The 72,089-nt window shown below is 37.9% G+C and overlaps 2 protein-coding genes and 3 long non-coding RNA genes across 6 annotated transcripts; 3 read left to right on the forward strand and 2 right to left on the reverse strand.

Annotated features, from left to right (window-relative positions):
* The first annotated feature begins 22,257 nt into the window (after nucleotides 1-22,257).
* Nucleotides 22,258-32,311, forward strand: LOC307127026. Its single transcript, XR_013816585.1, has 3 exons — nucleotides 22,258-22,462; nucleotides 30,148-30,246; nucleotides 30,413-32,311. It is a non-coding gene; the product is annotated as an uncharacterized lncRNA (long non-coding RNA).
* Nucleotides 32,312-32,820: 509 nt separating this feature from the next.
* Nucleotides 32,821-39,268, forward strand: LOC307126978. The gene is made up of 3 exons (XR_013816580.1): nucleotides 32,821-33,043; nucleotides 37,338-37,436; nucleotides 37,606-39,268. It is a non-coding gene; the product is annotated as an uncharacterized lncRNA (long non-coding RNA).
* A 499-nt stretch (nucleotides 39,269-39,767) lies between these two features.
* LOC307126977 lies at nucleotides 39,768-43,181 on the forward strand. Its single transcript, XR_013816579.1, has 3 exons — nucleotides 39,768-39,979; nucleotides 40,994-41,092; nucleotides 41,262-43,181. It is a non-coding gene; the product is annotated as an uncharacterized lncRNA (long non-coding RNA).
* Nucleotides 43,121-48,408, reverse strand: pus7l (pseudouridine synthase 7 like). Of its 2 annotated transcripts, none has more exons than XM_079817891.1 (10): nucleotides 48,371-48,408; nucleotides 47,387-48,140; nucleotides 47,157-47,316; nucleotides 45,880-46,075; nucleotides 45,697-45,795; nucleotides 45,522-45,603; nucleotides 45,013-45,305; nucleotides 43,876-43,929; nucleotides 43,488-43,789; nucleotides 43,121-43,395 (listed from the first exon to the last, which is right to left on the reverse strand). In XM_079817891.1, exons 2-9 carry the CDS (start codon nucleotides 48,129-48,131, stop codon nucleotides 43,502-43,504), a joined length of 1,917 nt encoding a protein of 638 aa, XP_079674017.1. In that variant the 5' UTR covers nucleotides 48,132-48,140; nucleotides 48,371-48,408; the 3' UTR covers nucleotides 43,121-43,395; nucleotides 43,488-43,501. The 2 variants fall into 2 exon arrangements, with proteins under 2 accessions (XP_079674017.1, XP_079674018.1); XM_079817892.1 differs by having other exon boundaries at nucleotides 43,125-43,395; nucleotides 43,503-43,789; nucleotides 48,371-48,403.
* Nucleotides 48,409-50,104: 1,696 nt separating this feature from the next.
* Nucleotides 50,105-59,409, reverse strand: twf1b (twinfilin actin-binding protein 1b). The gene is made up of 9 exons (XM_079818312.1): nucleotides 59,329-59,409; nucleotides 58,528-58,605; nucleotides 57,744-57,922; nucleotides 56,032-56,127; nucleotides 55,829-55,933; nucleotides 53,201-53,326; nucleotides 52,805-52,955; nucleotides 51,779-51,900; nucleotides 50,105-51,696 (listed from the first exon to the last, which is right to left on the reverse strand). The coding sequence occupies exons 1-9, from the start codon at nucleotides 59,351-59,353 to the stop codon at nucleotides 51,529-51,531; spliced, it is 1,050 nt and encodes a 349-aa protein (XP_079674438.1). The 5' UTR covers nucleotides 59,354-59,409; the 3' UTR covers nucleotides 50,105-51,528.
* Nucleotides 59,410-72,089: the final 12,680 nt, after the last annotated feature.

A 72,089-nucleotide genomic window follows, 5' to 3' on the forward strand; every position in this document is an offset into this window, starting at 1 on the left:
CATGCTGGGTAACTACAATACAATAAATTCCCGAATATTCACTTATTTAGCTCTTACTTCTTCCAACTCGAAAAAACTCTCTTTCTCCCATCATTACTCATCCTCATGCTAAAACCTAGAACTGTAATTGTTAGTTTAACGCCGCCATACATGCCTATACAATTTAATGACGGCGCTTTATAATCAACAGTGAGTCAAGCCACAAAATGAAAACTATAAATATAACCACACAATATGATCATATAGTTTATATTTGGTCATTGTTTTTAAATAAACTATAAAAAACAATTGTGAATAAATGAGTTTTTTATGTCAGATTATTTTATCATACAGTGTAAATGAGATCTAACACTCAATTAATACAAGCAAACTTGTTAACCTGGCACTAGACTTTTGGCACTACAAATGTACATGAGGGTAACCACACAAAAGCAACATGCAATAGGACAGCAAATTCTAACAGTTGCTCATGAACACCCTCCCAAACTTGTTTTACACGATTTAAGACAAAAAGGCGAGTAATCAGTCCAAAAGTCTTTTCTAAGCCTGCTATGAGACATGATGAAAAACGGTCTGCTCTACAATATATTTTATTATTATTCATTTCTTCAGGAGCAATTTTATTTTAGAGTTTTTATTTGAACACAATTTTCCCCATCATTATTCACATTGACACCTCAAATTAACTTGTGTTATAACTTTTGTCTATTTTCTATAAATGTTTAAATAAATACAATAACGTATCATAAAGATGTGATTTTATTACTCACTCCACACAAAACCAATCATGAAAACTCATAATTGTAATTGTATTATGACGTCAGATTTTAGCTCCCCACAACTGAAATCTTTTGTTGACACCATCGGTATGGAATGTAGGCAAACAAAATGCATTATGGGCACAACTGGCAACACTACCAGCACTACACTTTTGGCACTACACTTAAATGAGGGTAACCACACAAATGAAATCTGCAATAAAACAGCAAATTCAAAGACTATTGTTGGCTGTGAACAACTCCCCAAACCCACTTTACAAAATTTAAGACAATTAGGCAAGTATTCAGTCCTAACTTAGTATTTTTTGAGCCTGCTGCAAGGCATGCTGGGTAACAAAATATTCACAAAGTATTCACTTCTTCAGTTCTTCTAGCTCAAAACTCTCTTTCTCCCATCAGTACTCACACTTACGCAAAAACCTAGAGCTGTAAATATTACTTTAACACCAACATTGCAAAATGCTTACACAATTCAACAACTTTGCTTCATAATGAAATTGTATTTGTAAAATTATTTCATAGAAATCATGTGAATTAAATGTAATTGTGCTACAAAGCATTTTATCCCACTATATATATTATACATATATATACAGTTCATGAGTGTTTGACAACCCAGCACTACACTTTTGGCACTGCAGATTTAAATGAGGGTAACCACACAAATGCAATCTGTTTTACACAATTTAAGACAATAAGATGAGTGTTTAATCTTTTCAGAGCTTGCTGCAAGGCATGCTGGGTAGCCGGCTGCACTATACTTCAAAAGCATTAATCCTTGCCTTAGAAGAACTTTTCACGTATTTCACTTTTTTTGTTAGTTCGTTTTACAATCTTAAAACTTTTTTTTAAATGAAAGGTTTTCAGTGTGCTCTCAGACTTTGGACCCCATTGTATTTTTGTGACAATATGAAATAGAAATAATGTCTGCACGAATATGGACAAAAGAATTTCAGATTAAGCTGTTAACATGTAGATCTTACGGGACACGCAGCAAAAAAAAAAGAGTTTTCATCCGCTTAGAATCATTCCTCCTTTCACTTCAGCTCGTAATGAGGTTTGGCTGACAGCCCCCATAAAAGCAGCCATAATGGTGTGCTAATGACTGATCCATGAAGCTGCTTTTGTGCAAGTCCACCACTCCATTTACACACACTACAAGGGAAAGTGTTGAGCATTAAATCACTATCACATGTTAATTTAGGCACATTTCTGCTAGTGGCAAGCACAATCTGGCTCATTGTTTAGCCGTTTTAAGGCACTTGAGCTGAGCTTGAGGGTGAGTAACTCTGACATTAATACACAAGCCCACCATGACAGGCCTGGGGGTTTCACATTGTTTCACTTTTAGTTGAAAAATTTGTTTTTTTTCTCCCCCATTAAAGTTAACCGTACATAACTCATGTAAGTGTTTTTTAATCACCCCCTATGTACTTTCTTAACGGCAGTCATCAAAAATCATTTTCTCACATGTGTTTAACCTACTGCAGTCGACATCTAATCTTTCTGAGCTGAATTAAACATGGGACTGGATTGCTGGATGAACTGTGATCTAATTCAGCAAACCTTCCGAGGCAGAATTTAAAATTATGTTGAAACTCACTCGATTACTGCATAGAAAATTCAGTTTAGCCTTTCGTTGATGCATTTGCTGTTGATCACCTGGTGTCTTGAGGTTTGTAAATGGACTGGAACGCCATGGATTTAATTGTGGGTTTTGCCTCTTTAGTGTAATGCATTCAAACTTCAGTCCAGCCACAGATAATAAACAAGAGGGGCGAAACTCGGCTTGTGGAGAGCTTTTATGAGAATGTTGCATTGAAGCACTTTGTTTTCAAGGCTTTGTCTGTTTGCAGAAATATGTGTGATGTGTGGTTTTATTCTCTCACATTACATTAATTTATTTCGTGTACGTTTTTGTAGTTTGTATTTGCACTTTAACCTAAAGGAATATTTCACCCAAAAATGAAAATTGTCATCATTTACTCACCCTCATGTCGTTCCAAACCTGTATGACTTTCTTTCTTGGAGCTCAAAAGATTTTTTAATGGAAGTATAGCTGCCATCGCAGAGAAGGTCAGTTTGAATCACTATTTATGTTTTTATTTAAAAAAAAAATTGGATTCATAAATAGCATTAGTCTTTGGAGGAGCTGTATCATGTTTAACAACCTGTACTAACATTGTCTTGTCATTATCTGATGTCAAATATTTAAAAATATATATTAATAAGCAGTGAAGCTATAGTTAAAATACTATTATATGTATTATTGTTGTTATTAAATAACATTTGCAGGGAAAAAATGATGTAGGATTTACTTTACAATTTTAATTCCGAAATTGCTAGTAATTTCACAAAAATACATGCCAAGTAACGAATTCAAGTGTGAAGTTTTGAAGTAAAATAGTATTTGCTTGTAAAAGATACTCCAATAATCTTTGTTTCATTTACAACTTCGAAAGATAATTTTTTACAGTGTATTTGACAACTTAATAAAAAAAATTTTTCCAACAACCTTCTTTTAATGAAGCTTTTTTTCTTCATTATGATATCAGGACATTTGTATCACCCTAACATTTTTTTTACTTTATGCCCCCAAAACTGTTAAAATGAATTTTAATTGTGAAATTAAAACATGTTCATTAGAGAAAATATGTATCCAATACTTTACAATGCTTTATTCTATTTTATTTATTATGTTTTATTTGTCTTGTCCTTGACCGAGTTTGACAGCAAGTAGAAATGTCAGCAACACCCATAAATACTTAATAAGAGACTCTCAGTGTATTTATAATAAGACAAACATATCCCTTGTGTGGATAAAACACCGTCATACACTTTTTCAAGTGTATCACTCAGTATCTTGTACAAAGCATTCCCCTTCCTCAGCTGTTCTCCTCAGGGACCCATTGCAACCTTTTCTCACAGAGATCTCATCGTTTTGTGAGCTCCGGCGGCACTGCTTCAAACACGTCTCGTGGTCATGAGATCGCAGGCTGATTGTGTCGGCTGGGCGTGTGAGCAGATGCACGTGCATCAGGACCCCGTGCTGTCCTGCAGGACGCCCGAGTGACTGCGTGGGAATGTGGGCCGTTTGATCCCCTCGCAGTCTCTCTGCTTTTGTGAGTGCATAAAGAGTCAATGCATTGATCCAGGCCATATAGGGCGTAAGGCTTTGTATTGAACTAATGCCTGCTGCACTGGCTTAATGCAGAGGGGAGATAATGGTCACACTGTTGTTTGTGTGTTGGGCCGTGCTGCTTGTCAAAGATGAGCGCATTAGATAACATGACCAAAAGACAAAAGCCCGGGGGGTTAGAGTGTGTATTTAGTCACACAAACATGCTTGTGTATGTCACTTTTAGCCTCTGTAATATTTAGTACATTTCACACTACTAAACATGTACAGTCAGTCAATATTGCAAAAAAACAAAAGCAGGGTTTTGTATGACACTGAAGGTTTTTATTTTGCAATAATGACCAGTAATCCTATTTATATATAATACTATTATCTTAGGCTTAAGAATTTTAATATTGGTGCATCCCTAATTTACATTTTTGAAGTGTAAATGTACAGTCAATTTACATTTACATTTACATTTAGTCATTTAGCAGACGCTTTTATCCAAAGCGACTTACAAATGAGAGCAATAGAAGCAACTACAACAGTCAGAGGCTACAGTATGCAAGTGCTGTAACAAGTCTCAGTTAATCTAACACAGAACACACAGGATTTTTTTTTTTTTTTTTTTTTTTTTTTTTTTAAATAAATTAGACAGACAGAAAAATGAATAGAATGTTAAGTGCTATTCTTGATTGGTCAGGTGCTGCTGGAAGAGATGCGTCTTTAGATGTTTTTTGAAAATGGCTACAGACTCGGCTGCTCGAATTGAGATAGGCAGGTCATTCCACCAGGTGGGGGCAGTCCAGGAAAAGGTCCGTGACAGTGATTTCATGCCTCTCTGGTATGGCACCACAAGGCGTCGTTCACTGGTAGAACGCAAACTCCTGGAGGGTGTGTAAGTCTGAACGAGCGAGTTTAGGTATATTGGTGCAGAGCCAGTGGTTGCTTTGAAGGCGAGTACCAGTGCCTTGAATTTGATGCGATTTACACTTAACATTTTTTAATTAGGGATGAACCAATATTAAAATTCTTGCAGATACCAATAAGCCGATAAAAGTATTTCGTTTAAATACATTAAAAACACATCACATCATTATGTACAGTGAGAAATTGCTATATTTAATTTGAGATTTAGTAAAAATTAAGCAGTGAGAATTATAGCAGTGAGAAGTAAGAATTATTATTAGTATTAAATTAAATAGAATTATGTATAAATAGTCATGCATACATAATTCAGATAATTAATTAATAATGATACATTGTGCATGTTTTAAGGACTTATTAGTTTAGTTTGTGATTTATTAGGTTTTTTTCACCTAAAACAAAAAAAAATTCTGTCATCATTTACTCACCCTCAAGTTGTGTGAGTCTTCTGCTGAACACACACAAAAAAATATATTTTAAAGAATGTTGGTAACCAAACAGTTGATGGACCCCATTGACTTCCATAGTATTTGTTTTCACCATACTATGGAAGTCAATGGGGTCCATCAACTGTTTGGTTACCCATAATCTTCAAAATATATATTTTTTGTGTTCAGCAGAAGACATATTCATACAGGTTTGGAACAACTTGAGGGTGAGTAAATGATTACAGAATTTTCAGTTTTTGGTGAACTATCCCTTTAAGTAATCATTAAATAATTCCAAAAAATAAATGTGGGAAATGAGCATACACAATTAAATATCCAATGTCAACCGATTCCAATATATATATATATAAATATAAAATTGGCCTGTTATGCATGCATGAACATATTGTTATGAGCATATTGCTATGAAGTGAAATCACAATAATTATAATGAATAATACTACCATGGTACATGTTGTCACTTTTTTGTTAGTGTACAGAACATAAACAAGAACATAAAAAGTAGACACTCATCTTCCCTTCTCGTCAGATGTTATTTCATTTGTGCTTTTAAAGTACTGCATTTTTCACGCAATGTTTTTATGTCTATAGTCAATAATGTGGAAGGACCACAGCGCTTTGTCCATGCCTGTCAGCGTCTACATCATTTTGAAGGATTTCCCCCCGTAGAACAGCTCAATAAGCATTCGAGGTCCATCCACATCCCAGTAGATAACAATCTCCGCTAAGAGCCATGCTGTGCGAGGGACTAAGCTGAGATTCAATTACCTCTTTAGTTAAATGTACTTATAAGACGGTAATTCATTTTTTTTTGTCTGTTCGGACGGTCGCCATGGCTGCAAACCAAGAGATACAGAGATGGAGATAATCATTCAAGTGAAATGGAACGCTTCATTTCACTGTTCGACCGCTGCAGACACTAAAATTAGACAGCGTTTTATTATTGGGCCGAGGTGACTTATAAAAAAAGAAAAGATTTGTCATCGTACTTTTCCTTAGATCGCTCTGTCTATTGTTCCATTAGTGAAAAAAACACAGAGAAGACTGTGGCTAGTTCTCACATGGGGAAGTTTTCATAATGGCTATATCTCAGTAAGTTTACATAAATGTTATTTTCCATCTATTTTTTTGTTTGATTAATTGTTTTACTGGTTTAAATTTAGTTTAAAAGCCATGAGGCTGTTATTGGCAGGTTCCATTGTGGCAACTTTCCCAATATAGTGTAACATAAAGCTCTGTTGTCGGGGCATGTTGTCACAAAATGTCAACAAGTGTTTAATATTATTTATAATGGAAATCACTTTCAAAAAATAAACGTACTCTGAGAAAATGTGTGTGCAGAGGTGGACAGTATAGTGAAGTATTTTTACTTTCTACTCAAGAACGTTTTTGAAGTATATGTACTTTATCAGTGTTTTTCTTTGGAAAACTTTTACATCACTACATTCTAAAGCATAATGTCGTACTTTTTACTGCATTTCATAAAGTAAACGGGTTTTTTTTATCTTTAATACTTAATTACATTAAAAAAATGTAGTACTTTCTTACTTTTACTTGAGTACAAGTAACATTTCTACATTTTTAAAGTAATTAAGGATTAAATGATATTCATTATGAAATGTAGGGCAGTAAAAAGTACGACATTATGCTTTGGAATGTTGTGAAGTAAAAGTTTTCCAAAGACGAACACTGATAAAGTACATAAACTTGAAAAATGTACTTGAGTAGAAAGTAAAAATACTTCTGTCCGCCTCTGTACACTCTTAAAAATGAAGGTTCTTAAATGGTTCTTTGGCGGGGTGTATGGTTCCATGAAGAACCTTTAATATCCAAAGAACCTTTCCATTGCACAAAAGATTCCTTGTAGCGCAGAAAGGTTCTTTAGACTATAAAATGGTTAGAAAAAATGGTTCTTTAAAGAACCTTTCACAAAACGGTTCCTCAGGGAACCAAAAATGGTTCTTCTATGGCATCACTGTGAAAACCCCTTTTTGGTTCTTCCTGGCACCTTTATTTTTAAGGGTGTATGTGTGACAACTAGCCCCACTCTCCCCTATCATATTCTTAACTGGATACATTCCCAAGTGGAATTAAATGTTGGGTCACATGTCTCTCTCTCTCTCTCTCTCTCTCTCTCTCTCTCTCTCTCTCTCTCTCTCTCTCAGGAAAAAAAAGCCTTTCTAATGTTTATCATTGTCAGTTCTCAGTAAAGTGCATTAAACTGAGAGTTCTGGCATATGAGTTCTTATCATGGGACACCATTTTGGCATTGACCTCATAAGACCTCACAGATCAGGATTTGATGTCAGTGGTTTAGAGTTGTATTTTTATTCCCGTTCTTCCAAACCTCCTTTAATTTAAGGCAAAAAGCCAAGCTTAACAGTCCCACAGCGCAGCAGACGAGAGAAAGTTATCATCTGGCCATAAAATGTAGCCTATAAATCTGGTCTATATGGCTGCTCTTCAATTACCCCAGACGAGCTAGAAATTACCCTCATGTCAACCTGTTAGCACCTGATCCAATCCAGAGGTGGAGACAGTTGCAGCGCCAGTGATAATGAGTATCATTGTCTCTGTCTCCCCACATCAAACGGAGACTTCACCTTTAGCTCTTTAATCGACATGTGCGGCGTTCATGGCGCTAGTTAACGCAAAGCCCCATCTCTTTTGAAAGAGTTATTTTCATAAGGACGACGTTGACCTGGAGAGACAAAAATATTTAGGATGATCCCCGAAGGATATTGGTTCCAGTAATCTTTAGCTGCTCAGAAAGGCCACAACAAAAGGATGATGGAGGTGCGTTGACCGCAGCCGCACAGAGCAAAAATGTAGCATAAAGCTGATAGCGGCACGACAATAGCGCTATAGATGAGTGTCTCTTTAGCGGTAAGAGGGCCCAGTCACAGAAAGGACAGATCTTATCTGCTGATACAGCTGTAGTGTAACCTTTCGTCATGTGTGGCCCAGATATGCATTTACTCGCTCTCTCTGTCTTCTTTTGTCCTAAAATCGTGAATCTCTGTGGCCGAGAATGTGATGTGGATGCATTTGAGAGATAACCAGTGCAACATTGTGCTCTTATCATGCGGCTGTCAGCAAGTCAACTCAACCAGTGCATTTTAATAACTGGTAAGATATTTGACGAGTAACTGTCTGCTTTGCATTTTGTCCCAAAGATGAATTAGGTTTGAGTCTGTTTGCTTTGTTTTAAATCCTTTTTAAAATGTTATTAGTCTTGCTTGCTAAGACAAACATCACCATCACTGTTGGGCTAAGGTGTGGTCACATTAGTGAATTTTCTGAGAAATTTTGCTGACACAAATGTCCATTCTCAATAGTGTTGTAAAGTATGAAGCACAGCTCATGCAGAACACTGAAATTGCGTGACCAACTTGAGCCCATTGTAAAACCCGTGTGGGGTGATCTTTCTCCCTACAACGTGAAATTGTCAATTGTGTGGATTCCTGTAGAAATGGTGAGAACAAAGGTAAATGTGACTACACCTTTAGCATTTGTTCTATGGACATCAATGACACCTGAAAGTGCCCCTATTATGTTTTTTTTCTCGAATATTACCTTTCATAAAGTGTGTCTGTTGTAAAGTCAAAAGTGCTTTAAAGTTATTGTCCTAAACGAGTCGTCAGGAATTCCAGTCTCACTTCCGTGACCTACATACTTACGTGGTAACACATCCGCTTAATGCCCGCCTATGGTCTTCATTGGTTCCTTGGTGAACAACGTCTACTTTGACCTGTCCTCAAACACTGTAGCTGGTGTACATGTCGAGAAGACGCTATTTTCTGCTCTTTGTAAACACTTCCAAAGGATGAGGATGTGAAGAGTCAGTGGTTAAAATGACCACAGCGATACAACAGCTTCTCAAATCTCTGTGATGTCTACACGGGATTTACAAAACACTTTAAAGATGGGACTAAATCCATTAAAGATGGGACAGTACCCACTTTATTTGGACCAACTTGCTCAGAATCACAACCTATAAGTATGATTAATTATTGATGTATATATTTTCTACCAGGTGTTCAAAATACGCCGTTTTGTGTTTTAAATTGTGTCTCCGGCTAACTGCTAAGCAGCTGTGGGCCACTATTACCTAAAATTGTGTCCATTAATGCAGATTGTCTGTTGTTCTTACTACTTTGAGTAATGGTAAAGGATGGAGCAAGATTTGTTTTACAAAGAGAGGAGCTGCAACAATGGAGATCATGGGGTCATTCACATTAGTGCTCGGCTAAATGCACTGTTATTGATACAGTTATTGATACAGTTCCCACATGTGCACCTCAATAAGTTAGAAATATACGCATGGGTTTATTTATGGACATACTCTTGTTAATGCTGATGGTGAGGAATTACAGTTGCAACATCTCATTATGTACGTCAAACTGAGAAGTGTATCACTGAGAAAAGTCCTGCTCAAGTCGTCCTTGCGATGAAGGTTCAGTTTAATATCTAGTTCTTCCCGTTTCATCATCAGACTCATGCTTGATTAGGTCAATGCCATTATTACTGTCTTTACAGTGTGTACAATCACTGAGCTTTAGGAAGCCTCCAGACTGAGCTGACGTTCAGTTATGTTAGTGGAAGTTTAGCTTTTGAAACATGTGCTGTAAGCAGTAGACCAATCACAACAGCCTGGGCCATCTGGCCAATCAGAACCGAGTAGGCTCATGGAAAGGAGGGATATAGGCCCTGTCCCAAATGGCACACTTCATATGCACTCTCGGTCTTGTGGACTTACAATGGCTGTAAACCTGTTGTAGGAGACCTCCAAAATAAAATGAGGAACCTATAAAATAGCATAATAGGGGCAATTTAAATCACACAGTTATTGGCAAAAGGTGTGCTGTTATTTTTCTAAGCGATCAGACTTCCCTGGTAGAAATAGGATTCAAAAAATACATAGTATTCATAAAACAGTGGGTGAAAAAAAATACCCAAATAACTAATTTGTTCAGCCGAGATTCTGAAGCATGCTGTCACGTACTGAAAAAGAGACTGAAAGATCCAATAGCGATAAACTCATTTAATGTCACTTCAACTGCTCAACATTCATATAGAGTCCGGGGACCATAGAGAAACAACAGAGAGTGATGCAGGGAAAAAGAGAGCGAACAGGAAGTCCAGACATCCAGGGAAACAGGTGAACAGAATCCTCCAGGCAGGATCGTGGCACAGGGAAGCAGCGGGCAAAACGAGCGCAGGAATCCAGGATCCGGAACAGAGATAAATCTCCCGGGAGACAAAGGAGCGGGCACCAGGAACCGCAGGACAGTCTGTAACGATCTGACAGAGAGGTATGTGAGTGACACGTATAAATAGGCAGAGATAATGAGTGCGGCAGGTGATAGTGATCAGAGCAGCAATCAATAACCACGCCTCCAACACAACCACACAAACACAGAGAAGACGAGACGATGGATTGATGAACCGTGACAGTACCCCTCCCCCTAGGAGCGCCTCCTGGAGCTCCCAGGAGGACCTACCTGTCGATTGTAATCATCAATAAGGGAGTGATCCAATATGTCCCTCGCAGGAACCCAACTTCTCTCCTCCGGACCGTAACCTTCCCAGTCCACCAAGTACTGGAATCCGCGTCCCCTCCGTCTTGAGTCCAGAATACGATTAACCGTATAAGTTGGTTCCCCATCTACGAGACGCGGCGGGGGGGGAACCGGGACTGGCGGGTTAATGTGAGAATGAAATACGGGCTTTAATTTAGAAACATGAAACACGGGGTGAATCCTCCCGTACGCAGGAGGTAGTTTGAGGCGGACTGCCACCGGACTAAGAATCTTGGTGACAGGAAATGGGCCAATAAATTTGGGAGCCAACTTATTACTTACGGAGCGGAGAGGAATGTTTCTGGATGAAAGCCACACTTTTTGACCCACGACGTAGACGGGAGGCTTAGACCGGTGGCGATCGGCTTGGGCCTTGGTGCGTCTACCCACCTGGAGCAGAGTCTCACGGGCTCTGCTCCATGTGTGACGACACCTCTGGACGAAAGCGTGAGCGGAGGGAACCGCGACTTCGGATTCCAGACTGGGAAACAGTGGTGGCTGGTAACCTAAGCTACACTCAAACGGCGAGAGGCCCGTAGCCGACACTGGTAACGAATTATGTGCGTACTCAATCCAAGAGATTTGCTGACTCCAGGACGAAGGATTCTTGGAGACCAAACATCGCAACCCTCTCTCAAGATCTTGGTTGGCGCGCTCGGTCTGGCCATTACTTTGGGGATGAAACCCCGACGACAGACTAACCGTCGCCCCCAGCAACTTACAAAATTCACGCCAAAATTTGGAAATAAATTGGGGCCCCCTGTCGGAAACCACGTCCATCGGAAGGCCATGTAAACGAAAGACGTGATCCACGACAGCTACCGCTGTCTCCTTAGCAGAAGGTAATTTGGGTAAGGGAATAAAATGAGCCATTTTCGAGAACCGGTCCACGACTGTCAAAACGACTGTCTTGCCCTGGGAGGGCGGGAGGGCGGTGATGAAATCTAGCGCAATGTGGGACCAGGGTCTCGAAGGAACAGACAGCGGTTGGAGTAACCCATCAGGGGAGCGATTAGACGTCTTACCCATGGCACAAACCGAACAGGCCAAAACAAAATCCCGGATGTCGCGAGCCATCCTCGGCCACCAGAATCGTTGCTTAACCAAAAACTTAGTTCTATTAACCCCTGGATGGCAAGCTACATTGGAGCAATGACCCCATCGTATCACGTCGGACCGAACTCCCTCAGGCACAAATAATCGACTCGGTGGTCCACCGGGCGGAGGCGTTACCCCTTCTAAGGCTGATTTAACCCTCGATTCGACCTCCCATATGAGTGTGGAAACAAAAAGTCTCTCAGGTAAAATACACTCGGGAGTAGCAGGGCGTTCGGAGCGGTCAAAAACGCGCGACAAAGCATCGGGTTTGATGTTTTTAGAACCCGGGCGGTACGATAGAGAAAAGTCAAAACGTCCGAAAAAAAGGGCCCACCGAGCCTGCCTAGAGTTGAGTCTTTTAGCAGATCTGATGTACTCTAGATTCTTATGATCGGTCCAGACAATGAAAGGTACCCCCGATCCCTCTAACCAATGACGCCACTCCTCCAATGCAAGTTTGACTGCCAGCAATTCTCTGTTACCAATGTCGTAATTGCGTTCGGCTGGTGATAGACGATGGGAAAAAAACGCGCAAGGATGCATCTTGTCGTCCGAGGAAGAGCGCTGAGAAAGAACTGCACCTACCCCCGTCTCTGATGCGTCAACCTCTACCACAAACTGGCTAGATGGATCAGGGGTAATGAGAATGGGAGCCGAAACGAAGCGACTCTTAAGTTTGGAAAATGCAGCCTCGGCTGCACCAGACCACCTGAAAGCCGTCTTGGGAGAGGTTAACGCGGTCAGAGGCGCAGCTAGTTGGCTGAAGTTGCGAATGAAACGCCGATAGAAATTAGCGAACCCCAGAAACCTCTGTAGGGCCTTACGGGAATCCGGGCTTGGCCAATCTATGACAGCCTTAACTTTGTCAGGATCCATGCGCATTCCCTCGGACGAGACGATATACCCTAGGAAAGAAACAGACTGTGCATGAAACGCGCATTTCTCCGCCTTGACAAAAAGCCCATTCTCTAGCAACCTCTGAAGCACTAGTCTGACGTGCTGGACATGCTCCTGGAGAGACGAAGAAAAAATCAATATGTCATCCAGGTAGACATACAGAAACTGATCAACCATGTCTCCCAGCACATCATTGACTAGTGCCTGGAAGACCGCAGGGGAGTTAGAAAGCCCGAAGGGCATAACTAAGTATTCAAAATGGCCCCTGGGGGTGTTAAATGCCGTCTTCCACTCATCCCCCTCCCTTATGCGCACCAAATGATAAGCATTGCGTAAATCCAATTTCGTGAATAAGGATGCTCCCTGTAACCTCTCGAAAGCTGAAGACATCAACGGCAAAGGATAAGTATTCTTTACCGTGATGTTATTCAACCCTCGGTAATCAATACAAGGTCGCAGAGAACCATCCTTCTTACCCACGAAAAAGAACCCCGCCCCCGCTGGAGAAGAGGAAGGGCGGATGAACTCGGAAGCTAGAGAATCAGAAATATATTTCTCCATGGCCTCCTTCTCAGGTAAAGAAAGAGAGTATAACTTGCCTTTGGGCGGAGACTTGCCTGGAAGTAAATCTATGGCACAGTCATAGGGACGATGAGGAGGAAGAGAAGCAGCCCGGGACTTACTGAACACCTCCTTCAGGTCGAGATACTCCTCGGGCACGTTAGATAAATCCACCGTCTCCTCCTGAAACACAAAACTAGACACAGACGAACGAGCAGAAACAAGACAAGAGGCATGGCACTGATTACTCCACCCAAAGACAGAGTTGTGTCCCCAGTCAATCCTGGGATTGTGTTTCAGCAACCAGGGATGACCGAGGACAATGGGAATGAGAGGGGAGTCCGTGATGAAAAACTTGATAGTCTCCGTGTGATTGCCCGATATAACCAGTGAAATATTGTCAGTGGTGTGGGTGATGGTAGGAAGAGTCTGCCCATTTAGGGCGTGCACCGCGATGGGGTTACAGAGGGGAGTGAGAGGAATCTGAAGCTGGAAGGCTAGTTTGCGATCCAAAAAACTACCCTCGGCTCCGGAGTCCACTAACGCCTGGCAGTTGTGGGATCCGTTTGCCCACTGCAATCTTCCCGGAAGGAGAGTCGCGGACGAGGATTTCCCCAACGCAGCTCCACCCGACAGTAACCCTCGTTCTACTGTCGGGCTCGATCTTTTAACGGACACTGGTTGAGGAAATGCCCCGCCGCGCCGCAATAAAGACAAAGTCCTCCAGTCCTCCGACGTTCTCTCTCCTCCCGGGAAAGCCGAGCTCTCCCCACCTGCATGGGCTCGTGATCGTAGGGTGGACTGACCGTGTCTCCGTCCAGAAACTCATGACACTCAGGGGTTCTCCTCGTACGAAAACGTTGATCGCGGTACTCCAGACGTGAATCCACCCGCAAAGCCAGTTCTATGAGTCCATTGAGACTAGTAGGTAACTCCAGTGTAAATATCCTCCGTTGGACACGGTCAGCCAGCCCATGCAGGAATCGATCCCACTGCGCCTCCTCGTTCCACTTGCACTCTGCGGCCAAAGTCCGGAACTCGATGATGTAATCAGAGACGGGTCGATTGCCTTGTTGTATTTCAGCGAGTCTCTGAGCCGCCTCGCGGCCCACAACAGCGCGGTCAAAAACCCGTCTCATCTCCTCCGAGAGTGCAAGGAACGAGGAACAGCAAGGATGTTTATTTTCCCAAACCGCCGTTCCCCACAGCGCCGCGCGTCCCGCCAGCAAATTCAACACCAGTGCCACTCTAGAAGTCTCTGTAGAAAACGTCACCGGCTGTAACGAGAAGAACAGTGAGCATCTGGTTAGAAAAGGTCTACACAAGTCGGGCTCGCCCGAATAACGCTCCGGTGTGGGGATACGCGGCTCATGCTGGCCACTGATGTTAACCGGGATGGGAGGAACGGACGGCGGGGTGGGCGCAGTGGGCGATCTCAGTTGTTGAATCTGGTTCGAGAGCTCGGACACCTGTGCCACGAGTGTCTGCACTGCTTGAGTGGCGGCGGTTACCTGTTCATCCTGGCGATCCATTCTCTGATTACTTGTTGTGAGATACTCTTGCAGTTCTGCGACTCTCGCTGGATCCATTTCACGGTCAGATCGTTCTGTCACGTACTGAAAAAGAGACTGAAAGATCCAATAGCGATAAACTCATTTAATGTCACTTCAACTGCTCAACATTCATATAGAGTCCGGGGACCATAGAGAAACAACAGAGAGTGATGCAGGGAAAAAGAGAGCGAACAGGAAGTCCAGACATCCAGGGAAACAGGTGAACAGAATCCTCCAGGCAGGATCGTGGCACAGGGAAGCAGCGGGCAAAACGAGCGCAGGAATCCAGGATCCGGAACAGAGATAAATCTCCCGGGAGACAAAGGAGCGGGCACCAGGAACCGCAGGACAGTCTGTAACGATCTGACAGAGAGGTATGTGAGTGACACGTATAAATAGGCAGAGATAATGAGTGCGGCAGGTGATAGTGATCAGAGCAGCAATCAATAACCACGCCTCCAACACAACCACACAAACACAGAGAAGACGAGACGATGGATTGATGAACCGTGACACATGCATTCATTGAACACTTTACCCATGAGGCCACAGTAGAGGAGTCATCATGTGTAAATAGCGGGGAACATTTATATGCGGCTGACGTCGTAGGTCACATGACGAGGCATTGCCTCGGAGGCAAACAAACATGCCAGACGTAGTATGTAAAGACTGTATTCATACTGCACACATACAAAATATTGAAAGAATTTTCACTGAGAAAGTAGTAGAAAATATCAAAATAAAGAGTGAAATAAACATGTAATGTGAGTAGAAAGACTGAAATAGTATTTTCTTGTTAAACACTCCAATAATCCAGTATCTATGTACAACTTCGATTTTTTTTTTTTTTCAAATGCAGTATTCTCAGTATACATTTACGGACATTTTAGTTTGAATGCTAAATTGGGCGGGTTCTTTTGATTTTAATCAGTAATTACACTGTAAAATCGAATTAGTTAGACTTACTTGAAAAAAGCATGCAAACCGATTGCCTTAAAAAAACCAAGTAAAGTGAAATAGGAATAGTATGTTGTGCTAACAAATGCTTAATTAGTATAGTTCACTTACGCAAGAGTTCTAGTGGCTAAAAAAGAACTGTAGAGAGTACTTGATCTTTTAATTTAGGTTTACTCTTGACTTAGTTTAGCTGCCATAGATGTTACCATTGTTGTGTTTTGCATGCTGAATGTTGAAGTCTGTGTGTGACTCAAGCATGATCAGCTGCAATATCTTTTGTTACAAATATAGAGGGATTATATCAACTCATTTAAAAGTTCCACAGGTGTTTATGACGTAAGTGTTAGCAATACAATTGTAAATGATCGTTATATGACAAAGGGAAATATTACATAGGTTAATTTTAAAAGATGATCTTAATTTCTGACTCATTAACTATAGTTAATTATTCAGTCAGAAGCTAGGTCAACTTTTAAAAGCAACCTATTTATTACTTCTCTTCCTTTGAAACCAAATAACTGTGATTTCTTGTTGCATCGCTGCATCAGAAAGAGAGTTTTAATAATATAAATGCTCCAAGTGCTCAACCAAAGTGAATACTTATCACCATAATGGTAATTTTTTTTTTTTTTTTTTGCTTAACAAAATGGCACTCAAACCAATCAATTAATCTTAACTTGTTTTTTCTGAGTAAACAAGGAATAGTATGTGAATAGTACAGATTACTAGATTTTTTCAATTGAGTTAAGACACTAAGTAAAGTTAACTAAAAAGTGTTAGTTAGAATCACTGTTGGATTTTACAGTGTAGCTATTCATATCCCATATTCATTTTTTTTCTTCCTTCTTTCAAAGTGAAGTTTTAATGTTAAAAGAAGCTGGAACTGCAATACTTAAAAGCACACTAAGACTATTTTCTGTTTATTTAGTACATTGACTCGTGTTTTCTGCCCACTTTTCCAGTGAAGTGGAGCATGAGCAATAACAGGCGGCGTGTGTGTCCTGTGTTCCTCCTGCTGAAGAGACATCAGGTCAGATCCTTCCCAGGGCCCATCAGGCTGATCCAGAGCTGGTTTCACTGAAGCAGCATATGTGCACAGAATTACGCCTGCATTATGAGCATGATTTTATGCTTCGGTATAAGGCTGGTGTTTATTGCAGCATAGTGCCGACAGGCCTGAGTGTGAATCAGCTTTATTTTCCCTATATCATTGCTAGGCCTAATGACTTAAATTTCGATCTGTTCCTCACACAAAGCTATCGTATGACTCCAGAAGGCTTATAATATAGTGCAAAAGTCATAGGGACTGCTTTTATGATACATTCATGGCACTTTGTCAGCTTTTTCAATGGAGCTCAAATCTGATTGGCTCAAAGGAATGTTGTGCCAAGATCAACAATCCCAGCCAACAGAGAACTTTCAAAGTTATGAACAAACATTCTTCCAGTAATGTTAATAGAAGGTTTGTTCAAAGTTATCTCGTCTTTGATAATGTTATAAAAACATGGCACAAAATCTTTTATTTACACATAAATCATGGAACCTTTTTTTTAAACGTTACTACTTGCTACTTTTTTCAGATGGTTCAGAGAATAAATAAAGTTCACATGATACGTGCAAAATTATAAAATAGAGAAAACATTCTCTTAATGTTTTCGCTAACTTCCACATAACCAAGAAATAACTTTAGCAAAACGTTCTTAGAACATATTTTTGTCAGCAGGAACACATCCTACTTTGCAAAATCACAGTAAGATAAGGAAGAGAGGAACGATGGAGTAAAAAAAAAAGGAGAAGTGAAGACCGCAGGGCATTCTGGCCGTCGTTCATTGGCAGTGATGGATGGACGTGTCTCCTGCTGAGGACTGATGGTCATAGAGTGGAGCTGAGAGACATTTATTATTCCCTGATTCTGTTATAAGTCTCCATCCCAGATGTTCCTTCTGTCCTCCTGCCTAAATGACAAGATCTTACACAATCAATTTTAGTTAAGTAGAAAACTTGAAGTGATCTGCTCTGAGGGCTGAAGACGGTTAATATGTTTGATTTCAGGCCACCTCCTCGAGAGGTCAGACTGTTAGAGGTGATCTCTGTGTGCCAGCATTTGCAGGTAAGTGTGTGTGTGTGTGTGTGTGTGTGTGTGTGTGTGTGTATGGCGCTTTCACCTTTAAAACGTGCCCCACATAAGCGTTTGCTGAGGTTGGCAGTTTGTCAGTGCCATTGCTTAAGGCTGTGCAGCGCTGCTGAGCATAGAGCCATTAAAAATAACGAGCTTTCTCTCACTATGGCAACCAAATAACTCATCATAGCAGAGCACACAATAGTTTTTACAAGAGCTTTTAATTTCAAACCCATTCAGTGAAAATTCCCATTGGAAAGCACCTTGGCATTTTCATATGCCAAACATTATGTTACGATTGTAGATGATACATGAAAATAGCATCAAGAGAGTGGTAATGAAATGAAGGGGGGGAACAGCACAGCTAAAAACTTGTGAGCTGAATTGATTGTGTGTTTATTTCAGTTGGCCGAATCCCTCTCTGAAATGTTAAAACATTGGAAACATTGCCTCCAACAATTGCTCTCGATCTCCTTTGCCTGTCAGTTGTTGATAATTTAGCGGTTTCCACAGATCAATATGTTTGCCCCGCGGAGTGACACCGAACAGATTTGTGTACCACGTTCCTGCCATCACAGAGAAGATTTAGGACACTGGGATGTAGGAGTTAATCTCATGAAAACTGAGAAGAAACGTCTGGGTCATATTTCACCCCAAAATCAAAAGAAAGAATTACAAAATTAGATTTTTACAGATTTTTTTTTAATAATAATAAAAATCTCTTATATGCTTTGCATTTTTTCAGGATTCTTTGATGAATAAAATGTTGAAAAGAACAGCGTTTATTAATTTTATTATCTATCTATCTATCTATCTATCTATCTATCTATCTATCTATCTATCTATCTATCTATCTATCTATCTATCTATCTATCTATCTATCTATCTATCTATCTATCTATCTATCTATCTATCTATCTGTCTGTCTGTCTGTCTGTCTGTCTGTCTGTCTGTCTGTCTGTCTGTCTGTCTGTCTGTCTGTCTGTCTGTCTGTCTGTCTGTCTGTCTGTCTGTCTGTCTGTCTGTCTATGTCCGTCCGTTTATGTATGTATGTATGTATGTATGTATGTATGTATATATATATATATAAGCATAAAAGAGACTTTTATTATTATTATTATTATATTTATTTCTGGAGAAATAATGTCAATATATTTTGAGTTACAGAATTTGTTTGTAATACAGCTATGTCATAATTATTCAACCCCTATTCAACGCTGCTGTCTTATTTGTATGGTATGGTACAAAATTGTGTTAAAACACAATTAAGCCTCTGGAAACTTTAACAAAACTGAATTAGCATGTGCTGTACACATACATACGTTAAGCTTATGCATGTGCTAAAGTTGAGTAGCAAATATGGCTGAATCAAAAGAGTTTTCACAAAAGCAAAGAACAAATTGTTTTATTACATTAGAAAGTCTATGGCCTTGAGACACAGCTGGCAGCCTTATTCATAACTTTACAATTTTTTGTACCAGAAAACCATTGATGGTTTTGAAGGAAAAGCACAATATCACTAAGGGGAATAAAATGTTTGATTAGAAAATCACTAAGTTTACTGCCAAAGTCGACCGGATGAAAGGAGGAAAACACATTTCAATGCAGAGTATAAGAAGAACACTAGACAAGCATGGTCATGTTGGCGAATAACACTCTTGACCAAGAAGAACATAAAAGGCCAACTTGAATATGCTAAAATTCATTTGGATAGACCTGAGTTTTGGAAGGATGTTTTATGGAGCGATATGACCATACTGGAAATTTTTGGACCCATGGATCAGCTGATGTCTGGTGCAAAAAAGGCAAATGAGCAGAAGAACACCATCTCCATGGTCAAACACGGAGGCGGTCCAGTTTTGTCCAGTCTTTGTTGTTGCAGGAAGTTAAAATCTTGACTGTATGAAGGACATCATGAATTCTTTGAAGTATCAAGCCATTTTGGCAAAGATGGTGATGCCTTCGGTGCAGAGACTGAAGCTTGATCATCAATGGACTTTCCTGAAGGACAGCCATCCCACAGTATACATCCAAATCTACTTAAGCTTGGTTCAGGAATCAGGGATCAGCCATAGAATGTTCTTGAGTGGCCTGTACAGTCTTCAGATCTAAATCTCATTGAAAATATTTGGTGGAATTTGTAGAAAGCAGTGGTAACAACCACAAATTATCAGTGATCTGGAAGCTTTTTCAAGAGAGGAATGGGCCAGTAGAGAGGTGACAGTCTAAGTATAAGCACAGGCAGCGTTTTTTGGAGGTTATAAAGAATAAAAGATTCTGCACAAAATTTGAATGTTGGGGGTTGAATAATTTTGAACATGAATGTTTAGAGCAAATTTGATTTCTTTCATTTCTCATCCACTTTACTTTCGCAGAATCACTCAAATGTGTATTAATAAACGTTCTATAATAGTTTACTGATGCCTTTGTTGTATTGTTTTCATAAAATTGTGTTCTTGGCAGCAAAACTTCGTGCAGGTCAGGGGGGTTGAATAATTTTGATTGCATCTGTATTTTATATATATATATATATATATATATATATATATATATATATATATATATATATATATATATATATATATATATATATATAAAATACAGATGCAAAATTAACATAGGGTAAACTTGATTGAATAATTTTGTCCCCACAAATTTGAACAAAATGTCCCCACAAAGATGTCAATATCCGACATTCTTGTGGGGACATTTTTTGGTCCCCATGAGGAAAATATCTTATAAATCAGACTAAGTGATGTTTTTTGAAAATGTAAAAATGCAGAATGTTTCCTGTGATGGGTAGGTTTAGGTTTAGGGGTAGTATAGGGGGATAGAATGTACAGTTTATACAGTATAAAAACCATTACGCCAATGAAAAGTCCTCATAAAACATGAAAACCCAACATGTGTGTGTGTGTTCAAAAGGACAGTGTTTGTTAGTGTTATAAGTAAAAGTATGGCGTAATTGAGTACTTACAGAATGATTTTATTTATGCAAAATATATCATTTCTTTTTTTTTTTTTTTTTTTTTTTTTTTTTGATTTTGGAGTGAAATATGACCAAGACATTTCTTCGTGAGATTCATCCGTGAAGTTCAACACATTACTCCAGTATCACTTTGATGATTTGTTAACTTCAGTGCTCACTTTCAGCCAAGCTTCGCAAATCTCATAAAGCTGGAGTAGAGGAGATGACGCTGGGGTCTCAATGTCAACAACTGAATTCTTGTGATAACAAGACAGAGAGCATTGTTTTCCACTTCCAAACAATTTAACATCCAGACCAAAAATGAGACTATACTTGCTTGTCGGTTGCTTACCACAGCTGACACTGAGGTATAAACAACATACCCCATCCTGATAGATTTAAACAGTGACCACCATAGCTGAGGCACACAAAACACACTGCTCTCTGAGGCCAGAACTACATGAAACATTTTCTGGATGTGGTAAACGCTGGAATGCCAGACTGCAATAATTTAAATCATTTAATATGACTGGGAAAGGAACATTATGACAGAGTCCCTTTATTGTGTCCTTTGGGGTTTGATGCTATTTAAAGGTAGTTAACATTAATGCTGAGGCCTACTTTAATTCTTAGTGTATTGAGGAGATGACTAACAAAGACAAAGGAGGAAAGACATCAGATCTAAACTGAATGATTCAAGGAGAGACAGAGTGAGCACTTGTTTAAAATGAGGTTAGAGGCCACAAGGTTGTTTACGTTACTTATGAATGAGATCCTGTGTTTTTATAAACTTCCGTCTACCGTCTACATGTCAAAAACCAATTGACCACAGATCTGTGAGCAATGGTAGGTCTTGACTCTGCAAAGCTGGTCTTTCAGGGTCTGACTGACCAAAATCACATTTTCTTTTTATATACTTTAAGATTTTAAACCCTACCCCAAATGCAGTTTACCATTTCACAACCATTGATGCTTTCAATACAAATGAAGGCCTACTGAATTTGGGTTCTTCTCTAAGCTTTGACAGTTACTGCCACCCAGTGGTCAAAAAGATGAAGCACACTTACTGTGATCCTAAAAGTTAGAACTACAGCACAGAGAGCACAAATAGTCAGAACGGAGCTAATATTCCTGGCAATATGATCTAGGTAAAAAAAAAATCATTATTGTTTTTAGACTTCTTGGAACTCAGTCCGTGATCTGATAATTAATTTATCAAACTGTGCAGTTTGCCTTCCGCTCACCTAGGGGCGTAAGCGGCCTTCACGTTCTGCATGACATCTTTGGATCCTGTCAACAACATGACACCTGATAACAGCCCTCACAACACACTCGTATCGTTTTAAAACTATATAAATTAAGATCTTGCAGATGACAGCCCAGTGACAGACTCATGACTCACTCAACAGCACATATTCCAGCCCACCTGCAAAAACGACCGAGACTCACCTGTAAGTCACTTTTCCTTATAAAGTCACTGGGGTTGCATTACCTTTACTATACGAATTTAAGGAGGCAATTCCTGTAATGCTTATAAAGTAGACAAATGAGCAATATTGCGTTTTATCTGCTGATGTTGTGGTGCAACTGTAGGTCTTATTGTATCCGTGTTTGAGTTAACAGAACGTGTTACTGTGAGAAGCTCTGCTCTGATGTTCTCCTGCTGCTTCATGGCATATTTATAAGCCCAATTTTCATGTCGGTATGATCTGTGTGGGTCTCAAGTGAAAACTTCTATTTTTTTGTTGTTTACGTCAGGGGTTTTCAAACTTTATGATGCCAAGGACCCCCAAATATGATGAACCTTTATGAGGGACCCCCTTCCTAAAATCCATCCATCTTTTTTTATGTACGAAAAAACATTTAAACTGTCAGATAAATAGTAAGTGTGACATTATAAATACAACATATTGTTTCCCAACTTAAAGTGGCTATTGATGTTGGATGTAAACCTGAAGAAGAACATTTTCAATTAAAATCCTTTTGTATAAGCAACTTTCACAATAAATGTATGTAAGCGTACGTACTGCGTTAAGAACACTGCCTTACAACCCCAGTGGGCAAGACAAAGGGGACTATAGTGAGCAAAACTCACTTAAGATTAGGGACGCACCGAATCCATTTTTTTGGGGTTCGGCCGAATACCGAATCCACTGGTTAAGATTCGGCCGAATCCGAAACCGAATACCGAATCCTTCTCCCATCCTCAGTCCATTATCACAGTAAACACATTAACGAAGTAAACAACGTCCACAGCAGTGTTGGGATGCTATTGACCATTTAACCGTTAACCGAAAGTAAAAACTTTGATCGATTAATATTATCAGTTAAACGGTTTAAATGTTTTTAACGCTGTTTTGTTTGTTTGTTTTTTGATGCATGGTTAAGAAAAATATGCTGTATAGCGTTATTTGTTCACTCACGGAGCGCGTTGACATGTGCAACCACAAACCAGATATATCTCGCAAAATGAAGCAATGGAAAAGCGAACTGTGTGGGACCATTTAGACAGAAAAATACAGCAGTAGTACAAGCTCTGACTGGTGGAAAGCAAATGAACAGCGCTTCCCGAGGCTGGCCACTCTAGCGAGGCGTTATCTCTGTATTCCCAGGACACCAGTGCCATCTGAAGCCTTGTATCCCACCGGTCACAATAGTGACCGTAAAAAAATGTTTCATTTCTAAGGCTATAAAAATGTTACTGAATGATCTATCAATGCATTTCCAGCAGTTATTGAAATTATAAAGGGTCTCAATGAAATATGTGCAGTGTTGCATGTTTACTGTAAATTGTCACATTACCAGAGCTATTTACTTCCTGTTTGCGTCAAGAGAAGAGGATGGCAACAAGAAAGCTCCCAAAGAAAAGATTAGTAAAGTATGTTAACATAAGGATAGAACATAGATTTTTGGTACACATCATGTTTAAGGTGTCTAGTATTGATATATGCATTTGCAATTACTCAACTTTGTTTAATGTGGTCATAGAACTCACAAACATGTCACAGGCAACAATAGTGACCGGTGGGATGACCCATTGTATCTACATGCTAATACACATAGACTAACTGTTCTACCTTACTTTCTGCTGCTATCTAACTTTCTACCTAATTTTACACAGACACACACACAGAAACACACACACACACACACGCACACGGACCCAAGGAAGACTAGCTAATTCTGCTGCCACCTAACTTCCTACCTACTGCAACTGTCCACACACGCACACACACATACACACACACACACACACACACACACACACACACACAAAGACTAGCTAGCTAACTAATTCTACTTAACTTTCCACACACACACACATGCAATTACAGGTAGGCACACACACGCACACCACACACACATGCACACACACACACGCAATTACAGGTAGGCACACACACGCACACCACACACACACACGCGCAATTACAGGTAGGCACACACACGCACACCACATACACACACATATGCACACACACACACACGGACCCCAGGAAGACTAGCTAGCTAACACGATGCACCGGTTCCAGAGATGTCGCCATTGTGAGAAACGCACTACCTATGCATGTGAGAAATGTAAAGTACCACTGCACATTGAGTGCTTCAAGCTGTACCATGGAGTGTAGAAAAGGAAAAGAGAAAGACAGGAGAATGCAGTCGGACATAGAGTTCACAAGCATGCACACACACGCAATGGTTTTTATACCGTACATACCGTATATTCTATCCCCCTACACTGCCCCTGCCCCTAAACCTACCATCACACACACACACACACACACACACACACACACACACACACACACACACACACACACACACACACACACACACACACAGAGAGAGAGACAGAAACACACTCACAAACACACTGCACAGGTCAAATAGACCTATTCAGTCTGTCCAATGGTTGATACAACACAGTATCCCACCGGTCACAATTGTGACCGATCATAAAACACACTTTTTCACACACTTTTCCATGAAAATTTCTAAAAAATTATGATTGATTGTTTCAAAGGGATACTAATGACACATGATTTGGATATTTTTGTGTCTGGGAAAAATTTGGGATTAAATGGGTTAACACTAGAACCGCCAGAGGTCGCTGTATACCTAAAACCGCCAGCGGGTAAAATTTACCCATGCAGATTATTAATGTATCGATACGGCTAAAAAACGTAATATGTCACTGTATTATGCCACTGTCTTCACAAAGTAATGTATAGAGTCATGAAATGATTATTTTTAGTCATCAACTATGTTTTTGTCCTGTTGTTTTATGCTATTTTAAGCAGGCTACACTAATCACTTTTTGGTGACTATAGGCTAAACCAGCCTGCAATGACAATGAGAATTAGATGGAAATAAATACATATTTGGGGGGTGTAATATTATAATAAAATGTCATTAATCCCATATTAAGATAACCCATGTTATTTAAATAACTAAAATACCCTAAATAGACAATGAAGAGCAATAATAATTCACAGCACTGCATAAGATGTATGACAACTTACGATAAGGATAACAATACGAATTCAAGCGCACAGTTTGACCTAATTTATTATTAATTTGTATAGTTATATCATTTATAATTTGAATTAGAGAACAACACCAATAAACTTGGGATAATCATGAAAATAGTTATATTCATTCCATCATATCGGATTTTTTTTTTTCAGGAAACGGGCAGACTTGAATAAATAGCAACACAGTAGCAAACAATACTCAATACAAAATTGCAAAACAAAAATGTATAATTAATCCAAAGTCTGAATATTTATAAATAGGCTAAACCTTCTTTATTTGACCGTGCGTTGTGTGACTGTTTACAGAAAGCCGACGCGTTGCTCAAACACAGCGCGAAAATAGAGGAATTATATAGGGTTAAATTTGACCCGCTGGCGCTTATAGGTAGGCTAGAATGCCCCGTTTTTAAATCTGGTTTTATCTAAACAATTTTTAACAACAGGGGATTGTAAATAACACAGTTTTAGTAAAAGTCAGTGACTGGGAGACTTGGATATTTTATTGGAAATCTGTTATGTACATTTGAAAAACAGCCATGGGTAAATTTTACCCCGTGGCGGTTCTAGTGTTAAGGCTTTTAATAGTGTGGTTTTGGTCAAGATTACTAAAGTAAACATTGCCGAGTATGTTCTTCTCGCCGCTGTTTCCTGATGGTTTATAGAAAAATTACCCCGAGTCGTCCACTGTCGTTTCAAAGAACAACACAATGGAGAGCGCAGGAAGCGCGTGCGCTGCGTAGACAGACGGATTGAGGTTGTTTTCTGCCGCGGTTTAACTGTCAACAGGCTGCGCTCCAGACTAACCCACATCACTTAGACATGTTGCTTAAAAAACAAACAAAAAACATACAAGGTGTGGATTGAGGTAGCCTAGGCCTTCTATTTTTATTTGACAAAAAAAAAAACGATTCCGGTTCTTCAAAGCTTACGGATTCAGTGCATTTTCGTTTTGTTATCTTAATTTGATAATTATTTAAGTGAAAAATATTTAGTGTAGGTCTATGTATTTTATTCTTTTTATTTATATTTGATCTGGTCTATATGCGGCTGTTTGCATGGTAAAATAAAATACATTTTGGCTGCTGTCTGTAGATTCCTTCATGCACAACTCGTATTCTTTCGGATGTTTCATACACAAATGTTTTACAGCGGCTGTTGTTTAGGGTCCTTGTCATCACGAGACAAATCGGCATTGCAAATTGAACATGTAGCTCGACTTGAATCACCTTCTTTTGACTTAAAGTAGCATACTGCCACATTTTCTGTTCATGAGTTTAATTTTCACTTTCAACGGCGGCGCATCATTACGTTCGACCAGCGCCCCGCGTAGTGCAAGCCTGGGTTCGGTGGAAAAAAATTCTGAGGTTCGGCAGAAACCGAACCCCGTCAAAAAGCCCAATATTCGGCTGAATCCGAACCCGAATCCTGGATTCGGTGCATCCCTAGAAATAATCAAGACATCACTAACAGGTTATGTCGAATATAATTAATATATAGGCTAAGATAATGAACATATAGGCTAATGTAGTGCATATATTTAGTGAAAGAGTTGATTTCTCTAGTTAATAAAATTCTCTGGACACAATGACTGCCTGAGGTAAATGTGATGCTACATGAAATTGTTTAGTTTACAAGCAGTTTTGAGGTCTTTCCGCCTTTGAAACACTGATTGAGCGATTACACTATATATGATATGTGACAGTAAGTTGTAATGTATCCTCAACATACCTTCAGATGTTCATTCATGTTTATTCTTTAGGAAGAGATGATCGATCGCGTTCACAGATGATCGCGTTCACGCGCGTTGCGTGGCCGCTTGAACTGTGATCAGTCACGCCACATTAAAGAGCGTCAAAACAACATTTATCGTTTAAATTTAGTGATAAAATGGACTGAATACTTAATATGTTCGTGTGGGAACTCGGATTGAAGTGTGTTCCGTGCTTAAAACAAGCCTACTGTTAACTGTTAAAGATTGCATTCGGAAACGGTTCGGTACACGTGTGCACCGAACCGAAAGCCCTGTACCGAAACGGTTCGGTACAAATACGTGTACCTTTACTACGGTGGCCCAGTAGTGCACAACACAACAAAATATAAAAAGCAAACATAAGTTCACAACACAACGAAAACAAGCCACAACACAAATAAATCAAGCCACAACACAACGAAAAAGCCACAACACAACGGAATTAAGCCACAACACAACGAAAAAGCCACAACACAAATAAATCCAGCCACAACACAACGGAAACAAGCCACAACACAACGAAAAAGCCACAACACAAATAAATCCAGCCACAACACAACGGAAACAAGCCACAACACAACGAAAAAGCCACAACACAACGAAATCAAGCCACAACACAACGTGTTGTGCTCCCGACCACTAGGGGGCACTCGGAGCGCGGTAAAGTTGCCACTGTTCTATAGAATCGGCAATCTTACAAAGATATCAATACCACTATTAGTTTTAACAGTATGTAGGCTAACCATTGTGGTTGAAAACGTATAATTTGTATTAATTAAAATTACTTTTAACATTTAAAAACAGACATGTTAAAATTCCACAGCTTGATTGTATTGGTAAAACTGACTTAGTAATGCACAACACAACATTGGAATTTGAACATTAAAAATTGGCAGACGTTGTGGCTTTTTCGTTGTGTTGTGAACTTATGTATGCTTTTTAAATGTTGTTGTGTTGTGCACTACTGGGCCACCGCACGTTACACCCCTACACTATGTCTACCAAAACCCTAACACATGTTCTCTTCCAGCAGGAACATTTAGTCAGTCTTAAAAACACTAACACTAGATGGAACTACAGAAACTGCATTATTTTATGTGTCAGGTCTGCCCTTATACAATAGATAGTATATTTAATTGATCATAGATTATGTGTCTTTTGAAGACTCTCTACATTTTTGTTTTGTAGGGTTTAGTAAATGCATGCATTTTGTTTCTTTTGCTGCAGAAATTCAATACAAAAAATGAATGACCCATCTCAGAGTAGCTTTATAGGATGCCCTTCAGTTTCATTTCAATATCAGCAATCACCATGTTGACAATAGCAAGTTTCTGTTCTTCATTCAGGAACTTTCCTCTGCCCATGAGGTAGGTAGATGTTGAATTCTTAGATAGACAAAATACAGTAACATATTAGAGACCAGAGGCATACAGTCACTGTAAAACATGGTAAAAGTGTTTACACTTTGCAGTAGGAGAAGCCCTTAAACAATAGCTATCCTACCAGTTGGTTTCTTGAAAATTCTGGATAATGGATGCCACTGTGTCCTGGCTGAGATTCGGCTGTACTCGTTCACCAGCCTCTCTGTACGATAGCCTGTGGTTTATGACATGGTTTATGATAGTAGCTCTTATTTCACCAGTTATCCTAATTCTGGCCCTTCTTTGAGCGCCCCCATGCATTCTAACTCCTCAATCTCTACCCTGCCCTTGTCCAGGCAATCCTCTTCCTTGCCCTTGTCCCAATCCTCTTCCTTGTTCTGGTACTCCTCTTCCTCTCCCTCATGCAGGCATTTTTCTTACTTTCTTTGTGTTGCTCTATATTGTTCCTTTTTCACCCTCTTTTACTGTATACCATATGGTGATGTGATTGAAAGGACATCAACATCTGAACAATTCCTAGACGGGAATCAGCTGTGATTTATATATTTGCACAACTTCAATCGTCTGTTTCTCAGTACCAATGGAATAAAATACAGGGGATATATTTGTGTTTCAATTCACAATACGAACAGCTGTTCACTTTGACTTTAGCCTACAAGTTAGGTTTAGAACATGGTATTATCTGTTCTGACATACAGTGTTAAAGCATTGGTAAATTTGGCCATAAAACAGTAATAGCCATCTGTATATTATATTATATTCATAGTACATATCCACCTGTAAATTATGTTTATAGTATTAACCATCTGTATATTATTCACTGTACATATTCACCTGTAAATTCTGTTTATAGTAATAACCATCTCTCTATTTATAGACATATTTATATATACTCAGTACAAATCCATGTCCTGCACTTATGCAAACGTTGTATATCCTGCACTTGCTGCTATTGCACTTCTGGTTAGACCTAAACTGCATTTCGTTGCCTTGTACTTGTACTTGTGTAATGACAATAAAGTTGAATCTAATCTAATCTAATCTAAAAATCCATTGTTTTGGTCTTGGTTGAGCTTGTGTGTAAAAGAAGTAAAAGAAGTTCAAGCATTTTAAATTTGTGTTAACTGTATGCATTTTGTGTAAAAGCGACAATAAATGTGTTAATTGTATAGCCTACACAGACAGATGTTGTGCTAACTATGTTAAGAGTTGAGAAAATGTGTTAAAAGTATTGAAAAAATTGTCATAGCGATTGTAAAATACTGTATTATTGATACAGGATTACTGAAGTATAGTATACACTACAATGTATATTTTTCAAACTGTACAGCGTTATAAATTAAATTAGTTCCATTTACAAGTGCAACACACTAAAATAAATGAGAAGTAAAATGAGAAGTTTCACTTCCTAATTTTTGTAGTTGTAAAATATTGAGTAATGTGTTTTTTAATTATGTCTCTCCTCACAGAAGGAATGTGTTAGGAGCGTCACATCCAGCAACAGAAGCAGAGCTGTGGGACGTTTGGAGAGACATTGACTGTAATGATGGACGTCTGCTCAGGCACAGGTAATGCTTCTAACATGTCTGTGTGTGTTGTTGGCGTGTAAATGTGTAGGTTACCATCATTTTGTTTTTGAAGGACCACTCCTTTGAAAAATAAATGATGGTAACCTAAGTAGGTGGGGAAGGGATGGCGGTTGAATTTTTTAATAGCCAATTTCATTTTTTTCAGTCAAAAGTATAACCCCTGTTGGACTTTGTGCTGGAGCTCAGGGGGGGACCCCATGATCCCCCACGCCTTCTCACTCACACCACACCATTCATTCTTATCGCGGAGATCTGGCTGGACTCGAACCAGCAACCTCTGAACCCGTGAGGCAGCGCTCTTACCTGTGAGCCACAGATCTCTTGTCTTGACATGTGAAGGAACTTATATTTCACTCTTCACCTGCATGGGATTTTCCAATAAACCAGTTAAATGACGCATCTTACCCTCTGAGCCTGGGTTTGAACCCATGAAACTGCCACAACCTTGTCCTCCAGTAACGTGTGTTTCACCACTACACCACCATGGCTTTCACACTGAGTGTGACCGTTTGAGCCACTTTGTTGGATATAATGCAATACATGATCTTTAACATCAGCAATAGCAGGATTTGAACTCAGGACTCCATGATCACAGCGCAACACTTTGTGTCCTGAGCCACTGAAACGTGTGAGTTGATGGTGTGTTTGGACTGGTTTTATTGAGAGCTTTGTGTTATATGATGGAAAAAGGCATTTAATTGCGAGTTTCGAACCCACACAACTTTGTCTGCAGTGACGTGTGTTTAACCACTGCACCATCATGAACTTCACAATTTTTTTATCTGGTGTTTGATGCACTTTGTTGGATATACAGTTTAATGTAGGCAATAGTGTGATTTGAACTCAGGACTCCAACTCAATGTTTTATCTCCTGAGCCTCAGAGTCTGTGGAGTTGAAAAGTGGACGAGGTTTTATTGAGAGCTGTGTGTGTCATGAGATGAAAAACTTCAAATACTTGCAATCAAGGGATGTAAAACCATCCTTCCATCAAACTCAAACTGATAACACATACACTTGTCATTGACATCATTTGTTTATTCAAATAGAAATAGTCATGCTTTGTGCAAAATAATTCCAACACACCTGCCTGCATGTTTTTCTGGAACCCTAAAGATCTTGATGAGCTGCATAAGCTGTTTTGAATCAGGGTTGGAGATAAACTCAGGGAAGTGGTTCACCTCATCTTGTCAAAAATGCCTTTTTACTGTGATGGTGGTGATAATAGGCTAAACGTTTAAACGATGCTTTAAGTGTTTTTTATGGATTTAATAAGCAAGACAAGTCAAGTGTTGATTTCAGAGGCTAAAGTGTTGGGTTAACTCACTGTCGGCCAGCGGCCGCTTGGTCGTCACTTTAAAAAGCAAAAACTTTAGTTTAACAAACATTAAATGCTTTAAACATTTTTCTAAATTAACTTAATAAAGAAACAAAACGAAATATATCTACTTTGACATTAAAAACAAAACTGAACTATTTTAATGGCTGTAACTAATGTGTAATAGGGAGGATAAAAAAAAAACACAGGCTCCAGTGGGACTCTGATAATGAAGTGGTAAAAAAAATTGCAAAAATGAAAAATATTAAAGAATTAGCGGGGCGCTTTCGTCGGCATGAGTAAGATAGGCTATAAGACCCGCAATATGTCTCTCATCTGACATTTTTATTTATTTACATTAGTAAGCTGCAGGACATAGTCTTTCAAAACATGACCTGCGCGAAAGAGAAAAAAAAATTACCCAGCACTTCTGAAAATGCACTTCTGAATGCGTCATGTCCCCAGCACATTTCAAACCAAACTGACGCCCATGGATGTTGGTCTTTTTTGGTCTGTGAAAGCCAGAGTGTCACTCCTCCATTCATAACCTCACGAGCATCCAGAGCTCCAGATAGAGACTCACGTGCTCTTCATCTCTCAGTGACAGACACAGAAGATCCGATCAAGATTGACTAGAAATGATGCTTGAATCTGCAACCAAAACAACTCAAAGTCATTGTGTAATTGTTGTGAACAAACATAATTAAACAATAAACATCTACACAGGCAAAGAGGAAGAGTTTCGTAAGATCTTTTGTCTCGTATTTTATGTGTTTACACTGTGAGTTTGCCACTGAGTTCAACACAACATTGAATCTGTTTTACCACATCAGTTTAGAGCTGATATGAATCATTTACCGAGACTACTAGATCCATGTTGCTCTGTTGGTCGGCACTCTGGTAAAATCATAGATTTGTAAAACGTGAAATGTAAATGTTAGTCCTCTCACCAACGACTCGCACCTCGTGTTTGTGGTTTGTAGTTTCATTTATTAAAGCGGAAACACGTGTTGGCCACAAGAGGGAGCTGATGACCAGCTGTTTGTCACCCGCATTATAAACATTTAACCACATAAAAAGAGACTTTTTCTTTAGTATGAATATGTTAAAGTATGTGTAACGTTTTGGAATATAGTAAATCGGAATCAACTTTGAGTGTGTTTGCTCTAAAATGCGACTCGTAAGAAACTGAAGCGCAGTTTTCCATCCGGTCCACTAGGCGGCGTGATCGAGCTTCAGGTTGATTCTGTCTGCTTCAGGTGCTTGACAACAACATGACGCTTGAATACAGTCGCCACAACATGTGCAGTTTGTTTTAAATAATGTACAAATGCTGCAGATGACAGCTCAGTGACAGACTCATAATGTCACGTAACAGCGCATATTCCAACCCATAAACAAAGAAAACAGACAAACGTTGTGATAAAGAGCAGGAATCAAAGATGTCACACCACTAGCCTGTAAGTCTCCTTCAGTTACATTGTATTTCTCTTGTAACGTTATTCAATTATTAGCAAACATCTAGCAGTCCTTAATTATCGTATTTAAGTCATTATTTAGGTGTGTATTGATTGTGAATTCTGCTCTGTCGGTCATTTAGACTTTGTTTACATTCTGCTCTGTTGCTGAACACCCTGTCAGACCTTCAGAAGAACAAATGAATCTGTTGTTGCTGCGTTACATTTATAATCTTTGAATGAAGCACCATCTGATATCATAAAGTAGAATATGAAGGAATTGTGGTGTTTGTCTCTGTTGTTGTTGTAGTGTTACTGTAGGTAATAATCCACTGGACTGATGGTTGCTCATAGGGTCAGTTGGTGTGTGAAGCTCTGATGTTTCTGCTGCTTCATGGTTTTGTAGAGCTGCAGTGTTTTGCTTCTAATGAAAACCATATACAGTCCAAGACAGACGAAAACCATGTGCAGGAAACCCGCCCTTTATGAATACTCTTGTTTATTGTGAAGGAAAGTCTCTTCTTAATTTGAATTGAACCCAAAGGGTATTACTAATGTCCTCTGCAATATATATATATATATATATATTTTTTTATTAATTTGATATTAGGTACATTGGGATGTTTGTGCTGCGTAGAACAACTTTCATAATTGTCAAGAGTTGAAACCTGAACAATTATTTTTGATCTTGGTGGTTTTTGTCAGTTAAGAAATATTCTCTGTACATGAAAATTGTCGCGTGCATTTTGTTTGAAATGGTGCTCAGTTGACATGCTGTGATTTGTTGGAAAGAGGATGCAGTGCACTATTGCATGATTTATGTCATTTTCACGATGGACTCCCACATCTTTCCTGTTGTGCTTCATCCCAAGTGTTTGTCAAAATACAATTTATCACCAATTATCAGGCCCGCTACATAAAGAATGTTTTTATTTATAATGGCTTTGTTTGGATACGAGTCTTAGACTAAGTTTCACATTGTCATCTTTTAGTTGTACAACCCCAAATCAGAAAAAATTGGGACAGTATGGAAAACGCAAATAAAAAAAAAAGCAGTGATTTCTAAATTTACTTTGACTTGTATTTCATTGCAGACAATATGAACACAAAATATTTCATGTTTTGTCTGGTCAACTTCATGTCATTTGTAAATATGCATCCTTTCCTGTCATTCAGACCTGCAACACATTTCAAAAAAAGTTGGGACAGGAGCAATTTAGGGCTAGTAATGAGGTAAAATGGTTAAATAATGATGTGATTTGAAACAGGTGATGTCAACAGGTGATTGTAATTATGATTTGGTACAAAAGCAGCATCCAAGAAAGGTCTAATCCTTTAGGAGCAAAGATGGGCAGAGGATCGCCAGTTTGCCAACAAATACGTGAGAAAATTATTGAAATGTTTAAAAACAATGTTCCTCAAAGAAAAATAGGAAGAGATTTGGATATTTCACATTCAACAGTGCATAACATAATTAAAAGATTCAAGGAATCTGGAGGAATTTCAGTTCATAAAGGACAAGGGCGCAAGCCTAAGCTGAACAACCATGATCTCCGATCCCTCAGGCGGCACTGCATCAAGAATCGTCATTCATCTATAAGCGATATCACCACATGGGCTCAGGACTACTTTGGCAAACCTTTGTCAAGTACCACAATACGTAGTTACATCCACAAATGCCAGTTAAAACTGTACTGTGCCAAAAGCAAGCCCTATGTTAACAGTGTCCAGAAGCGCCGTCGACTTCTCTGGGCTCGGAGGCATCTGGGATGGACCATCACACAGTGGAAACGTGTACTGTGGTCAGATGAATCAGTATTTCAGGTATTTCTTGGGAGGAATGGACGCCCTGTGCTCCGGACCAAAGAAGAAAAGGATCATCTAGACTGTTACCAGCAACAAGTCCAAAAGCCAGGGTCTGTCATGGTATGGGGTTGTGTCAGTGCCCTTGGCAAAGGTAACTTGCACTTCTGTGAAGGCACCATTAATGCTGAAAAGTACATTGAGATTTTGGAGCATAATATGCTGCCTTCAAGAAGACATCTTTTCCAGGGACGTCCATGCATATTTCAACAAGACAATGCAAAACCACATTCTGCACACATTACAAAGTCCTGGCTGCGGAGGAAGAGGGTACGGGTACTTGACTGGCCTGCCTGCAGTCCCGACCTGTCTCCAATAGAGAATGTGTGGCGCATTTTGAAGCGCAAAATGCGACAACGAAGACCCCGTACTGTTGCCCACCTTAAAGGTCCCGTTTTTCGTGTTTTTTTGAAGCTTTGATTGTGTTTACAGTGTGCAATATAACATGTGTTCATGTTTCACGTGTAAAAAAACACAGTATTTTTCACACAATTTACTTATCTGTATACCGCTGTTTTCACTGTCCTCAAAACGGCTTGAAAGATTTCCCTGTTCTATGAAGTCCCTCCTTCAGAAATACGTAACGAGTTCTGATTGTGCCAGCGGTTCCCGTGTTGTGATTCGACAGCAGCTTAGCGCACGTTACCCGGAAAGGTCACGCCTCTTACCATAACGGGGAGATGAACGCGCTCAAACTACAGCCCCTGAAGGCCAAACAAAGGTGATTTGACTCCGGGATGAAAATAACAGCGTCTGAACGACATGGCGACAAACGCAACCGAACCGAACGCAACACTTCCTCTTCTCCACGAGGGAGCAACAAGACCACGCCTCCTTTTTTGCGTATTCTTGTGGGCGGAGGTTAGTCAATAAATTGTTCTACTGACGTAATTAAAGCAGGATGTACATGGATGTAGTCCAAACCGGCCGTTCACTGTAGGCTTTGAAAGGGAACTTCTGTTAAATAAAATATCTCGCTTGGCATTGAACTTTGAGCTTTATAATTTTACAGGTATTATTTATGCTCTAACAGCAACATTACACACTAACTAAAGTTTGAAAAATGGGATCACGAAGAACAGGACCTTTAAGACTTGTTTGCAGGAAGAATGGGACAAAATTACACCTGAAACACTTCATCACTTGGTGTCTTCAGTCCCTAAACGTCTTTTAAGTGTTGTAAAAAGGAATGGCAACATTACAAAGTGGTAAATGCTTTACTGTCCCAACTTTTTTTTAAAGTTGCAGGTCTGAATGACAGGAAAGGATGCATATTTACAAATGACATGAAGTTGACCAGACAAAACATGAAATATTTTTTGTTCATATTAGTGTTAGACCGATATATCGGCCAGCCGATATATCGGGCCGATATTTGCGATTTTTACGTGTATCGGCATCGGCCGATACAAGGCTGCTGCGTTCGCCGATATTTTTTTCCCTGCATTATTTACAGACAAGCATCCACAGGCAGCTCTCACCGTCTTCAAACTGTCTTGCTCTGCCTCCCTTGCGCATATTAATCAAAATCAATTGAGAATTGACACGATGGTAAAAGGTCGAAAGACTGAAGTTTCACGTGGAGCATTGGGAGATTTTTTTCCTGAATTACCGCTGGTGTTGCTCTACAAGAGAGTAAGTTAAGTGCACATACACTCTAAAAAATGCTGGGTAATAAAAATAACCCAAGTTGGGTTGAAAATGGACTAACCTATAAATTGGGTTGTTTTAACCCAGTAATTGGGTTGTTTTAAGCAAACATTTAACCCAACCGCTGGGTCAAAACAACCCAATTGCTGGGTTAGTCCATATTCAACCCAACTTGGGTTATTTTTAACCCAGCATTTCTTAGAGTGTAACCATTCAATGACTAGGTTGTAAATAGTTTTAAAATTAAGTAGTACAGTCAGTGTGCACTTTATGCTGCTTGCTTGTTGATACTGTGTGCAATAGTGTAATTATTTTATTTATGCTTAAATATTTATTTTCAGAATTTATTTTCACCACTGAACTCTTTTTTTTTTCTTGTTCTACCTCACCTGTTTTTACTATTTGTTAAATATTGTTTTTTTTTTTGTTCAATAAATGTTCCTTTTTTAAATTGTAAATTTTAAATTGTCATCATCATGATCATTGTGTCATTTTTATGTTGTAAATTGAGGGAGCAAAAGCAGTATCGGCTCCAAATATCGGCAGCCCAAATCGGTCATCGGCTAAGGCTGATGGAAAAAAATCGGTATCGGCATCGGCACTAAAAAATCCATATCGGTCGATCCCTAGTTCATATTGTCTGCAATGAAATACAAGTCAAAGTAAAATTAGAAATCACTTCTTTTTTCTTTTTTTTTGCGTTTTCCATACTGCCCCAACTTTTTCTGATTTGGGGATGTAGAATAATGAGTAATGTGTTTTTTATTTATGTCTCTCCTCACAGAAGGAATGTGTTTGGAGCGTCACATCCAGCAACAGAAGCAGAGCTGTGGGACGTTTGGACAGACATTGACTGTAATGATGGACGTCTGCTCAGGCACAGGTAATGCTTCTAACATGTCCGTGTGTGTTGTTGGCGTGTAAATGTGTAGGTTAGCATCATTTTGTTTTTGAAGGGCCACCCCTTTGAAAAATAAATGATGGTAACCTAAGTAGGTGGGGAAGGGACGGCGTTGTACATTTTTTTAAATAGCCAATTTCATTTTTTTCAGTCAAAAGTATAACCCCAGTTGGACATTGTGCTGGAGCTCAGGGGGGGACCCCATGATCCCCCACGCCTTCTCACTCACACCACACCATTCATTCTTATTGCGGAGATCTGGCTGGACTCGAACCAGCAACCTCTGAACCCGTGAGGCAGCGCTCTTACCTGTGAGCCACAGATCTCTTGTCTGGACATGTGAAGGAACTTATATTTCACTCTTCACCTGCATGGGATTGTCCAATAAACCAGTTAAATGAAACATCTTATCCTCTGATCTGGGGTTTGAACCCATGACTCTGCCACAACCTTGTCTTCCAGTAACGTGTGTTTAGCCACTACACCACCATGGCTTTCACACTGAGTGTGACCGTTTGAGCCACTTTGTTGGATATAATGCAATACATGATCTTTAACATCAGCAATAGCAGGATTTGAACTCAGGACTCCATGATCACAGCGCAACACTTTGTGTCCTGAGCCACTGAAACGTGTGAGTTGATGGTGTGTTTGGACTGGTTTTATTGAGAGCTTTGTGTTATATGATGGAAAAAGGCATTTAATTGCGAGTTTCGAACCCACACAACTTTGTCTGCAGTGACGTGTGCTTTACCACTGCACCATCATGAACTTCACAATGTCATCTGGTGTTTGATGCACTTTGTTGGATATACAGTTTAATGTAGGCAATAGTGTGATTTGAACTCAGGACTCCAACTCAATGTTTTATCTCCTGAGCCTCAGAGTCTGTAGAGTTGAAAAGTGGACGAGGTTTTATTGAGAGCTGTGTGTGTCATGAGATGAAAAACTTCCAATACTTGCAATCAAGCGATGTAAAACCGTCCTTCCATCAAACTCAAACTGATAACACATACACTTATAATTGACATCATTTGTTTATTCAAATAAAAATAGTCATGCTTTGTGCAAAATAATTCCAACACACCTGCCTGCATGTTTTTTATGAACCCTAAAGATCTTGATGAGCTGCATAAGCTGTTTTGAATCAGGGTTGGAGATAAACTCAGGGAAGTGGTTCATCAGGAGCAGGATTGGATTATTTTAAAAGTCTCTTTCCTCCTGCTGCTGTTTTCATATATTAATGCAGATACACTTATTGTCCACAAGGTGGGGCACATGAACACATTAATCTGGTCTCATGCACACGTGCCTGGTATCCATCCGTCCTCCAAATACTTGTCCTGTGTGTGTTGAGTCCTATGCGGGGATGCTGGAGTCTGTCCGAGGACAGAGAAACACAGGACAATGTGCCAGTTATATTAATCAGTAAAAGCTGCCATTAGACACATTTATGGTTAGCTGTTTCATCATAATAATCATTTATCCAAATAATTAATCAAGCTTGTACAATCTTTCCCACCAGTCAATTTGGCTTTGGTTTAATCTGCATTAAACATGTGATGTTGGTCTTTTTTGGTCTTTGAAAGCCAGAGTGTCACTCCTCCATTCATAACCTCACGAGCATCCAGAGCTCCAGATAGAGACTCACGTGCTCTTCATCTCTCAGTGACAGACACAGAAGATCCGATCAAGATTGACTAGAAATGATGCTTGAATCTGCAACCAAAACAAAACAAAGTCATTGTGTAATTGTTGTGAACAAACATAAATGAACAATAAACATCTACACAGGCAAAGATGAACAGTTTCGTAAGATCTTTTGTCTCGTATTTTATACACTGTGAGTTTGCCACTGAGTTCAAAAACACACATTGAATCTGTTTTACCACATCAGTTTAGAGCTGATATGAATCATTTACCGAGACTACTAGATCCATGTTGCTCTGTTGGTCGAGACTCTGATAAAATCATAGATTTGTAAAACGTGAAATGTAAATGTTAGTCCTCTCAACAACGACTCGCACCTCGTGTTTGTAGTTTGTAGTTTAATTTATTAAAGCGGATACACGTATTGACCACAAGAGGGAGCTGATGACCAGCTGTTTGTCACCCGCCTTATAAACATTTAACTAAATAAAAAGAAACATTTGTGTTGTGAATATGTTAAAGTATGTGTAACGTTTTGGAATATAGTAAATCTGAATCAACTTTGAGTCTGTTTGCTCTAAAATGCGACTCGTAAGATAGAAACTGAAACGCAGTTTTTCATCCGGTCCACTAGGCGGCATGATCGAGCTTCAGGTTCATTTTGTCAGCTTCAGGTGCTTGACAACAACATGACGCTTGATAACAGTCGCCACAACATGTGCAGTTTGTTTTAAATAATGTACAAATGCTGCAGATGACAGCTCAGTGACAGACTCATAATGTCACGTAACAGCGCATATTCCAACCCATAAACAAAGAAAACAGACAAACGTTGTGATAAAGAGCAGGAATCAAAGATGTCACACCACTAGCCTGTAAGTCTCCTTCAGTTACATTGTATTTCTCTTGTAACGTTATTCAATTATTAGCAAACATCTAGCAGTCCTTAATTATCTTATTTAAGTCATTATTTAGGTGTGTATTGATTGTGAATTCTGCTCTGTCGGTCATTTAGACTTTGTTTACATTCTGCTCTGTTGCTGAACTCCCTGTCAGACCTTCAGAAGAACAAATGAATCTGTTGTTGCTGCGTTACATTTATAATCTTCGAATGAAGCACCATCTGATATCATAAAGTAGAATATGAAGGAATTGTGGTCTCTGTCTCTGTTGTTGTTGTAGTGTTACTGTAGGTAATAATCCACTGGACTGATGGTTGCTCATAGGGTCAGTTGGTGTGTGAAGCTCTGATGTTTCTGCTGCTTCATGGTTTTGTAGAGCTGCAGTGTTTTGCTTCTAATGAAAACCATATACAGTCCAAGACAGGCGAAAACCATGTGCAGGAAACCCGCCCTTTATGAATACTCTTGTTTATTGTGAAGGAAAGTCTCTTCTTAATTTGAATTGAACCCAAAGGTTATTATTGATACAGCATTACTAATGTACTTCACTTTGCAAAATATAAATATTTTTTATTAATTTGATATTAGGTACAATTATCAAGAGTTGAAACCTGAACAATTATTTTTGATCTTGGTGGTTTTTGTCAGTTAAGAAAGATTCTCTGTACATGAAAATTGTTGCGTACATTTTGTTTGAAATGGTGCTCAGTTGACATGCTGTGATTTGTTGGAAAGAGGATGCAGTGCACTATTGCATGATTTATGTCATTTTCACGATGGACTCCCACATCTTTCCTGTTGCGCTTCATCCCAAGTGTTTCTTAAAAGACAATTTATCACCAATTATCAGGCCCGCTACATAAAGAATGTTTGTATTTATAATGTTTTGCTTTGTTTGGATACGAGCCTTAGACTAAGTTTCACATTCTCATCTTTTAGTTGTAGAATAATGAGTAATGTGTTTTTTATTTATGTCTCTCATCACAGAAGGAATGTGTTTGGAGCGTCACATCCAGCTACAGAAGCAGAGCTGTGGGACGTTTGGACAGACATTGACTGTAATGATGGACGTCTGCTCAGGCACAGGTAATGCTTCTAACATGTCCGTGTGTGTTGTTGGCGTGTAAATGTGTAGGTTACCATCATTTTGTTTTTGAAGGGCCACTCCTTTGAAAAATAAATGATGGTAACCTAAGTAGGTGTGGAAGGGACGGCGTTGTACATTTTTTTAAATAGCCAATTTCATTTTTTTCAGTCAAAAGTATAACCCCAGTTGGACATTGTGCTGGAGCTCAGGGGGGGACCCCATGATCCCCCACGCCTTCTCACTCACACCACACCATTCATTCTTATCGCGGAGATCTGGCTGGACTCGAACCAGCAACCTCTGAACCCGTGAGGCAGCGCTCTTACCTGTGAGCCACAGATCTCTTGTCTGGACATGTGAAGGAACTTATATTTCACTCTTCACCTGCATGGGATTGTCCAATAAACCAGTTAAATGACACATCTTACCCTCTGATCTGGGGTTTGAACCCATGACTCTGCCACAACCTTGTCCTCCAGTAACGTGTGTTTAGCCACTACACCACCATGGCTTTCACACTGAGTGTGACCGTTTGAGCTACTTTGTTGGATATAATGCAAAACATGATCTTTAACATCAGCAATAGCAGGATTTGAACTCAGGACTCCATGATCACAGCGCAACACTTTGTGTCCTGAGCCACTGAAACGTGTGAGTTGATGGTGTGTTTGGACTGGTTTTATTGAGAGCTTTGTGTTGTATGATGGAAAAAGGCTTTCTACTCAAGTTTCGAACCCATGTCACTTTGTTGGTAGCGACATGTGTTTAACCACTGCACCACCATGGCCTTCACAATGTCACCTGGTGTTTGATGCACTTTGTTGAATATACAATTTAACGTAGGTAATGGTGGGATTTGATATCAGGTCTCTAAGATTAAAATGTAACAATTTATTTCCCGAGCCCCTGAGTCTCTCAAGTTACAGGATGTTTTTGACTGGGTTTTATTAACCCATTTATCATTGACATATTAACCCATTTATCCTTGACTTATTAACCTATGTATCATTGACATAATTTGTTTATTCAAATATACATATAATAAATCAGTCCAACACACCCGCCTGCAAAGGTTTGATGGTAAAAAAAATATTCAAATGAATGATTTGAACCCTTGTCACCTTATCTGTTAGCAATACATGTTCGACCACTCCACCATCATGGATTTCACAATGTTTGCTGGTGTTTAGAGATCTTTATTGGATATACAATTTAACATAGGCAAAAATGACGTTTGAACTCCCAACTCCAAGATTAAAATTCAATGCTTTATCTCCTGAGCTACTGAGTCTGAGAAGCTCTGTTTTGCTATCGGAGTCTTATTGAAGGCTTTGTTTTCTGTGATGAAAAGCTTCAGTAATTGTGGGATTTGAACAAAGACTACACTGATAAGGCAAGTGATTAACCACTGAGCCACAGACTTTGTGGAGCTTGAGTTGGTTGATTTTCAGTCTAGCTACAGCATTAATTAAAACAATTTAATGCAAGAGAAATAGTGGGATTGGAAACTCTGGACTCCATGATTAAAACACAACGCATTATTTCCTGAGCCACAGAGTCTGTGGAGATGGTAGACGTTGTGGACGAGGATTTGAACCAAGACGGCAATAATCAACCTACAATCCTCTGATCTGAGCTTTTACTGTCTTAAGTCACCCAATAATGTCCTGCATTTTATCGGTGTTCATTTATATGACGAACTTCATTGTTTATGAATTTTGTGTACACTGAGTTCAACAACAGAACATTGTATCAGTTGGAAGCAGATCTGGATCATTTAACGAAACTACTAGATCCATGTTTCTCTTGTTAGCCTGACAAAATAACAAGTAATTTAAATGACTTTTTGACCACAAGAGGGAGCTGATGATCAGCTGTTTGTCAACTGTCATTTAAACATTTAACACTTAAATCAACGGATCATTGAGTAATGAGAGGAATATCATCCTAAATAAGATGATGTGAAAACATATCATAGTGTTTAAATGCTGAAATATATTTAAGTACTGAAAGCATGACCAAAAAATGTATGAGAATTGTCAATAAGATTTTTATTAAACTTCAAGACCCATCCAGAGTCCCAGATAGATCTCTGAGCCTCCTCATCGATGACATTGGCGCAGAAGATACTTTAACACACTTAAAATCCCTGAGGCACATGACGCAGACCATAGGAATACTTTGATTTGATGTTTATCTGTTGTTGTTTTTTTAACGAAAGGCAATTCTTCCAGACACCACAGTTATGGAATGAGTTGCTATCCAGATGTTCCTCTTCTTTTCTTGTAAGTGGTTAATTCCTCTGAAAGCACAAATGCTTTATGACTAGAAGTCCCTCATATTTGACATTACCAAAGTACCACATTATTTAGATTTTAAACATCTTTTAATCACCGTCATTGAACGCACTATGAAAGATTATGCTTCATAATCTCTCCGAGACACACAGTAGCGTAGCAGGACGCATCCAGGTCAAAGGTTAGTGACAGACTTGGCTCCTCCGCAGTCCGCAAGCTGTATGTGATGTTCTGTGGCTTTGCGAGCAGGGCCCGATAACATCCCGGGACGTTGAGTTTAAGAGGAGTCACTCTAAAGCGGCATGACCCCAAGCCATCCTGAGCCAATCTGTCCCGATACCACTGGCCCAGCAGGTTTTCTGGGTACTTGACACTATTTCCTGGCATCGGAAGAATCACCTAGAAGAAAACCAGCAGAAACATAAGGAACTGACGGATAAGGGTTAGCAGACAGCAAGAGGAAAGGAGACATTTGAACACAGTACCTGGTCTAATGAGAAAACCTCCTCCTTCTCCTCCTCAGAGGTCACAACATGGACCTACAGCACAGAAATCAAGCAATTACTACAAATGAAATGACTACAAATAAAATTATTTATATAGAGAGAGATTGAGAAATTATGTAAAACAAATAATTAAAGACCTACATATATATATATATATATACTCATACATACATATATTAGTGCTTGGGAAAAATGAAACGCATCCAAAATAAAAGTTTGTGTTTGCATAATATATATGTGTGTACTGTGTATAATTATTATGTATATATAAATACACACACATCCATGTATATATTTAAGTAAAATATGTTATATTTTATATTAGTGCAAAAATTATAATAAGAAAAATTATATTTATTAATTATAAGAAAAATTATATTTATATTAGTGCTGGGGATACGCATACACACACACACACACACACACACATATACACATATATGTGTGTGTGTATATATATATATATACACACACACACATATACACATATATGTGTGTGTATATATATATGTATATGTATATGTATATATATTTAGTTTCTGTATAAAAATGTAAAATGCCAAATATTTTCTATGCAATTAATATATATATATATATATATATATATATATATATATATATATATATATATATATATATATATATATATATATATATATATATATATATATATATATATATATATATATATATATATATATATTAATTGCATAGAAAATATTTGGCATTTTACATTTTTATACAGAAACTAAATACACATTAAATGACTATAATTTATATAATTTATATTTTATAAATATTATAATATAATATATTATAATAAATATTTATTATTTATATTACATATAAAATCTTAAAAATGTATAACAGAATTCATTTTTATAAAAAAAATTGTGTGTATATATATATATATATATATCATTGCTATTAGCTTAAAAACAAAAAAAGAGGGTTAAATTGTCATACACATTTAAATACAGTCTATAAAAAAAAATTCACAGCACAAATGCTTTATGACAGTAAGTCCATTAAGTCATATATATATATATATATATATATATATCATTTATTGTTTATTATTTTTTTGCACAGCACTAAATAAACCAAGTTCCTAACCTGTGGAGCATTCAGTTCCTCTGTGGTGCTTTTGAGTCCCGTTTCAGATCCAGCCCAAACCAGATCTCCCTGGACAGCCTTGAAGCCCAGTTTTTGGAGCCGGTATTTGGCCGCTTCATTCCACACTCTGCTACAGTAAGAGTGGAGGTAGAAGACCCTCATGCTGTGGGGTAAACTGAGCCAGCCACGTATGCAACCCTCCTGCCCGCTGCCGTACCGGTGGAGTGCACGGAGCATAAGCCGCTCTCTTGCTTTGTAAGCTGGCATGAGTGCCAAGCTCTCCTTGGCATTCCCTGAAGAAAGAGATGTAAGGAAACGGCTAGTTGCTCTTGGATGCACAGGAACTGAAATCTATAAAGCTACTGTGTTTACTATTTATCTACAGAAAGGCTACTTTGCGACGTTTGGATCAATGGAACGAAATGAAGGATCAGCAAACAATAACCGAATTTCCATTTTTGGGTAAACTATCACGAACTTCAGCTGTCAGAGAAAATCTCAGTACAGACCTGAGAGAAGAAAATGACGTTTTGCCTTGTTCTGGAGGTCATCACCATCCTCTGGGGTGAAGAACAGCTTAACAGAAGCCTCCTGCTCGAAACACAAACTGTTTTAGGGCTTTCAAACAAAAGACGGTGCACCACATATAGACATTAAATGGAAATAAATGACGTGAAGCGGTACCATTTTCTCCATCAAGAGCGCAAGTCCTATTTGGTCTGCTTGGACACACAATCCACTTCCAAACCGCTGGGGACCGTAATAATTCACAAAGCCTCTGTTCTGTAAAAAACAGTCATTTTTTTTACTGTTGTGTTTGTCCAGTTCAATTAATCATTCAATTCTGATGAACATGCACATATTTACCTTCACATTTTCCACTGCCTCCTTCACAAGCTGCTGCAGCTCTGTAAGTCCATTTTTCCCATGAGGCTTCAGGTCCCTTACGACAAGATCAAAGTGATTTCCCTGGAGTCTGCCAAGCTTAAGGGGTTCAGACACAGGACGGACATGAGAGATCTGCATTCCTCTCCGCTCAAACTCTGAGACTTTGTCCAGCAACCTGCCAATAGATTTTTTTTTATATGTATCTACAAATGGAGTAAATGAAGTAAAACAGGGCTTTTCAAACTTTTTGATGACCAGGACCCTCAAATTTTGATGCCAATGACCTCATTCCATGTTCATGTATAAAAACATATGTCAGAAAATTTTTTGTGAAATTATAAAGACTGCAAAATGTAATTATTATTTTAATTTTATTTAAACGTAAATGTTTTTTATACAGTCAGTGTAGTAACCCAAAATGTAAAATATATCTATAATAATAAAAAAATAAGATATATATATATATATATATATATATATATATATATATATATATATATATATATATATATATATATATATATATTTAAAATATTTACTTTTATTGGTAACACTTTACCATGGGGAACAATTCTCACTTTATTAGCTTGCATAATGGCTGTTTATCAGTACTTATAAAGCTCATATTAATGCTTTATTCTGTATGACCATATTCTACACCCCTTTATCCTACCAATACCTAAACAATACAAATACTTTATTAACTATTAATAAGCAGTAAATTAGGAGCTTATTGAGTAAAAAGTCGTAGTTAATAGTGAATAAGTGTTCCCCTAAACTGTTGATCTTTTATTTTTCTGGGGGGTTTTCTGTTGCAAAACTTAAGATGAGAAATAGAACAACATATTTGCAATTTAAAAAAATTGTAGTTCATTGTGATAACAGAATCCAAAAAATGACACATGAAAGTTAAAGGTATCTTCAAATCTGTTAATTTTAAAGGTTTTAAAAGATTTAATTTTATTTGTTTATTTTTAGCAGATTTTTTTCTTGTCATTAAGGGAAGACAGGATCAAATGTTTGCAGTTATTTCATCATTTATGACCAGTTTTAGAAAGCAAAATGAAATGGTAATGGTAACAAAATAAAATCACTCTTACGCTTCATTAATATCTGACACATTAAACACATTCAATTTTGTATTCTTTCACATTTTCTGCAGAAACCCTAGCAAAGGTAGAGTAAAACATGGTCAACAAGACACTTCCAATAACTATTTTTGTATTATGTTCAAGAATTTTTTTTTAGCTGTTTACCGCTCTGGAGAGATCTTTTTCACCACCATGGCCTGGTAGGTGATGGCTCGCTTGTCTTTGATTCCTGCGTAGGTAAAATCAGACGGAAGCACTCCAAGTACTGCAGCCATGTAGCTGATGGCCTCCAAAGTCTCCAAATTGTCCTTCCGTAGCATGAAAGCTGAGGGGAAATTAAGACTTGCTGAGGATCAGTAATAAATGATGATAAGAAATGTGTCTTCTTCACTCACCTGTGTATAATGTCACCTCCTCCTCTTGACAGTCTGCTATTGTTCTCTTCTTGGGTTGTTTACTTCTCTCCCTTAGTCTCACTGTAATGGAAGTCTTCTCCTGGTCGGTGAAGCTCTTGGTTTCCACTAGCTTCCCAAACCGCCGGCTGACAAAATGATGGACTGAAGTTCGGTGCTCCTTGCTATCATCGGGCAGGAAGGTGAACACAGAGCCGGGTACTTTGGCATCGATGAACCTGAAGAACTCCTCAGCTTCTCCTTCAGAGGATAAACTGGCGAGCTCCTTGAAGTCTGGGTCCTCTCTGACACGAATCTCGGATTGGTTGGTCACAGTCTGGAGGAAGGGGAAGTTGTATCGTACCGCTTTGTGGACAACAGCTCTCAGGTGCTTATCAGGATAAGTACCCAAAGACAGTTCTGCCTTTTCTTGGTCACAAATTTCATTTGCTCTCATTTTGTTAGTGAAATGTTCCAACTCTTCAGTCATGGCTGGACCCAGGATTAGATTCAGATCAAAGCAATCCTGATTTAAAATGTCAGTGTCATCTGGTTTAGACTTATCATCCCTTTTATTAGCTTGACTTTGTTGAGGTCGTTTTGTGTGTTTTTCCTGAACATTAGGACTGTTAACAAGTTGTCCATGGGTGTCCATCTCAACAACCACAAAGTCTTGGGGTGAGTTTTTTATAGTCCCATAGAAACCTTCATGGTCTGATATAAAACAGGAGAGAGTGTCCCTCTCCATTCTTAAGTCCTAAACAAAACACACTTAGCGATTAAATCACTGAATCATTTTATTATTATGCTAGTTAGTGCTTTATGATGTTAAGATATAATGAACTGTAAAGGCGATTCAATTGGTTAACATTAAAATTATTACATAAGAACAGGTCGTATCACTGTTACAAAGGCTCGCGCGTTTAATACTGTTATGTCGTAAAAGAAATCAAGCAAAATACAGGCTAAAATAGTCTGTTCACTCACCCGCGTGCTATTGTTGTCAGTTGATTCCTTCCGCAGCACGTGGTACCGCTCTTAAAGGCACAGAAGCGCAGAATTGCAATAATAGACTGTAAAAAAAATATCTTAAAAGGGTTGGTTCACCCAAAAATGAAAATAAGGTAATTTATTCCATGCACAACCATAAGACCTCCGTTCATCTTCGGAACACAAATGAAGATATTTGTGTTGAAATCTGAAGGCTCATTAAGGCCTCCATAGAGACCAAAGCAATTTACACTCTCAAGATCCATTAATGTACTAAAAACATATTTAAATCAGTCCATGTGAGTACAGTGGTTCAATATTAATATTATAAAGCGACGAGAATATTTTTGGTGTGGCAAAAAACTAAATAACGACTTATACAGTGATAACCGATTTCAAAACAATGCATCATGAAGCTTCGGAGTGTATCGTTTCAGCGAGTCGAATCATGATTCGGATCGTGTGTCAAACCACCAAACTGCTGAAATCACGTGACTTTGGCGCTCCGAACCACTGATTCGACTCGCTGAATCGATACACTCCGAAGCGTCATGAAGCAGTGTTTTGAAATCGGTTATCACTATATAAGTCGATATTTAGCTTTTTTTGGCACACCAAAAATATTCTCGTCGCTTTATAATATTAATATTGAACCACTGTACTCACATGGACTGATTTAAATATGTTTTTAGTACATTAATGGATCTTAAGAGTATAAATTGCTTTGCTCCCTATGGGGGTCTCACTTAGGTTTCAGATTTCAACACAAATATCTTCATTTGTGTTCTGAAGAGGAACGGGTGTGGAACGGCATGAGATGGGGGGGGGGATTGTGTTTTTTTGGCAGGGTTCCCTGCAAAATTTCGCATTCCCGGGGCTAAATATCACATAATTGGGGTTGCATCAACCCGCGGACATGAAAAACAGCCTGCGGAAGCAGTGTTAAAGTAGCCAAATTCCGCGGGAAAACCGCGGACTTGGCAACACTCACTGGCGTCAAGGGTTCAAGCGTCAGGTACTTTCGCCGTAAATCGATGTGTGCGACAATCCGCTGGAAGTTAGTTATTTTATAAAGTTTTAAATATGGATATTTTTCTTACACAAACACACCACTTCGCTTCAGAAGGACTTTAATAACCCCCCGGATCTGTGTGGAGCAGTTATATGATGGATAGATGCACTTTTATGGACTTCATAAACGAGGCAACAATTCACTGCCATTTTAATGCTTGGATTAGCCAGGACTTTTTAAATATAACTCCGATTTTATTAGCCTGAAAGAAGAATGTCATATACACCTAGGATGACTTGAGGGTGAGTAAATCATGGGCTAATTTTCATTTTTGGGTGAACTAACCCTTTAAGTGACGAAAATATTTGCTATCGAAATATCGTTTTGCCATCTAATGTACTGATTTTACTATATAAATTTTGTGAAGGATGTTGTCACATTACATTGTAATCAGACATTAAACAGCTTGCATTATGCTAAAATGTAATGTAAATACAAACAAAATATGCACTTCTTGAAAGAGATATCAAGACAGATATAGATAGATAAAGACAGACAGAGATAGTAAAATAGTAATAAAGTATAGTAATAAGGATGAACACAGACAGACAGATTGATCAATAGACAGATGGATATAGTAATACAAGTATAGTAATAAGGATAAATACAGACATCCAGACAGATAGATAGATAGATAGATGGATGGATAGATAACAGTTGACTTTAAATGTAAAGGTATCTTCAAATCTTTTTATTTTTCTCTCTCCACTTTCTTATACAATGCATAGAAAAGACATTTAAGACTCTACAATGATTCGGTTCCAGACATAATACCCTTACAAAGGAGAAATGTTAATAGTGGTTTGCCTGTTGTTAATCAGCAGATGGATCGTGCCGGAGGTTATGGGACTTTCATTCCCTTCCCTTATGAGTGGTTTCAACAGCATCTCAAGCGAACTAAACTCCATGCACTGTATACATTAGTGTGTTTGCGAATGGCATGAAATGGAGGTTGACCATTAGTTGACATGTAAAACATTTGTTCGTTCAGACAGACAGGATGGCCATAAACCCCTGAAACCATGGAGACGCAGTTCAAGATGTTAGACAACAACATCATCTGGACAAACAACTGTACAGGCTTAGAAAAATAGTATCTCTGCAGGTTGAAGAACGTGAAAAATAGCTAATAGCTTTTTCAGATTTTTGTTATGACTGACTCTACTATAATCATATATCTATAATTAAACAATCATACATTAAAAGAAAGGAACAAGACCAATTTTTTAAGAATTAATACATATTAAAAAAGGTATTGGAACATTTTCAGCACATTATTCTTGGCAAATCCTTCATTGAAATCCTCCCTACCTTATTGCTACAAGGTTCAGTGGCCATCAGAATACTGATGATTTATTTGGTCACTCTTTTAAGAAATGTTCCAACCTAATCAATCAGAAAGTTAATAAATAATGCTTATGGCCTCCTTCAAAAGATCTGAACTCTTGACCTTCCTGATCAGACAACCGCATGGAGCAAGATTCACAGCCGTTGGACTGTTTAACTTTCTGGGCCTGTTTTCCAAACATAAATCTTGCCTAATTTCCCAGACAAATATTAACGCTACTCCTCAGCTAAAATGTAATGTTACTGGAAAGCTACCATTGAAGTGAAATACCTGGACTAGATTAGATATCCGTCTTAATGTTTTTTTTTTTTTCTTTAAAATTTCCTTCAAAAAGGTTTCCCCCTCGGAAATCAATACCTATTTCTGGAAAACCAAGCACTAAATGGAGTGTCTAGTTCAACAGTATTGCACTCTATATCATAATCTTGGCTAATATGCAAGTAAACAGCATAATAGTGTTAAAACTATCACCAGGAACGTCACAGACATGCCTTGAATGCAAGTGAAGCTTCGTAAAATACATTCTCGAGTACCTCAATCTGTGCTCTTCGACATACCGTGTCATATTGCAAGCTACAAAATGTGATTTCACAGGCTTAGTGTTTTACTTTGTGCATAGATCAGTCTATAGGGCTGTGGTCTAGAGGAGTCAATGTAAAATGGAAATTCGCTTCAGGATGGGATTCATTAGACTAAGTGGAATGTACCACTGTCAATCTCAGAATAGGAAGAGGTTTAATCATCGTCGCCACCGTCCCCTGGTGCCCGTGTGATTCGACGGACCCCCCTCTTCCCGGTTGGCCCCTTGGGTTTGGCAAAAGCTTGCTTGTGCGCATGCTGCTTGGGATGCACCTCTTCGTACAGGAAATCACTTGTTAGTTCGTCACCGTTTTCAATTTCCAGCTGAAAGGATGAAGAATTAAATGAAAAACAGGTTGAAAACTATAACATTAACATTATTGTAAATTAGGCAGGCATATAATACCTTTTTTGCAATTTCAATGCCCAAGTTTTTCTCCACGGTATCTATGAGAGGGTTCTTACAGCTTGAATACAGCATTCTCTCTCTGATGCTGCATTTATAACCAGGCATAGAGTAAATGAAAACTGTAAACACAAACACAAAAAAAACCAGTATGAAAATGCATATTTGTTTCTGTTTCTCATAAACACAGTTGAAGCTACTGATATATGGGAGAAAAAAAGCCCAACAATATTACCCGCCATTTAAAATTTTAAACAAATTAATCACTCCATGTTTTTATAATATAATACATCATTTTATTTAATACACCAATCATTTATTACTCCTAAACTGTCCTCAGACTTAATTAATGATATAAATTAAAGTAAATATAAGAAAAACAAATATATAAAAATAGTAGAGCTAATTAAAAAAAAAGAAAAGTAAAGAAAATATTATATATTGAATATATAAAAATATATATACATTAAAAGTTGATTAAGACGCATTTATTCAAGGTTGTTTTTTTTAATGCATATATATAATACAATTAATAGTATATTCAGCAAGAAAAAAAATCCTGAAATGTTTTTTTTTTAGCACAATTCCCACAAAAATTTACTGTTTTCATAAACATTAAGAAACATTTTGAGCAGAATGATTTCTGAAGGATCATGTGACACTGAAAATTCCACTTCATCCTCACAGGAATAAATTACATTTAAATATACTAAAATAGAAATTTTAAATTGTAATAATAGTTCACAATATTAGTTTTTACTGTATTTTTGATCGAATAAATGAAGCCTCTGAGCATAAGAAATGTCGTTTAAATACATTAAAAAAAAGTTTTATATATATATACACACACACACACACACACACACACACACACACACACACACACACACACACACACACACACACACACACACACACACACACACACACACACACACACACACACACACACACACACACACACACACACTCACACACACTCTATATATTTATATATAACTTTTTCATCTACAAACATTTGATTACCTGTGGACTCGAGGTAGTCTCCTTCATGAGAGTGTTTGTAAAGGAAAAAGTGATACCTAGCCGCATCATCTGGGATCCTTTTAGGCAGATCTTTCAGATCCGTAGGAGCCGTGCTGGACAACTTGATGGATTCTTTAGGAAAGTCTATTTCCTGTAAATGGAATGGACATGATGAACAAGTATCATTGAATAGTTACTCTACAACATGCATTTCTGTCACATGTTAGGGGTTATGTGGGTAAGGGTCGGCCCAACCAGTATGCCAACAAGTTCAGGCCATTATGTACAGGTGCTATTTCATTGAGTACAATATATAGAGTGAGGGATAAAAAGAGGGATACGTTGCTATTGTACAGAGCTGCTGGGAGTGGTGGAGGAAAAAAAGGCTTGAAGTACCAGTTGAACGTAGTTAATCCTTTTCTCCCTGAACTGCTCCAGAGCCTGAATAGCTTCTCTCTGCATAGGGAACGCCACTCCCTGAAGAGTCTGCTGCTTTGTGTCAACATGGACGTCTGTCTGTAACTGAAAACACACATATAACCTTAACATGTATGCACTGTATGCATTGTATGCACTGGCCTGTAATAACCAGAGCAGTCACAATGATTGTTAAATGAATATTTAGGAACAAGCTCTACAATTCATGGTGTATAAAAGTATATCCAGATTTGACTTATTGCAATGTCACCAGTGTTCACAAATCTCACCCCCAAAAAATAAACAAAACAAGCCCAAAATAGGCAATTTGTCTCACTAAAATAAGCCTAACACACCCATCAGGCATAACATTATGACAGGTGACAGGTGAAGTGAATAACACTGATTATCTCTTCATCACTGCACCTGTTTGTGGGTGGGATATATTAGGCAGCAAGTGAACATTTTGTCCTCAAAGTTGATGTGTTAGAAGCAGGAAAAATGGGCAAGCGTAAGGTTTTGAGCGAGTTTGATAAGGGCCAAATTGGGATGGTTAGAAGACTGGGTCAGAGCATCTCCAAAACTGCAGCTCTTGTGGGGTGTTCCCGGTCTGCAGTGGTCAGTATCTATCAAAAGTGGTCCTCAAACCATTCCTGAACCATTTTTGCTTTGTGTCAGGGCGCATTATCCTGCTGAAAGAGGACACAGCCACCAGAGAATACCGTTTCCATGAAAGGGTGTACATGGTCTGCAACAATGCTTAGGTTGGTGGTACATGTCAAAGTTCATCCACATGGATGGCAGGACCCAAGGCTTCCAAGCAAAACATTGCCCGGCTTGCCTTCTTCCCATAGTGCATCCTGATGCCGTGTGTTCCCCAGGTAAGCGACGCACCCGGCCATCCACGTGATGTAAAAGAAAAAGTGATTCATCAGACCAGGCCATCTTCTTCCATTGCTCCGTGGTCCAGTTCTGATGCTCAAGTGCCCACTGTTGGCGTTTTCTACGGTGGACAGGGGTCAGCATGGGCACCCTGAATGGTCCCCTTACACAACAAACTGCAATGCACAGTGTATTCCGACACCTTTCTATCAGAACAAGCATTAACTTCTTGAGCAATTTCAGCTACAGTAGCTCGTCTGTTTGATCGGACTACACAGGCCAGCCTTCGCTCCCCATGTGCATCAATGAGCCGTGGCCGCCCATGACCCTGTCGCCGGTTCACCACTGTTCCTTCCTTGGGCCACTTTTGATAGATACTGACCACTGCAGACCAGGAACACCCCGCAAATGAGCTATATAAAATAAAGTAATACTTTTATTCAGCAAGGATGCTTTAAACTGATCAAAGAGTGACAGTAAAGAATTTTACATTACAAAATATAATGGTTTCCACGAAAAATAATAAGCAGCACAGCTGTTGTTTTTAACAGTGATAATAGATATTCCTTGAGCATCAAATCAGCATGTTAGAATGATTTCTGAAGGATCATGTGACACTGAAAGCTGGAGTAATGGTTGCTAAAAATTCAGCTTGGCCATCAAAAGAATAATTCTATATTCAAATAGAACGGAAATGGAAATATTGCTGTTTTTACTATGTTTTTGGATCACATAAATGCAGCCTTGGTGTGCTGTGCATAAGATAATTCTTTTCAAATGTTTGAGAATAAAAAAGATTTTCCAATCTTTTGAATGAAAATTTTAAAATAAGTTATATATAATAAAAATGTACATGTCAACACTGCATGCCACATTCATGCCCACTGAATGAACTTCTAGCTTTGCTTCTCTGCCTCCTTTCATCCAGGATTGGGACCAGCGTTTCATCCACTCATCTACTCAATAAAATCTCTCTTTCAACAATTTAATAAAAATAAAACATCACAAAGCTGCTTTCCTCTCCTCTTATACATGTAGATTAGTGTAGTATTATCTTCCTCCCACAGCTGCTGCTGCTCTGAGGGGAGTACAGAAAGCCTTTTGATTGGTTCATTAAGCTGCCTGTCATTTTGAAACAGCCAATGAGGTGTTTAAGAGTCACAGCATATCCTTTTATGGTTCATTGGAGGTTTGTATGCTCTGCCAGCAGCATCCTTTGCAATTGGTTCCAGGAGCTGGTTTAAATGAGAGAGTGCATTGGACTGAGCTTCTCTATTTTTAGTCAGCGTGTGTTTGATGTTAAATATTACAGTTATGTTTTTAGCAGACTCTTTTCCACAAATCATGTTAATCCAGTAGGCTTTGACATGATGTTGTAAATAGATCAACAGAACAAACTGCATCACAAGATATATGCAAATATATCAGATCTACAACATGCATATTGCTCAGCAAACAAACAACCAATCGCCAGCACTCTTCAGCTCACAATGCAGTGTAGTGCACTGGCCTAATGGCTTCTAAAGAGCAGGCTCAGTCAACAGAGATGATTCTGTGCAAAATGTAACGAAACAGTGTTTTACCTCAGGTCAGGAAATTACAGAATACAACAGGGCTGAGGTGGTCGGTTGAACTGATGTGGTTTTCGCCCTGTTTTAATAAAAACTCAGCAGAGCCTGACTAAGGTGTACACCCATGCTGTGTTTACGCTGGTGTCAGCATTACCTCAGTGAGTTTGATTTGTCTCAGTTCCTCCTCTGCTGCAGTCAAAGGCAGAGGCGCCGCCTGCGAGGTGAGGTACTTTTTGTAGCCGTTTAGAGAGACATCGTCCTGGCCAGAAAGAGACACATTAGTGGGGAAACTTACAGCTGTGGTCCGTTCATGAGAGGCTTTGATTTAAAAAAAATGGCAGCTGATACAGGTCATACCTTCACTGTGCCAAAAATCTCGTCTTTAATGTGGCCACCACCAAACTCTTTTTTCAGCGTGGCCCTTGTAGCAGCATACAACATCTTTTGTCGGACCTGAAAGAAAATGTTTTTTTTTTTCAAAATAATTTCTGGATATAATTTTTTTTAGGGCTGTCAAAAGATTAATCGCGATTAATCGCATCCAAAATAAAAGTTTGTGTTTACATAATATATGTGTGTGTACTCTGTTAATTATTATTTATATATAAATACACACACATTCATGTATATATTTAAGAAATATTTGCATGTATATACATTTATATAATATATAATATATATAAATGTTTTATATATAAAAATAATATTTTTTTCTTAAATATATACATGCTTGTGTGTGTATTTATATATAAATAATAATTAACAGAGTACACACACATATATCATGTAAACACAAACTTTTATTTTGGATGCGATTAATCACGATTAATCTTTTGACAGCCCTAAATTTTTTACTTAATTTGTGTGTAATTTGTTGTTGTTTTTTTAAACAAGCTTGAACATGCATCAGATTAATTTATTTTAACAGGCCAACATACATCTGTAAATAAGAACTATTAACAGACATGATCAAAAAACATATATAACATATATAACAAACAATTTTATATATATATATATATATATATATATATATATATATATATATATATATATATATATATATATATATATATATATATATATATATATATATATATATATATATATATAAAATCTTGATTAAACACATCCAAAATAAAAGTTTGTGTTTACATAATATATGTGTGTACTGTGTATAATTATTATGTATATATAAATACACACTCATTCATGTATATATTTAAGAAAATTGTGCATGTATATACTGTATATATATTTATATAATTTATATAACATTTTCTTCAATATATACTGTACATGCATTTGTGTGTATTTAAATAAACATAATAATTATACACAGTACAACACACATATGTAAACACAAATTTTTATTTTGGATGTGTGATTAATCGCGATTATGTGTGTGTGTGTGTATGACATAATAAATAATAATAATACATGACAACATATAATAAAAAAATACAACAATATCAATATTATTTCTGTTTCCAAATCAACTTAAATGTTTTGTAATAAAAGAGCAGTTTGAGCAATTTTATCTTCTGCTAGATCAGCACGAAAGACTTATTTGAGTGCGTTTTAGACTCTGAACATTTCAGTCTCTCTCTGGTTGTTTAACATTGAGGAAAAAATTAGAATGGCAAATTTGGAGCACAGAACCACAACTGTCTGTTTTCTTTATCAGATCAACACATGATTTTCATTTAAAAAAATGATATGTACTCTGAAAGCTACATAGATATCTAGATCTTTTGCTTGAATGCAAAGACTCCATTATATGAGCTTATGATACTTTTTCTATCTGTAAAAGATCACATTACGAGTGGATCTCCATAGTTATCCACATTCACTTTAGACTCTATTCACTTTATATCCACATTGTACTAACAAAATAGGCTGCTTGAATATGGACAGGCTTAACTGGGATATTTTTTTTAAAAAGAGCTTTAAACCAGGGATACTATATATGGAGTGGATGGATTAAAATGCACTGAGCGATGTCATCTCATGATTTCCTGTGGCCTCATACGAGCTGAAAGACGACGGCATCATGCAAACAAACTCACTGGAGAGTGATCCGGAGACCAGGCCAGAAAGATCCACTCATAACCCTGGTTGTTGGTGGTATCCAACCTGTAGAGAAGGTACGAAGGCATGTCGTCCTCCACGAGTGGGAGAACACAGCTGTCCCATTCCTGGTCCCATTTCTTGGCAGCCCGTTTACTTCCGCCTAGAACTAACTTCTCTACAGGAACACAATGGAAGAAAGGAAAGTGTGAAATGACTCTCTTTTTTTTCTATTTAAATCTTCTATTTAGTTCAGTCGTATGCAAAACAAAAAAAGTACAGAGCGTTATTTAACAGTTTAGAGTTTCTTGTTTTGTATTCTCATATATAAATGAGGGTTTTTTATTCACATAGTTTTAAAAATCGTTCTAAATTTAAAGGAATAGCACACCAGAACTATAACAATAACGACACAGAGGAACGATATCGTTGGAATCACTTTCACAACAATTTTATTCCAGTTGATGAATGATTATAATATTGACAGCCAATCAGAATCTACTCGAGCTTGAGCATTTAAAGCAGCAGATGACGAAACTGCTGATATAGTTATTGTTCTTGGTGGGAATGTGCCTTTAGTCTTGATTTGTGAATGTAAAATTTGATGAAAATACTTAAAAGAAGTAATTTTATTTTTTCAGAAAACTCAGAAACATCATTAGGTTCTAAATTGTTTAATGTTTCTGTCATGTCCAATTGAAAATGCAAGTAAAATGGGGCAATACATGGACAATTGTTCACATGGTCAATGCATGTTTGTACTCAGTAAAACTGTCATCTCACCATTTTCAATCACTACTTTGATGAGCCGATATTCTCCATTCCGGGCCTTTGCAAAGATTTCTTTCACTTCCCCGGTAGCTGAGAAGAGAAAGCACAGGGCGAGAGAGCAGGACACAATGAATCCATTTATTCTGATCCGAAACAAAGCTGACCATCTCTGGATAACGGAATTGAAATTTGGCCGATTAACCAAAGTGAGAAATCTAAAGAGGCGTTGTTAGGGGCAGTTTTTGGAGACCGCAGTCCATTCCTGGAGTATGTTCTTTGAAATTCTTTGCAGAAAAGTGATCTTTAATTAACCCTTCAGCATAACTGCACTGATTCATAGTAATGTGTTGTCATGGTAACATAACGCAACTGCAGTAAAAGCTCAATCAATGTAAACAGATGTCCATTGCATAATGCCTGGCAACAGCTTTGAATAAAGGTGACACGGTTATTACAGCTGGACCTTTGAAACCTGCTGCTTTCCAAGTTCCTTATGACTGCACAATCCTCGACTCCATTCGGACTACACACACACACACACTGATAGTGAAAGACCAATCGGAGTTTATTTGCATGACCGTATTAGAGCAGCAAAAGGCAGAGTACACTTGACACAGATTCACTGTCCGTCTCTGGTTTGTTTACTGCTAAGCTCCCAATAAAACTCTATAAGGCAATTCAGTCTCAGCAACGACCACAACAGGTTATTCTGTTCACAAACAATCGCCAAATAAAGAAACGTGCATTATAGCGATGTAATAAACTTTGTCCGACTTTTTTGAATCGACGATAATAGATCGTAGAGGATTTTACCTTGGATGCCGGTTTGATGAGACATTCTGCTTCTCCTGCGTCGGCCGGTTGGTTGATGGTAGTAGTGAAAGAACACGGAAGTGGGAGAATGAACTACAGTAATTTGGTATGCCTGTCATGTGATGTCATTGCGTGACCCCGCCCTCTGCGGCGTAGTGTGCGTGTGCTTGTTTGTTTTTTAGCTTTTTTTAAAAAAAAAATATAAATATAAAAATGTTAACAAATCTCTCTCTCTCTATATATATATATATATATATATATATATATATATATATATATATATATATATATATATATATATATATATATATATATATATATATATATATATATATATATATATATATATATATATATATATATATATATATATATATATATATATATATATATATATATATATATATATATACTATATATATATATATATATATATGATTACAGAAGTTGCCTTAAAAAGCAACTTTCTTAAGTTGCCCTAAAAAATAAAAGAGACAAATGAAGTGATAAAATATTTTCTTAAAATAAAAACTTCTAGAAAAGGAAAGTTAGTCAAGAGGTTTTTTTAATTCTTTATATATATATATATATATATATATATATATATATATATATATATATATATATATATATATATATATATATATATATATATATATATATATATATATATATATATATATATAATGGTCAAATTCTTTATTAAATACTTAAATAAACATTGAACGAACTGAAGGATTGCTTCAAACGTAGAATGTCAGTATTTTTTTCAAAACTGGGGTCCAGGGATAATGTATAGCTTAAATATTTTCCAAATAATATGGAAGACATATTACTAATTTAATTTTTTTTTCCACAGTATAAGGGTCTTTATACAAAAAACGAGATGCCTTTTAATTGTTAGCATGGGGTCCCACACGAGGATGATAATATTTTGGGGTTGAAAACTCCTGCAGTTTGCATTTGGCATTATAGGCTGTGCTCTTGGGACAGATCTTGGAAGTGGTGGAATTTCTCAAATGCAGGGTGGGGTTGTGAACATCCCACAGACATACTATATTTATATACTGCCAGACTATAATGTTGATTCAGTTTCTCTCTCTCTCTCTCTCTCTCTCTCTCTCTCTCTCTCTCTCTCTCTCTCTCTCTCTCTCTCTCTCTCTCTCTCTCTCTCTCTCTCTCTCTCTCTCTCTCTCTCTCTCTCTCTCTCTCTCTCTCTCTCTCTCTCTCTCTCTCTCTCTCTCTCTCTCTCTCTCTCTCTCTCTCTCTCTCTCTCTCTCTCTCTCTCTCTCTCTCTATGTGCGTAATGAACCACAGACTCAGCAGGGAGGGGTGGCACTATAGAGCAATGGCAGGGTAATTCATGGTAAAAGCAGACTAAACCTTCCTTGTGAATTAGAGGTTACTGGGCCACACACCCCTGTGCCAAAGGCCTTAATCAAGTTCCTCTGCAATAGTTGTGTGTAATGACATATTCTATTTAAAGAAGACGTTTCTATTATTACTCAAAATTGGCTGCTATAGTTAATTACTAAAAAGGAATTGTTCCGTACTGACTTGATATATAAAAGCATTTTAAAGCAAAACTTTATCATTCACTCTCAGAAAAAAAGGTACAAAAGCTGTCACTGGGGAGAAACCTTTTCAAAAGGTACACTTTTGTTCCTTTCAGGTACTAATGTGTACCTTTAATGCACCCTTTATGTACAAAAGTGTACCTTTAGAAAAGGTACCGCCTCAGCAGCTTTTGTACCTTTTTATCTGAGTGTTGAATTCAGCATTCCAAGAAAGAATGAATTGTAACTTTCCATTCCTCCTTCATCAATTAATTAATTCTGACCTGATAAAACAATGTATTTTTGCAATATTGTCTGAATACCTGATTCACGCAGCAGGGGACAGTCATTGTGATTTGTGCAGCTCCTCTTTATCTGGTTATGTAAAGCACACAAAGGACAAGCGAAAGTCACAGCTGTGAAAATGCAGAGAGCCTGGATTCTCATATTCAACATGTTCTCAGGGATCATTTATCATCAACGCAAACTAGGACAGTATACAATATGACTAATAAAATTAGAAGCACAAGCATTCAAATGCACATGAATCATAAGCTATTTCTGGAATATACGGTATGTAATGTTTTTCTATGCATGGAATAAAGACCTACTATGCAAGCCAAAAAGCACAAAAGACTACAAGAAAAACAGGTAGTGCTTTATTTTGCAGTCCTGTTCTGCATGTTGTACTTATTGTAATTACCCCGAAACTATACCTCTAAACCTAACCTTAACCCACCTTATATTACCCAGTGCTGTCTTAGGTAAGTACACTGTAAGTAGACATATACCGTACTGTAAAACACATATACCGTACTGTAAAAAAAACAAACAAACTACGATGATATTTTATAATGCAAAACTTCCAAATCCATTGTGATTAATGAACAGGAAGTAACATCATTCACAATTTTTAACATCGCTTTTTGACTCAACATTTGCCAAATGTTATGACTTTTCAAAATTGGATTGAAAATGCAAGTTTAGTTTGATTTTCAAAATTATATTTATGCCATTCACATGCAATGTGAATGCAAATGCAAAACTGTTTGAAATGTCTATAATGGAATAATGGCTACTGTTTTTGTTTTTTTTATTTAAATTGTACACTCTCAGAAAAAAAAGGTACAAAAGCTATTACTAGGGCGGTACCTTCAAAAGGTACACTTTTGTACCTTATTTTCCCCTATAAAATATTAGTACACTAAAGTGTACATAATAGTAGGCACATACATGGTAGCCTACATATTAGAAACTTTTCAAAGGGTACCCTGCCATTGACAGCTTTTGTGCCATTTTCTGAGAGTGTACAAATACAGTGCATTTTGCACAGTATTCAATAAATAGTAAAATGGTATTCTATTTCAATTAATGTCATTATAGCGTTAACGCTCGTTTAACCACTAGGTGGCGCCATTATCCTATTGTTTTTTTTGGAGCTCCTCTATACTTCTATTTTTAAGTTTCGACTGCATATGAATTGTAAATCCAGGAAAGCAGTTGCAGATTGCAGTATTCACGTTCTACCGATGTTTCATTTTATAGACTTAACAGAGAGCGCGAGTCTTCATTATCTTTAAAGCCACCTCTAAAACACAGCGACACAAAACAAACAAAAGCTTGATTAAATGCACAATACTGAGTTAACAAGCTGTCACACACCCAGTCAAGACGGTCCTCGTGCAAGTAAACATATAAAAATCCCTAGTACACACAAAAGGCCCAATATTGTCTGGCCTTCCTGTAATGGGAAAATAAATAGACCCATCCAAAGCTGCCGGTGTTTGTCCAGAACTGAAAGGCCATATCAAGATACATATCGAAGCCATAACTCAAGCTGTCTCATTTGTTTGAGTGAGTGTGTGTGTGTGTGTGTGTGTGTGTGTGTGTGTGGCTATGGCACAGACTGAGAAAGAGAATGAAAATGTGCAGGCTTATGTTTTTTTTATTATTGTGTGTGTGTGTGTGTGTGTGTGTGTGTGTGTGTGTGTGTGTGTGTGTGTGTGTGTGTGTGTGTGTGTGTGTGTGTGTGTGTGTGTGTGTGTGTGCGTGGGAGGGTGATAAGAGAAAGGTAGAGAACAGAATAGACCCTGAAAAGATATTTCTGTCCATGACTATGATATTAGTGTACCTAATTATGCATAGGCTTATAAAAGCACCTACTGTAATGATGCACACTGTATGCCGACTAATATAAGCTAATGTATAATGGTTCCAACTGTTAGCTCCTTTTCAAATGTCATTAGTGAAAAAAACATCACTACAGGAAAATCCCACTATTCATCCTCTAACCCAAACCAAATTATACCCTAAAGAAGATGTTATACCTGTGTTTGAAAGATTTGCTGGAAAATTCACAGGCATTAGTCATGAAATGGATGAATGCTTTCTCATTTTTATCGCCACTGAAAGCGTTCTTGCCTTCATCCGTCACTGGCTCCTGGTATAGTGGCTTTGGCACCGCGTGGCTGCTTTATAGCTCATATCCAGATGGACATCACCAACTTTTGGTGCTTAAAATTTCATGACCTTCAGCAGCAGAGTAGGAAATTTATGGTCGCTGCACGACATCCAGTGCTACATTTATGAAGGAGGTTCATGGACTTGAATTTATAATCAAGCGTGTTTCATTTCACAATGTGATTTGATGCATTTTTGTATGTACCAAGGCAATTATTGTCTATCTGAGACATGCTGATCTGCCAAAGTGTGTTTGCATGGGGTGTATGGACTACATTGTGCTTCTTGGTTATGAAATCAAGTTATGGCTTCTATGAATCATGTATGGAACAAAATTTTCGATAATTTATGAGATTTCCTCAAATCTGTGATATTTCAAACATATCTTAATTGCATGCATTTAATGCATTTATGCTCTTGATGCATTACAGGAAATCAAACACAACAATTGATATAACAATATGTTGTTCTAAGAACGTTTTCCATCTCCATTATGTGAATGAAACTTCGATGAACATTCTGTTTTTTAATGTTTTAAGAACGTTGTTTCCTTGGATATTTGAAAATTCTTACAACACATTTGTATATTTTTACACATGCTCATTAAGTTCACTTTTATGTGTTTCAGACATTTAGAAATAATGGTTTCATAATTCAATGGTAACATTAGGGAAATGTTCTTAGAACACAAACATTTTAACTATATATATAGCATCACACTGCCTCCGCTGGCTTGCCTTCTTCCATAGTGCATCCTGGTGTCATGTGTTCCCCAGGTAAGCGATGCAAACGCCCCCGGCCATCCACGTGATGTAAAAGAAAGCATGATTCATCAGACCAGGCCACTTTATTGCTCCGTGGTCCAGTTCTGATGCTCACGTGCCCATGTTGGCGCTTTCAGCGGTGGACAGGGGTCAAGCATGGGCACCCTGGCTGGTCTGCGGCTATGCAGCCCCATACGCAAACAAACTGAGATGCACTGTGTATTCTGACACCTTTCAATCAGGACCAGCATTAACTTCTTGAGCAATTTGAGCTACAGTAACTCATATTTGATCGAACCATACGGGTCAGCCTTCGCTCCCCTTGGCCGCCCATGACCCTGTCGTCTAGCCATCACAATTTGGCCCTTCTCAAATTCTCACCCTTATGCTTGTCCATTTTTCCTGCTTCTAACATCAATTTTGAGGATAAAATGTTCACTTGCTGCCTAATATATCCCACCCATTAACAGGTGCAGTGATGAAGAGATAATCAGTGTTATTCACTTCACCTGTCAGTGGTTATAATGTTATGCCTGATCGGTGTGTGTATATATATGGGGTCGACAGGGGCTCCATTCACTATTATTGCATAGTTAAGTAAATTAATAATTATGAATGAATAATTAACATGTATTTACATAGCACTTTATACAGTTAAATGAATCATTTCAAAGCAGCTTTACAATAATAAACATTAAAATAAAAGCGTTAATGTTGCAACAGTGAGCCATTATTGATTGTATAGCACAATAATGTTATTCATTCTTTCAACATTTCCTTAATAGACAATAAAGTGTTTTGTGACTTGGATGAAGTTATTTTAAACAGGAATAGTTAAACTGCCCTGTAATAATGTTACAATAACAAAATGTTGATTAATAACACCTCCATTCTGGTCACCGTGTAACAACATTCCTGTCTGAAAATGTAGTCCTATCCATATCCCTACCCTTAAACCTAACCCATAACTTATTCCTAAATGTCGACGCACCTAACCCTGGTTGTAAGCCTAAACTTAACATCTGTAAATGTCCCTCAAATCTGATTGGTGGATTTGAATGACTGCAACAAAGATGTTGATCCAGAAACATGTTGCACTTGGTGAAAATGGTGCACCCTTTTATGCTAATGTTTTGTAAAAGCCTGTTAATGTTCAAATAACCTTTATGGAACATTCTAAGAGATCAAACACAGATTTGTATGTTAGGTTGCGGTTAATCAAATGACCGTTCCCTTCCTTTCCCTCTCTGTGCTCCAAACTAGTTTAGAACCAAGCTCCAAAATTATATTTTGCTCCAAAATTATAATTTGTGGTATTCTCTAACAACACTCTACACTCTACACAAGGTTGCCCCTGCGGGATGAGCAACTCGCTCCCACAATTTCACAGCACTGACTTATCAATGAATCAAGATATGACGGGTGACAGAACAGTGCCCCAGTGCTCCACTGTCTATTTTATTAAACTCATATTTTACAGTTGTACCAATGCAGGCCAACAACTCATGATGTGCGTACATTAAGAGCGACTCTAGATGAAAGCAGGATATTTCTCTTCGCTTTTCTTTTGGGGGGCTGGGTGCATGGTTTTGTAATCACCCCATCCATTACTCAGGTCATGAAAGGTGGCAGAGACATCAGTCATGGGATGGGGGAGGGACATCTTCTGGACTAGGCAGGGAGAGATCTCTTTGACACATCGCAATTATCTTGCAATTTAATTTCACTTATTGTACCAATAGCAAATTAATCTTTTGGACCATGATGAAAAATTTAGACAGAAAAAAAAATGAAGAGAAACATCTTTGTTTGTGCTTTTGAAGACCACCCCATGCTTTTGTTCACTGTTCTCTTGCTGAAGAGTTGGGTGTGGCATGAGGACAGGAAATTAGACGGTCAGCTTTGACAGCACCTTCCATTAAGACACATCTCACCTGTTATTTCCCTCTTTCTTTCAGCTGAATACACCTTTCTAAAGCCTTTCTAAAACTCTCTCAGTAATTGTGTGTATATTTGATGTCTTATTGAAAGCAATCTTAGAACTTAGTGAAGACCACAACACTTCTTAATAGTACGTTTTACAGATTCTCACCCAAAGCAGATGTGTATTGAGCTGACTTCTTTAGGTGCCATTTGGCACACACGCCAACCCAAAAATTAATCCACAAACAGCAGAAAAAACACAAAAAAGAAAGTGCAATTATAATCATAGTTGACATACCAAAATAAATAAGTTTGTTAAATATTAAAATTAATGATAAAAAGCACCCCATATATTATTAAATATATCATATACTATTTGATTTTCTTTATTGTCATGTGTATATATATATATATATATATATATATATATATATATATATATATATATATATATATATATATATATATATATATATATATATATATATATATATATATATATATATATATATAGGTCAGGTTTGGAGTCTGTTTGTTCATGTTTAGAGGTTTTTTTTTAAATCTCTTTTTCTGTTCTGTTTCCAGGTCAGCTTTCTAGGTTGTTAATTAGTTCTGTCATCCTCTGTTCTCTGCCTGTTTGTCACCATGGTCGCTGACTGATTTAGTGTTCTGTACAGGTGTGTCTGCATCAGTGTTGTGCAAGTTACTTCCTAAGTAATACATTATAGATTACTTGTTACTGTTATTTAAAAGTAATTATTTACCTTACAATATTACTGTCTCAGAACTGTAATGCGTTACATTACTCCTGTATTACTTTTGAGTTACTTTCACCAAAATAACTACAGATGTAAAACTTAACATTCTAAAATGACAAAATGTAGGTTACTACAGAGCATTTTACAAGGCGATTTGATGTATCATAATGACTGCGGGCTATCCAGGCTAACAAGCATATAATTGGCAAAGTGAAGGCTCAAGACAATGAAGAAAGGATGAATCACAAATGATCCAAGTTTGAGGTAAAGTGGTTATCTGGCAATAGCTTGGGTCTATTCATATTAGACACAACAGAACTGTTTGTAAACTCTAATGCCATGACAAGATGCACATTTGTTCTTTTCTTATTGTTGTCATTATTTTATTCTCTTTGAATTGAAGAGGTTCACAACACAAAACCGTCATGCACAAAGTGCAAGAGATGTTTTTTTTTATTTATTTTTTATTGCTAGTGCTATTTACGTCTATGTTTTTTTTTTCGGTTTTAGACAAAGATTGCATTTGACTGCTATTGCATTTGACTATTACGTTCTTCTTGTCCTTATCTCTGACAAACTCGAAGTAATGCGCACACTCTAAAAACATTTACTATGATTTACTAAATTTTTTTGGTGAAACATTTTTACATTTTTCAAGTGTAATCAATTACATACACCATATTAGTTGAACAAATGCAAGTAAAAAAATTAAGTAGATCTGAGTAACTACATTTGGCACATTTACTAAATAAAATTGAGTAGAAAAAATTTAATGAAAAAGATTTAAAAAACAATATTAATGAGTAATTTTGACAGTTTTTATTCATGAGTAATATTAACTCTTATAGTATAACTTTAATATTAACTTTAATTTCCTCTAAACCTTTGTAAAATACTCCACACAACCACACTAATACATGACATTGGCCTTTATTGTCGATGAGTACAGCAATACAGCATATATTACAGTTTGGATACAATATGTATACAATATTGGCAACATTTAAACTCATGTAACAAACATTTTAGAAGTAAAAGTTAAACATTTAAAAGTAATTCAAGTGTAATCAACCTGTCTGTTATCCCATTTCCACCGTATCAGCGCCGTTTCTCGAGCCTGAGATGGACTCGCGGTCTGCGAAAGAATTGCTCTGGAGACTGAAGAGAATTCAAACAGCCCAACCGTTGAGCCGTCGTCACGTCAAGGGGCGGGGGAGGGGTGCAGTGTTATAATCGAGTAAAGTTACTCAATTTCTTCAGTGTGTGTTAAAGATTAATAATCTTGATTTGAATTAAGTTATATTTGTGGTTCTTGAAACAGATCGATTTAATTTTCCTTTCTCAAATATTTTGATGGAAATTTCACAAATATATTAAGTATATTTTAAATAAATAATTGTTTTTTCGAACACTAAATTCTTTTAGTGAAAAAAACTTAAATATAACTGAAAATTTGAGACAAAATTAACTGTTGGATTTTTAGTCAATTATTTTGGTATGTTCAACTCAAAATATCAAGTAAATGATATTTAGAGATTTTATTAAGTTAATAAAGTTAATTATTACTGTGATATTTACTAAGCCACTGAATAATTTTTTAGAGTGCATACGTCCATCTCGGGAATGTACAGTCGTCTTCTGCCATCTTCATCCATTATGCCTTTACACTTTCGTTTGGCTCCGCAGTGCGAGCTGACTGCGCACGCGCCTCGTCCGTTAGCGGAGGTGTTTATACTCGACACGGTCGTCGTTGTGCTATTCTTTGAAACGACAGAGCCTTTAAGCCTTCTTTAGCCGCTTTTCTACTGGCCAGCGCGAGCTGTCATTTAGTCTTTATTCACAAACTTGGACACCACACGTGGCTATTGACTGACCACGAAAAGGTAATATCTTGCATTTTAACTTGCATTTTTCATTCGTTGTCTCGTGGTCTTGCTGGGGTTTTTTTTGTTTGTTTTTTGAACAATTAAATTTTGGGCCAAACGTGTGTTGTAACGCGAGCGTTACTGAACATGTACCGAGTAAAATATTACTGAAAATACAGCAAAAAGTAATATGTTACTGTAATGCATTACTTTTGTAACACGTTACTCCCAACACTGGTCTGTGTTAAACTAAGGTTGTCCTGTTCCTGAGCGTTTAAGTTTGTGCCTGAGTGTTTTGATTCTTTTAAGTTGTAAAAAATAAAGTTAAGCTGCTGCAGTTAGATTCTATCACCTCATCTTTGTGGGTCCGCCGTCCGCTCCAGTGTCGGCTCCGGCCCCTGGGTCCGCTCCGGTGTTGACTGCGGCCCCTGGGTCCGCTCTAGTGTTGGCTCCGGCCCCTGGGTCCACTCCAGTGTCAGATCCGGGCCCCTGGGTCCGCTCCAGTGTCGGCTGGGTCTACTCCTCCGTAGTATAGTGTATATAGTACAGTACAAAAATGTTTAAATAATAATTTAAAAAAAACTATTTTGTACCATAAACAACTTTGGGACTGTGCTGGATCACCAGTTAATGTCCAAAGTAAAATCTGGTTCCTGAAGCAAAACCAGAGAACCACTTCACATTGTAACTTTGCTGTGCATCTTTGGCCTGGTGTGGTGCTGTGGAAATGTAAAGGGGGGGGAAACACATCTGATAAGGGGTGTCTGTGCCTGACCAAAATTAGTCCTTAAGCAATAAGTGAAGTTTAAATAAAATGGTTTCAAATTGTGCATTAAAATATTAGCAAATTGCATTGTTCACCATGACAATAACAGTCCCAAAATTGGCAAGAAATTATCCCTGTAGCCTACCTAATTACACGGAACCTATATTTAGATCTCATTATCATGACATATTTTCCCCTTATAGCTGATTTCCTAAAGTCCTATAGAGGGGTTTCCTCTGTTGTGAGAGGCAGATGGCTGTGCTGTTAATACTAATGAACTGGCTTAATTGTACAGAAATGTATTTGACCGTGAAAATTCCAGTCAAACCGCTGAAAATGCTTCTCTCAGCATGAATAACTCTCGCTGATTCAATTAACATCACCTCAGTTTACACACCGCCATTTATCAAGTACTGGTACAGCACTGTGTGTGTGTGTGTGTGTTGGGGAGTGGTGCAGAGGGATTTATTTAGAATGATATATTGTGAGGGGGATTTTGAGGCAGTAAATGTCTTACACTGAGAGGGCCATTAGAAACGCCTGCTTAGTCGGATTACAGCATGCAGCTAGTTCAGTTTTCCATTCATCTCCTCTCCCTTTCATTGTCTTCCATTCTCCCTCCTGTTGACCCCATTCACTGTTTTTCCAAATTCATTGTAAATAGTGATTAACTGTGCAACTTTTATATTACGCCTAACGAGGGATTGAAAAACATAAATTGGCATATAAAGGTGCTGTATTAAACAGCATTACAGCAACTATCCACAAATGTTCTGTTTTAAATATTTCTCATTATATTAGAAATATTTAAAATAAAGCAGACAGTAATTTAATGATGAATGGTTGTAGGGGCCACCATGCTATATATATATACAGTGGCATGAAAAAGTATGTGAACCGCTTGCAGAATCTGTGAAAATGGGAACAATTTTAACTAAGAGGGATTATACAAAATGCATGTTATTTTTTATTTAGTACTGTCCTGAATAAGATATTTTACATAAAAAAAATGTTAACTTATAGTTCACAAGACAAAAAAATAGCTGAATTTATTAAAATAACCCTGATAAAAAGTTTATGAACCATTGATTCTCAGTGCTGTGTGTCGTTCCCTGGATGATCCACGGCTGTTTTTTTGTTTTGTGATGGTTGTTCTTGAGTCCCTTGTTTGTCCTGAGCAGTTAAACTGCCCAATGTTCTCCAGAAAAATCCTCCAGGTCCTGCACATTCTTCAGTTTTCCAGCCTCTTTTTCATATTTGAACCCTCTCCAGCAATGACTGTATGATTTTAAGGTCCATCTTTTCACACTGAGGACAATTGAGGGACTCAAACACAACTACTAAAAAAGGTTCAAACATTCACTGATGCTCCAGAAAGAAACACAAATCATTAAGAGCCGGTGGGTGAAAACCTATTGAATTTGAAAATCAAGGTAAATTGTACTTAATTTGTCTTCCGGGAAACATGCAAGTATCTTCTGTTGCTTCTGAAGGGCAGTACTAAATGAAAAAGAAAAGAAAAATTTGGACATCTTCATCCTGTTCAAAAGTTTTCACCCCTGGATCACATACTTTTTCATGCCACTGTATGTGTGTGTGTGTGTGTATGTATATATATATATGGTACAAATATATTAAACAAACATTTCCACTATTCTTCTAAGCAACATATTAAACATACGGCCACCATTCTTATATTTTTGCCAATGCAAACGATCCTACACTTCCTTTCACGTCATCCAATCAGCTCCTGATCTGTGCAGAAGGCCCATTGTATATTCAAATCCAGGCCCTCAGCCACAATCTGGAGGCCTAATGAAGAGCCCAGGGGGTCCGGCTATCAGAGTGATGCATGGCATCATATGAACGGACACCTTTTCATGCTGCTGTAGTGGGTAGGAGAGCTGCCCGCTGAAAAACGATTAGAGGGCTGGGAACGTGACCCCCACAGCTTGCTAATGACATTTCTACAAGCTAGTCCAGATCCGTGCGCTTCTTTGCTGAGAGGAATATTAAGATTTCGCCTCTCTCAGGAATGATGCAAAGAGGAGCTGTTTAGTGGATGTAGATGAGTGCTGCTCATGACCGCTTGGTGCTCTTCAGTCAGAGCTGGTGGGACATACTGAGCACGGTTTGGTAAATAAATGAATGAAATATTCTGCCTATGCATAGCGAAATCTGCAGAAGCAGCAGACAGATGGGGTCAGGTTTTCAGGTCTGGAAAAGCAGCTAAATTATATGTAAAAAAAAAAAAAAAAAATGTTTGAAGAGAGCCCTCCTGAAAATGTAGGTAAAAAAAATAAAATAATAAATAAATAAACAAATAATTAAAATAAAATTGTAAATATATTACAATAACAATAAATAAATAAAATATTATTTTGCCCTGTAGGCCTACTACAAACATTTTCTTAAATAGTATTATTTTATTCCAATAACAATATCCGAACATCTTTGAAATAAATCATTAATCAACAAGATGTATTTTTCTTACACCATTGGCAAATAGTTTTTCTTAATATAATTTGTAAATTAAACATAATAAGAAAAACCTATTTACCAGCTGACTAAGAAAACAACCTTAATTCAAGTTGTTATCTGAAAACATACATTTACTTTGTTTTATGTATGTTTCGAGAAAAAAAAATACTGGTTTGCAGTGTGAGAAA

Source organism: Gobio gobio, assembly GCF_949357685.1.
Source record: "Gobio gobio genome assembly, chromosome: 5".
Classification (NCBI taxonomy): domain Eukaryota; kingdom Metazoa; phylum Chordata; class Actinopteri; order Cypriniformes; family Gobionidae; genus Gobio; species Gobio gobio.

Bases quoted from the DNA above. Each gene is read 5' to 3' on its own strand.
- pus7l (XM_079817891.1), bottom strand. From the start codon at position 48,131: ATGGAGAGGGACACTCTCTCCTGTTTTATATCAGACCATGAAGGTTTC. The intron at 45,306-45,521 runs GTCTGTACTGAG...CTCTTTCTTCAG, and splicing joins ACGTCATTTTCTTCTCTCAG to GGAATGCCAAGGAGAGCTTG. The intron at 43,930-45,012 runs GTTAGGAACTTG...TCTGTGCTGTAG, and splicing joins AGGAACTGAATGCTCCACAG to GTCCATGTTGTGACCTCTGA.
- twf1b (XM_079818312.1), bottom strand. From the start codon at position 59,353: ATGTCTCATCAAACCGGCATCCAAG. The intron at 53,327-55,828 runs GTAATGCTGACA...GTGTGTTTTCAG, and splicing joins GACAAATCAAACTCACTGAG to TTACAGACAGACGTCCATGT. The intron at 51,697-51,778 runs GTATTATATGCC...TCATCCTTTCAG, and splicing joins GCATTGAAATTGCAAAAAAG to CTGGAAATTGAAAACGGTGA.